General features: G+C 36.0%; 1 protein-coding gene across 6 annotated transcripts; it reads right to left on the bottom strand.

The window, feature by feature from the left end:
- Window positions 1-35,585: 35,585 nt before the first annotated feature.
- On the bottom strand, window positions 35,586-49,607 carry LOC113762769 (F-box protein At3g54460). 6 transcript variants are annotated; one of them, XM_027306355.1, is made up of 9 exons: window positions 49,071-49,607; window positions 43,464-46,085; window positions 43,167-43,380; window positions 42,791-43,048; window positions 42,648-42,707; window positions 42,423-42,553; window positions 41,995-42,109; window positions 38,309-38,457; window positions 35,586-35,899 (listed from the first exon to the last, which is right to left on the bottom strand). In XM_027306355.1, exons 1-8 carry the CDS (start codon window positions 49,565-49,567, stop codon window positions 38,311-38,313), a joined length of 4,044 nt encoding a protein of 1,347 aa, XP_027162156.1. In that variant the 5' UTR covers window positions 49,568-49,607; the 3' UTR covers window positions 35,586-35,899; window positions 38,309-38,310. The 6 variants fall into 6 exon arrangements, with proteins under 6 accessions (XP_027162156.1, XP_027162155.1, XP_027162158.1 ...); XM_027306354.1 differs by having other exon boundaries at window positions 35,586-35,860; XM_027306357.1 differs by having other exon boundaries at window positions 35,586-35,849.
- Window positions 49,608-72,089: the final 22,482 nt, after the last annotated feature.

Raw genomic sequence — 72,089 nt, 5'->3', positions numbered from 1 at the left:
CTAGCCTCTCCTTTGAACCAGAAGCGAATCCAGTCTTTCATCCATACCCCTTGGTCATTCGTCCAAAGGTGGTAGTAAGCAGAAAAGAGGTGCTTGCAACCCTCAGGGAGAAGTGGCTTCCCTTCTTTGTCACGAGTGAGAAGTTTCTGTGCTGAAGAAACAACTTCATCAAAGAACGAGCCATCGATCGAAAGGCCACCAAGTCGATAAAGGTCCCAAAGCGTGATGAATAACTCCCCAATAGGCGTGTGGAGTGTATTTGTCGAGGGGCACCAATATTTGAAGAAGGCTCGCAAGATATTTTCACAGCGGTCGTAGGAGTATCTCGACGTGTAAACGGCTTCAAATATGCCAGCATGTGTGAGCACTTCTTTATACCTTCCGAGAATGTCCTCGACCCATTCCCAATAATAAGAAGTGAAGCATGCCTCGCCAAAGAAGGACGAAGGGATCTTCCATGTAGTTTTGTCAATATTGAATCCCATGAATGGAAGCGTGAATTTGGCTATTTCTGGATCTCCGTTATGAAGTGACGAGTTTAACACAACCATTTCTTCTTCCCTCGACGTAGTGGAGAAAGTCGACGGTGCTACCACTTCTTTAGTCCACATGCTAGTCCAATCTTCAAGATGAAAGCATCCTTCAAGAGGTATAAAAGATTCAGCGAGCGCCCCAATTGCTGGTTTATGAACATGTAGTGATAAGCTCTTTGATTGAGGTCCACCCCTTTCATCCGTCAATGAGATATGGGGCAATGGCGTGGCGTAGTCCTTGATTTGCATGCTTGCTGAAATTGTGTAAAAGAAAATATTAGATGACGAAGGGAAATCCTTATAAATTTTTGGTAATTAAATTACCTAGATGGTTGCCTTTTCTCAAGTCCCCGGAATTGTTTCGGACCCCTCTTCAAGCACAGCTTTGATTATCTACGAAGAAGCAAGTTGACAAAGTTTAGATCGAAATCATATATGATAGAAATATTTGAGACGCAAAAAGCTAATACGAAAATTGAGATTAAATTTCCAGCCATAAGGAATAGCTCAAAAAAATAATATTTTGAGCCGATCTTCATTGTCGAATAATAGTTAAAGAGCATCTCAAATAATATTTTGAGCCAATCGTCATTCTGTTAATTTCAATCTTCCAGCTGAGACCCAAGCTTCATCCTCAAATAATATTTTGAGAATTTATTTGGTAAGGTCGTGAGGCTCTAAGTTTCTCAATTGACCGAAGCTTCTCATAACAATTAAATACTACGAGTAAAAAAAAAAAAAAAAAGGGCCTCAAGTACCTTGTAAGCGAAAATTATTGGAGTACAACTATTGGATGATGATTGATGCTTGCAGCACAGCAAAGGTGATAACCAGCTTCCAACTGTCTCTATTAATCAAAAGACCGCAAAGCGGACGAATGGCAAGCAATAAACGATGGTGGCAGCAACAAAATAATTGATGTGCGTAGCAAGTTGAAGATGGCACGATAGGAGTAGTTTGCAAAGAACAGGTAGCAGCAACTCGATGGTACCAGCGCGAAGGAAAAAAGAGAGAAAGTTGGCTCTTGTTTCGATTGTGAGTAAACTGATGCATCGGCCCTCAGTATTTATAATTGATGCGCGCCGCACGTTCAAGAAGAATCGAGATTGAAGAAGGTTCTAATTTGAATCCGAATGGGTCTCTGCTCCTACGGAAATTCAATAAACAAGCTCGGGATTGGTTCGCCCAGATGTAGTCCTCCTTTCAAAGTTGACCTCTTATCTATTGAGCCACCATCGAAATATTTCCCAAGTTCCCAGAGATCGAAGTTGGTGGAATTCACAAAGGGCAAGAATTCTTGTGCATATGGATATGGAAGACTAACAAGAGGAAAGCTACTTGGAATCCGACTTACGGGACTTGCAGGTCTTTCCTAATCATCTTGGAATTCATATGCTACTTGGAATCTAGCCTCGGGACTTACAGGACTTGCAGGACTTTCCTAATCATCTTGTAATTCATATGCTACTTGAAATCCGGCCTCGGGACTTACGGGACTTGTACAGGCATTTGATGATTGGGCGGTGGTGGGATTTCAATGTTTTGCATGGCTATATTACATGACTAAGTTAAAACCCGTGGTTATGAGTTCATGTAAAGCTTGAAGTTCAAGTCTTTTCATAAAACTTTAATTGGAAATTGACGCTTGAACCGCGGCCTTGTGGCATTCAAATCAAATTGAAAAAAAAAATGTCGAAACTTGCCCGTTCAAATCTTGCTACAATCTTCAGCACTCGCGAACAAGTTTCGAGGGGGCATTTGTAGACAATGGAATTTTAATTAATTCTTAAAATTATCATTGGTCTATAAATTATTTTTGTGGCTTATTTCTATCCAATCAGATATTGCCATATGTCATGTACGCTTGGAAAATTTGGTTATTAAATGGCCAATTATATTTCTCCACGTGTCAAGTTGAGGTGTTCCAAATCAATTCAAATTGCAGGGATATCTCCGCCAACCAAATCATATCATATTACATGTCTATTGAATAAATATCTAAATATTTATCTCTTATTAAGGAGATAATATTTAGAGTTATTTAGTCCATATATATTTCTTATATATTGTAATAGCTTGGCCAGTCAAACGGCGCTACGTCACGTGTCCCCACGAGTTTGGCCAATCGAGAAATTACTTATCTCTTTATTAATAAATATAAAATGAAGAAATAATATTTGACTGGCACAGTCCTAATATGACTGTACGTCTTGCAAGACAAGTAAAGTGGTACACAGGTCTTCAACCTCTACCTCTTGCTACAGCTATAAATAGGGGTCTCTCAACCAAATCAAGGATACACAGAGACACCAAGAGGTATCTCACACGCTCAAAGCATTGAAGCTCCAAGCTACAAAGGTCCGGATCTTCAAGCTCTCCAAGTTTCCCATATATCAAGACTTGAGTCTTCGAATATCTTCTAAAGTTCTTCAAATCTTCTATATCAAAATTTGAAGGAATCAGTGGTGGATCCAAGAACAAGCTGCGAAGTCCTTGAATTGGCGTTCGAGGAGGAGAATCGAGGGAAACTCTCTACGAGTTCGAGAAAACCCCAGAGATTGTACTCACATATTTTTCTTAAATTTATATATCACATATTTGTCGTGTATATTTCTTGTTTCTGCAGACTTGAAATTTAATCGCGTATTTTAGACTTTTTTTTTCAATATTTCATGTTGTAGACACCAAATTTTTAATTTATTTCATTTTTTATTTTATTGATAATTATCATCTATTTTTATTTTATTAATCTCATGATTTTATTTTAGCCTTTTTCAGCATTTTAGATATTAAATTTTTAATTTACCTTTATTTATTATTATTATTATTTTATTTTATTTACTATTATTATCCCTTTTTGCTCATTGGTTTCTTAATTTTAATTTTATTTTTAGACATTTTTTAGCATTAAAATTTTATTGGAAAAGAAATTGTTCACAAAAAAATATGCTTTACATTTTTTTAGATTAAATTTATGCAAGTTTGTTATTATTGTTAAAAAAAACAAGCAAGCAAGGTCACGCGTGTGGGAGCTACACACGATCCAAGCCCGTCCTCAGTTTCATATCAGAAACCAGATACGTGCAGTACAGAAAAATTGCAGCTGGCTTGTTCTTCCCATTTCATTCGTTCCTCCAAAGGATTCTCAGTACAAGTCCAACTCACTCCATTCATGAACGGGATCAAAGGGGTAAGAGCAGGCCATATAAACCCATTTTGGGGTTTGAGATCTCAGCCTTCCATCGTAGGTTTAGGTTTGGGGATCCTTTAAATGCTTGAAAACGCAGCTAGCAAAAGGGGATTGGGATGACAGCTAAAAGATAGAGAGTAATAGAGAGGGGTGACGGCAGAGAAAATCTAAGAAAAGAGAGCCAGGAGGAAGAAACCGAAGGGAAACAAAGAAAGGGGGAGAGGACGGCTGATGATAGCGGATAGGTTTGGCGGCGGGAGAGGAATCAGAGAGAGAGCTAGGCGGAAAAGCTGAGAAAAGGGGACGGCTAGACAAAAGGCAGGAGAGTAGAGTTGGCGGCTAGGGTATTAGGAAAGAAACCAAGCAAGAGAAAGAGTAGTTGACGGCGGGGCTCGATAAGAAAGAACAGAGGAAAAAGGAAAAAGGGGGAGAGGACGGCTGATGATAGCGGATAGGTTTGGCGGCTAGGAGAGAAACGGAGAGAGGAGGGAACGAAGAGGAGAGGTTTTATGAAGGCTGGAGTTTGAAGGGATAGTCTGGACAGCTTTGAGAAAAAGCCGAGAGGGGTAAGGATCTGGGGGCTGAGGAACACTGACGGCTGAGAGAAGAGGCTAGGCTTTAGAGAAAGAAGAGAACCACCAGTAGAGAGAGCTGGGACGGAACAAGCTGGGGATCTTTGACTGAGAAGAAAGAGAGGAGAACGGCGGATGAAAAGAATCTGGGGCGGCTGAGGTCGAGAACAACGGAAGAGAGTTTCTGAGCAAGGAGGAGAGGAGGCCTGGTGCTACTTTCCCGAGGAGGCCTGCGACTGTTGGAATCGTTAACCTTCACTACCGCCATCATTTCAGCCCTCCATTGCCATCAGCAGATCTTCACCAAGGTATTTCAGTCACGAACTCATGCCAAGTTTGGATTTTTCTGTTGATGAACGCATGGACAATAGTTTGGGGGTCCTCGGTGGTGGTTTTATGATGAATTTGAGATGCTTTTGTTTGGGATTTATGGCTGATGTTTGTGATAAGTAAGCCCAGCAAATTGTAGATTTTCTCTCTGTTATCAGATTTGCATGACCCTTTAATCTGTTTTGGTTTATCTTAAGATGTTTTTTTTTATTCTGCTTGGTTTCTGTAAGCAATAAAGGGTTAAGGAATATGTGGGTTTTTGGCTAAAAATGATGGTTTTGGTTCTGGTCATATGAACATAAATGCATGGGATAAGTTGTGAAGTTCGTAGCGGCACTTTGTTGCGGCAGTGGCAAATGATGCATTGTTAGTTACAAGAAATCTCCTGTTTGCTTGAACTCTCGGATGGATAGCCATTGGAATGTTTGATGACCCCATTGCTTGGGTTTAAATTTCCTTGGGCTGAGCATTGCGTATAGAGTCTGCTGCAATAAGCTTGAAAGCTGTCGACTCATTGCAGCAAGCTTTCTTTTTTGTTGCAGTAGTTTTCCTCGTAACATTTGCATGAAAAGTTTAGAAAAATGACTGTCTTCTGTGGCTTGGTTGGATGATTGAAGTCCTATGATTTTTTTTGTTTAGCTTAAGATTTCTGATGTTGTGTTAAGACTTCATACGAATGAAAGTTCGTATTTTGAGCCCAGAACTGGTAGAAATCTTCAACAAGAATTGGAGTCTTGCAAACTTTCATCATTCTGCATTCACTTTCCACTTGCATGCATTCGGATGATAAATCTATGTGAAGCTTGGGATTGTTCTGGTTTGAGATTGTTATTGGAAACTCGCCGCATGTCATTGCTGAATTCTCAAAGCATTAGAAGTTGTAGACATTTTGTTTTTTTTCAAAGTCGCAGCAGGTTTCATTTCCTTTTACCAGTTACAGAAGTGAAGCTTATGAAGTTTATTGTCTTCATAGGTTGCATGCTTTGCATGAATAACTTTCAATATTTATTTTTTTTAACCCTCTAAGTTTCCCTTTATCTTACAAAGGCCCAATTATATTTTGGTCTCTTGCAATGAGGTCCTAGAGTAGTTTCAATTTGAACCATTACTTGACCTTTTCATTATTTATGGGTCTTTGAAGTTTCCAAAGTGTTTTAATTGGACTTGAATAATTGGTTAATGCTTCCAATTGGGTCTTTATCTAGCGAACATGAACTGTTTTGTCGTTTCAATGGTTTTAATGGTTCAATTTCATAGCTATTTGTGGTGCCTTGACCTTTTCTTTTATTTTGGAGGGTAAATAAATAATTTCACTCCATTAGGGCTCCAACTCAAGGGAGGTACACCCTATTCCTTATTTCTCATTTCATTTGACCCTATGTGCCTTATGTGACTTTATGTGCTCAATTGCATGCCTTCATTTTATTTATTTATTTATTCGCTTTATTTGTTTTAATTCAGTATATTTATTTTATTTTAGTTCAATTTCGATCATTTAAGAGGCACTTGAATGCCGCAATTGTAATAGTTAGGCTGTTATATCATTTCATTTAATTCCTTCCCCCCTTTAGATTGTAGTAGGGCCCCTCCCCCTAATGTAATAGATAGGGTTTCCTTTACTTTATTTGCCTTGCGTGATTTGCATGTTTACTTGCTATGTGTTACCGCTTTCCTAGGATTTAGCATCTAGATATGCATGCTTATGTGTTATGCGAATTACGTGCTCACATGCCTACTTGCTTTAACTATGCCCATTTACTTGTGTATATATGGTGAATGCAAATGTATGATATAACCGTGGCTAGTCCAATGCTAGTCATTGTTACTTATTCCCGATCGCTCACAAGTCCAATGCTTGTGAGAGAGCATTAGTAAAAGGCTAGTCCAATGCTAGACCCAATAGGGCCATCCCTCGCTAGTACATACTCGCATGCCTTCACTACATTTTCATGCATTTGTTAGTATTTTTACATTTTTGCATGATCCTTTCCCCTTTTCCCACATTCTAAGTATGATCTTTAGGATATTTTTTGCATTTCATTCTAGTTATTAGGGTCATTTGCCTGATTAGGTTAGGGAGTTACTCTTTTGGTAAGGGGGATGGATGAGTTTGGCTACACATAGCCTTAGCACGCTCATTTTTTTTCTAACCAAAAGGAAAAGCAAAAGTCACGATTATGGTCTCCCCGTACCCGTCTTGCTTGCATTCCTCTAGGGTTCATGCATTTCATTTACTCACTATCACTTTGCACTCTCACTTCATATACTATTACTTATTCCACATGTTCACTTCACATGACTCTTATCTTACGCATTCTCACTCTACCACTAGCACTTTACATACTACCACTGAGCACACATGTGTGAGGCCCCAGTCCGATCGTAAGTCGATATTAGGGTTATTTGATATTTGGTTTGGAAAAAATAGGATTTTTTGGCTAGGAAGGAAACCCTAATTCGGTTAAGTTGGAAAATCCTAGTTTACGTATTATGATTATAAGGTTCAAGCTATAATTTATATTCGGTATTCTAGTGTGTTCCTTGACATAGGTTAGTAAGTTTGAATGATTGTGAGGCCCCAGTCCGATCGTAAGTCGATATTAGGGTTATTTGATATTTGGTTTGGAAAAAATAGGGTTTTTTGGCTAGGAAGGAAACCCTAATTCGGTTAAGTTGGAAAATCCTAGTTTACGTATTATGATTATAAGGTTCAAGCTATAATTTATATTCGGTATTCTAGTGTGTGCCTTGACATAGGTTAGTAAGTTTGAATGATTAGCAAACCTCTAGTGTTGCAATATTAGAAAGTTTCAGTGGAGATTATTTATCGCCGCTTTTCCACATTTTCTTATTAGAAAAGTTCCCCAGATAATTTTTATGAGTAAATATAGTTTTTAGATGATTTTTCTAGTATCGGTTAGATTTTGAGAAAATAAGAACGGATTTCGGACGTGGGACCCACTAGTGCGAAAATTTCGGAAAAATTCGGCCAATAAGATTAAATTTCGGATACTGTGAAAAATTTATCGGGTGTTAGGAGATAAGTAGAGGAGGTGATTTGATTGATGTGAGAGAGAAAAGAAAAGATAAGATTGCATTTAAGAGGTGACAAGTGTCACCTTCTTAGTGGTTCCAAGTTAAGATTTACTATTCACATTTTTGACTTTTGACCAAAATTAGTTAATATCTCCAAAAATTCACAAAATTCACCATTTTCTTACCTTGTGTTGGCCGGCCCTCTCTCTTGCAAGAAGGAAGGAAGTTCATCAAATTTCAAGCTTCCATCTCACTCAATCTTCCACAAACAAGAGCTTAGACTAGATTTCACTCCATAAAAACCTTTCTTCTAGTGCTAATAAGTGTATTAGTGAAGTTGATTTGAAGAGCTAAGGTGTCCACAATCCCTATCTCTCTTGATTTCTTGGTAAGTGATGCTTGAACACCCTACTACATCTAATGATGCTTATGTTTGGCTTAGAAGTGGCTAAAGTGATGGATTATATGATTTATTTCTTGGTTTGGCTTGATTTGGTGAAGTTTTTAATTTTATGATGAATTTTCTGGTTTAATATGAAGTGGATGTTGTAGCCATCTTTGATGATTGGCAATGGACTATAATAACTCTAGTAGGTGTGAATTGTGGATAAATGCAACCAATTTTGGATTTGAAGTGAATTGTGAAAAGTTAGGGTTCATAATCCCCTAATTCTGTCCGGTTTTAGATCATAGGGTTAGAGGCCGAATTGGACTTTTCTCAAAATATGAAAGTTGTAGGTATTGATGTGTTTGAGGTGCCTGCAAAATTTCAGGGAATTTGGAGTAGTATAGAGTGAGTTATGCCGTTTTTACTGTTGCTGTTTTTGGTGAACAGAATGTCCGAACTGCAATAGTAATTGTCTGTTTTCAATGGAATTGGTTTGGATTTTGTTGTTGGTGTCTTCTGATGAAATGTATCTTGATGTCTTAGCTTTCATATGCCTTTGGAATCAATGCTTTTGGACCTGTATAGACTGACTTGGACTGATTACAGTTTTGTGTGATTTGGGAACCTGCAATTACGGTTCTGGGTTGGTTTTCTGCATTTTTGACTTAGTTGTGCTAGGATTTGGATTGAGAGGCCTTCTACATTGTTGTAGCCCCTTAAGTCATGGATATCCCTGTAAATTTTCAGGGTTAACGGAGTGGTATAACCTGAGTTATAAACGAAATACTCAGACCTGTTTTGACCGTCAAATTCTGTTCTGTTCTTATATCCGGACAGTTTACGACTGGAACTTTGGTTTCACGTTTGACTAGGTTACAAGCTGTTTGGGCTTGAGACCAAAACACAAAACTTATAGCTCTATATCAGAGCTTTCTAATGCCCTTGGAATTTCATAAATCGGATTTATAGAACCTGAGATATAGCCGAGCAAATAAGGCCTGCCCGTGAAAATGCCCATTTTCTGGTCAGATCTGTTTTGGTCCTGATGACCAACTTCCGTTCCGAATTTGGATTTCCGACCTTCATGAAAGTTGTTCCATTTGGAATGAACTATCTAACTGCCAATTTTCACCTCTTTTGCCCATGTGTAGCATAGAAAACAGTTTACACTCAAAACTGACCATTTGTGCATTGGCCAGATTTCGTAAGTGATTGTGTTCGGTTCATTTGGGACTGAAGCCTCCAGTTTTAGTTCTGGATGTCTTCATAACAGTTGTTGTTCATCCTGTAAGCTTCGATATGGCATCTCATACGCCTTAATCCGATATTCGTAACTCAACTTATGATTAACATAGAAACGAGTGTCAAATCTGCCGTTTCCGCTAACGGCCGTTTCCGTTTCCGTCCGTCATATGTATGTGCGCGCGTGCCGTTTTTGCCGTTTTGTTTGTTTGAGGCACGATAGTAGCCGTTTACAATATGATGTGACACAATCTTCTATTTCAGACGGTGGTGAGCTGGGCGGAACTTGTGGGACCCACTACTAGCTGTTCATTTCGATCCGACTTCGTGTTTTTGCTATTTCAGATTCTGAGTAAGTATTCAGGCCAGTTTGGTGTGTTTTCTTTGCTATGTGTTTGAGATATGTGAAAAGGGTACTTAGGCGAGGGTGTACTTTATCGCACTCGACCTAAACCCTAATTTGAATGTGTAATTGTACTTGGCATGTGTATATGAACCTTTTGGAGCCAAAACCCTTGAGCTTGTGGCTCGGGGTGACTTTCGAGTAAAGGTTGTGAAGTTTGCAAAGTTTGTGAGTTCGTGGGCCCGATCTAGGACCTGTTTGGACTATTCGAGCCGGTTAGGGCTTGGTCGAAGTCAGTCCAACTTAGTCTGAGGTCACCAAGTTTGTAGGTTCATGTTATGAACCAATTTTGTGAATCCGGTTCACCGAGAAGGTGACCAAGTTTGTGACCCGAGCTTGTGACTCAAGCTCAAGTTTGTGATTTCGTTCGCCCGGGCAAGTTTGTGAGGTGACTGGCCAGTGAGGGTGATAAGGTGTCGGTGGGTGTATAAGTGAAGTTCTACGAACCATTGAGTGTGGTCGACGGAGTGTCGGCAGGAGCTCATACATGGCAAATGAATTGGCTTTGGAGCCACCCGTATCCTTATTATATGATGTTGTTCTTTTCTGCTTTTGCTTTACTCTTATTGTGTAATTGTTGCTACGTGAATTTATGCTTTCGCCCCTGTTTACTTACTAAGCATATAGCTTACCCCTTTCCTTTTGTTTTCCTTAGCAGGGGCCGACGCGGGGACTTTTGGCTCGTACACTAGTATAGTTAGATTGGCTTGTATTAGTTAGACAGTTAGGATGTTTGTTTTAGTTTTGGTGGTTTGTATAAGGACCCTTCTTAGGGTCTATCTTCTGCTGGTTGTGGTTATAGTGTATTAGAGTGGTTTGACTCGAGACTTTTGAGGATGTAAATGTAACTTTTGGGATTGTAGATATATTGTATATAGTGCTCTTTCGTTTTATCTAGTTTTATTGCTTTAAGTTTTGAGTCCTGGCGCGAGCTAGGCAGGCGGCCCGCCGATACCCTTGGGTTCGCCCTTGGGAGAAGTGGGGTCGTCACAACATGCACTTCACACTATCACTTTACATACCTCACCTTGCACCCCCATTTGTACGCTCCCACTTACACACTATTATTTTATTATTATTATCACTTTTTTTTTACTTCACACAAGTTCATGTTTTCACATTGCATACATTCATTCCATTCATTTTCTCGTCATTAGCATTATTCGTGACCTCTCCAAAGAATCCCTATTGGGCATCACAATTAATGTGATTGGCACCAATTAAGTTTTGAAGAGATATTTTGACCCTCCTTACACCCCTTTTGGTTTAAGTTTTGCATTCATATAGTACATTCAAATGTGATAAATCTTTAGGTTAAAATAAGAAAAATCTTTGACTAAATCGCGCAACTAGCTTTGGCTAGGTTGAGAGAGTGCCTTGGACTTCGTCCTTGCCTTCCCTCTCATCAAATGTGACTCCCGAACACTTTCTCTGATTTTCGTAGACTTAGGAGTCGTTTAAAAGGGTTTTCTATAATTTTATTTAAAAATTTTATTTTTAGGTGACTTGGTACACCTTAACTCAATACCAAGTGACGACTCCAATTTTTATTCAAAACCCTTTTAAACTATTATTTTGGGTCAAATCGTCGCATTTTCAAGTCTCATTTGGACCCATTTTCTTTATTTTTTAAAAAAATCAAAAACTCATTTTTCATTCAAAATAAACATTTTTTCTAAAACTAAATTTATCTTTCTTAAAAATGGGGTGCGACACATGTCTCTTCTAAAAAAATTTAGCATATTTGCTATTATTGAAAATTTTCAAATCTCCTTCCCCGATGTGGAGTGCGATAATAAGTGCTTTTGAAACGAACCATCAATTTAAACTCAAATGGGGATGTAAAGGATAAATAGTATTTGGATAGTAGAAAAGATGGCCAAAACATCATTCTTACTTCACATGACAACCAAAGTAAAGGATACCTCATTGGGAGAATTTATTCCCTTTTGACATGTGAAAATTTCATCGATGTAGGGTTGTGATCACCAAGGCTCTTATTTGAAACAAAATTGTACTTGCGATGGCTCAAAAAGAAGACCAAATGATAAAAACTGTATGAATAGAGAAACGAAAGCCTAAAACATCATCCCAAATTCTCAAAAAAAAATAAGAGTAAAGAACATTTTTGCTTTCAACTGGATGTGGGTTGAATTTGATTAGACACAATGAACATTTCCAAAGTAAAAATGCTCTCTCTGAAGTGTGTTAATCAGGGCCACTAATTTTTGAGACTTGATAGAGTCGGGCAATGTGAATGGCAAAAAAATGAAATAGAAAAGCCATCATACTTAATCTCTTGAGACAAACTAAAAAGTTCAAGTGATCCCTTTTGATTTCATTTCTAGGCACTCTTCTTGAATTGTCAAACTTAGTCTTATTTCTTGAGATCCACCAGGAAGTCTCCATATGAATTAAAAAAGAATCGAATACAAATAAATGTATACAAAATTGTAAATAAGAATAGTCTAAATGAAAGCTTTTATTATTACAAATGTTTAAAACAAATTTTTTTGCTCGACTATACAAATGAGAAAAGAAAAATTTTTAAGGAACTCCAGTTCACACATACACACTCTTTCTCTTTTTTTTTCTTTTAAGATAAAATGTGTCAGAAACCACAAACAAAGATTTTTTTTGTTTTTTTTTTTTTGTTTTTGTTTTTTGGCAACTTATTCACACAATCTCTTAGATGCTCTATAATGGCACTTCCAAATGGAAGCTCCTTATGTTTTTTGTATTGCAAAATGTCTGACGGCCAAGAATTCAAGTAATATCTTCTATTTCAAATTTATTAAACCAAAATTGTTGTTAGAATATACAAAAAATTTTTGCCTTTTGAAATATCATTTATGATGTCAGGGAAGGGGAATAAGAAAAGAAAAAGACCCAGCGTTAGCAAGCAAAACGTAAATCGGTATGCATGTCCTATGGGGAACCCTTTTATGCCAAGGTGTTTAGCCTAATAGGAAAAATGGCAATCCTAATGTGCAGGCCGTCCCATACAATACCTCTGATGGATCCGATCAATTTTACATAAAGCATTCAATCTGAAAGCAATTATAAAACTCTCGGCAATTGAAACGCAGGCAACATGTTTGAGCTAACAGAATGAGGACAAAGTCCGAATAGATTGATTGCTTTGATTGGCTCAAGAAGAGATGCCAAAAGTCAATTTATATAAAAGAATCTACTCTTAAAAAAAATTGCAATGCCTCGACTAGTTTCTTTAGTGAAGCATGGATCAAAACCCTAAAAAAAAATAAAATAGCCAAATAGATCTGATGGAATTGATGGTTTATAAAAAAAAAATTGACCGGATTAGTCTAAAAGTGAATAAATTGATCAAATAAATCGGATGGAATTGATGGTTTATTTAGAAATTGACTAGATTGATACCAATGGCATTAATTGCGAAGACCAAAATAATTCCTTGAAGGGCTCACGAGTATGCGAATGATGAAATTAAAAGAAAAGAAAATTAAATTAAATTTATATACATAGGTATAAGTGATCAAAGGAAAAGGAAATGTAGCATAATGGATATGGGAGGTAAAAACTCTTGACATTATTTTCTTGATGTATGGATTAATGGTATTTATGACTAAAAGTTGTAATTACCCATTTCCCATTTTCAAAGAATAATTTTTCTAAATCTAGACAAGCAATGAACTAACTTATTTTTGCAATTTCTTAATGAGATGCATTCTAATGATATGATTAACACATATAGAGGATAGGGGATAATATAATAGGCAATATCATGCAAGTGAGAAAGATCCTAAAAAAATAAAATATGCTGAAAATTAGATGAGATATCACCAAAATGAATCCTAGAACGCACGAACGTCTAAAGGGTCTATGCGTTGGACTAGCCCATTTCTAAAATCCTTACTAAGCGTTGACTGCAAGTAAGTGGAGGGAGAAGCCACAACTAGGTTGGACTAGTGGTGGTGAGTCATATCCTTAAATAATAGTAAGAAATAGTATATAATTAAACAAATAAGCACATAAGAGCACATGGCAGTAGCACGTAAAGCATAATATCTAGATGCAAAAATCCTAAGGAAAGCGGGTAAAGCATATAACACATAAGCCACATAAACACACCAAAACCTACCTATTACAACGGGGAATCTAACTACAATCTAAAATGAAAAATATAAAAAATAAAACCTATCTATTCTATCTATTACAATAGGGAACCTAATTACAATCTAAAATGGAACAATATAATAAAACAAATCTAGTTATCCTATCTATTACATTTTTGAGGTATTTAAACGCCTCTCAAATAATTATAAAAATTAACTAAACAAATATAAGAAAATTTGAATGAACATTTAGATCAAATAAATAAAGCATATAAAAATATATAAACACATAGAAACACGTAGGAGCACATAAGAGTACGTAATTGACATTGAAATGATAATAATAGGGGTACCTCCCTTTTGAAGTGGTGACTAAATGGAGTCAAATTGCCCTATTTATACTCAAAATTAACGAAAGAATCATGGCACCAATTTAATTGAAAAATAATAATAATGATAAAAATACTAAATTCATCTTAATATGTCAAACGTAAAGAAATTTAAGAACATCTAAAAATTACAAGTTAAATATATTCAAAAGTAACATAATTAGCTATTAAAGAAAAGAAACAATCATAATAAAAAAAAAGAGTCAAAATTCACTAGGGACTAAATTGCAAAAATTGAAAAACTTTTGAGGTTAAAAATATAATTTTTCTAAAGTTTAGGGGTCAAATTAAATAAAAGATAAAGTTCAGGGACCAAATGCAATTAATTTAAGGACCCAAGTGAAAGAAATTTAAAATGTTCTAGGCTGCAGTAAAATTACTCCAAAGATCAGGGACTTATTTGCAAAATCTGTTTCTGGTGTCTTAGGAAACAAGGGCACTGGGCCAAATTTTGTTTATTTTCTGTGCCAAAAATCCCTTCAGCCCAAACGAATACCCGAAAAGAGGAACTCTAGCCCACCAAAAAAAATAAAATTTAGCCCAAACACTTTTTCTTTTCTCTTCTTTTTCTTTTCTTTCTTCTTCCTCCCCTTCGGTTTCTTCTTCTTCTTGCCTAGCTAGCTGAAATGCCGGTCGCCGGCGACCTCTCCGGTCGTAGAAAATTACCAAAATACACTCTCTCACTCGATTTTTCGCGTAGATTCCATTTTTGAGCTTAGTTTTTACAAAAATGAACTGAAAATGACGAAAATGGCAAAAGACAGCCCAGTTTTTATTTTTTCAAAACACCATATCCTTCACCAGAAATCATAAAAATTATACTATAACACTTCTTACAACTTCTACAATACAACTATGATTTTAATTTGATAAGAAAACAACATAAAAGGGCTAAAATAAAGCAAAACAGCCCCTAAAATTCATTTTTTCCATTTTGGCATTTTTTCAAACAGTTAACATGCATATACAAAAGCCATTCTTCTTTTCCTAATTTTGTTCATGACCTATCCCAAAATTCAGCAACCCAACAACCAAGGAAACCAGCAAAAGCAAAAGGAAATTAAACAATGAAGCATGGATTTAATGTGCTAAACAAAACTAAAAATTACCTCAATGTAGTTGGCAATCCCTTAGTTGAAGTTTTTGATGCAAATTCCCAAGATCCAATTATCCAACCGATTGCTGCCTCCCTTTTTGTTGTGTACGAGTGTGTTGGGAAACTATTGGGAGAGAGGAGGGTCAAGGGTGAGAGTGAGGATGTATTGGTGTGTGTTTGTGTAGTGGAAGTGTGCTGGAAATTTTTTCTTTTCTTGAGGAGAGGAGGGCAGAGAGCTAGATGGAGATTGAGGGAGAAAAAATTGGAGTGTTGGTTTTGTTGAGAGCCAAAGAAAAGGCCGAGAGCTTAGTATATGGGAGCAAGAGTGGAGTCTTCGAGTCTTTCTTTTTTGTCTGGCTTTTTGTCCAGTTGAGAGACAAGAGAGAGCCGAGAGAGTACAAAAAATTTGGTGGAGTTTTTGGTTAATCAAAACGATGAGTTTTCCACCAAATGAAAAGAAAGATGCATGGAACATTGAGTGCAAAAAATGGATCAATAGTGTATTTGGTGAAAAGAGAAATAATTAGGGGAGGATTTTATCTTCTATTTTTCTTCTTTTTTTTGTTTTTGTTTTTGTTTTTGTTTTTGTTTTTGTTTTTGTTTTTTTTGTTTTTCTTTTCCTAAAACAAACCTGTAAAATGAGAAAAATACACATTAAAGTGCAAGAAAATAAATAACTCATTAAATAGAAAATTCCAAGAAAACATTAAAAATTGACAAAAATTTGGTGTCTACACTAACTAGAAAAAAGTTTTAAATCGTGATTACAAATCACTTTCCTCAAACCTTTATTCATCCACTATAATGTGCAAAAGACCAAGGATGAATATTCCCTAGAATAAGATGTGCAAAAATTCTGCACTAAGTTGTTACAACCCCAAAAGAACAAAGAAGAGAAGACCAGAAAATTTTTCTAGACTTTGTAGATCTTTTTGTCTGCAGCCAAAATACTACAAATTGATCCATATAAATAAGATTTCATGTCCTTAGATGGTTATTGAATGTTAGAAATTTGTCTAGAGATGCATCCCTTCAAATAGCGGTTGAATCATTTGAAACTCGAAAGGTTGTAAGCACAATTGCAGAAAGCTGCTAGGTGTGACCTTTGAAATTAATTGAAAATTTCTTCAACAATTTGTATCGGTTTGCTATTGATTTAAAGCTTACGAGATATGCTTGCTTTCTTTATGTGGATATTGATCCGTATTTCGAAAGATTCCTCTTCCTGCTCTTCCCTTTGTCTTCCTTCCTTTGATAATGTTTGTTAATGACTTTTTGCTTCTAGAAATCCATCAGTTGGGCATGTTTGGGCGTAGGTGTGGTTTCTCGTTCGAGTTTAGGTGAGCTCTCTGAGTTATTCATTTTTTATTGGTTTTCTAATTTTAAATATAGAAACTTTAGTTTACTACAAATTTTTGCTCATTTCTTGATAAAATTGGAGATGTTTCAAAAATATATTGTCTAAGTTTAATTCTGTGTTAAAACGTTATTAGTTTTGATATTTTTCTACTTGATTAATTTGTCAAATAAGTTGAAGTTAACTTCAAAACCATTTCCTCTGCTCCCAAAAAAAAAGAATCATTTGCTCCAGTTTTACTCATACTTAACCATTCATTTATCGTGGATCGTGCTTAATAAGGAATTGCACAATTTCTGTATTCGGATGTTCAAATCTAAAATGGTTTGAATAATGTAGATTTCTTTCTCAATTTCATCTTTAGCCTTGAGAATGTTCCCGAGGACTACTACTGAACAATGGTGGACACCAGGCTTAGAGAACAATGGTGAATTTGACAGCAATACCCAGAAGGCTAATGAGTTAACAAGACTTGAAAGGAATTGATGCAATGGTCCACGGATGGCAAACTTAGTGAAGACTCGAAAAGCTTAAAAGGGAATTGAGAACAATGGGAAGCAAGATAAGAACAATGATGTTCGGAGCGCTACAAACCTTAAGAAAATAACTGGTCCCATCTCTTTGAAGGTCGAATTTCGCAGTAAACAAACGGATTGAATGATGAATGTTAAGACTGCAATTGATTATATTTGTACGAATAATGTTGGAGAAAATTGTGTTCAAAACAATCAATGTCATCAACAACTCTTCTAAATACCCTCCTAAGTGATATCTAAGATTGAGTTCACAAAAGTTGCATATCAAATAATTACTTCATACTATAAACTTAAAATTTTTATTCTACAGTGCTTAATAAAATATATTTCTCTTCTGATAATCTATTTTCCAATTTAACTTGCTACATTTTTAGCAACATGTACTAAAGGCCATAGCTTGATGCAGGTTGCATCCATAGTATATTTTATGGATTAATCTTATATACACTGTCAGTGTATACACTATCACCATTAAATATATGACACATGTGCAAAATTTGAATTTAAAATTCAAAATTTGCTCATGTGTCATCCATTCAACCATGATAGTATATACACTGACAATATATATAAAATTTACTCTTTTCTTAATGCCTATAGTACAATAATGCCAACAAAGAACCCCACTCTATCTCCTCTTGTGAGAGCTTCTTTCTCTTCAATGAAGAGTACATCTTCTGGTTTTGGGAGGCCCCTCGCCAAAATGTTCAAAATTCAAAATTAAACTACTAGATCGATAGAACTTGCCAAGATCTGCTTTTATCATCGCTAAATTTCTTAATCCATTTCTGTTTTTGTATCGACAAATTAGGATAAAGTCTTGTGTTTTGTTCTGATCTGTGGACTATCCCTTCCTCTACAGAGAGAAGAAAAAGATCTTTTTAGGATTTGGTCTTATTTTGTTCTATTAATCGTGTTTCCTCAATCTTCCTAGGGCACTGATTGCACTGTTTCTTTATTCCTAAATCCTTAGGATTCATCAATCTTCCAATCATCACTGGAGATTAGCAAGGGATACTTACTCGCACAACCCTGACAGAAAGCTCTTGAAGCAGCATTCCAAAAATTTGATCTCTCACCCACTAAGAAGGTAGGAGTAGATTTAAGCGAGGCTGATATTGAAATAAGTGTGAAGGAATGTAGGCTGAGCTCGATAGGGAAACATGTAGGGGAAAAAATAGCAAACTATACAGGACTCAAAAACTTCACGAATCATGCTTGGGGTTACCCAGGAATTTACAAGTGACAGAGCTAAAGGCCAACATCTTCCAATTCATTTCGAATTTGATATCGATAGAGACAAAGTTCTTAATGGGGGCCCATAAGTCATGGATAACCAGCTTTTGGTGGTTAAACAATAGGACTAGGTGGTAACACCGCGCTATGCGCGGTGGTATACATGCCCAGTTAACGTTTAGCTAGAAACACAGGAGAGAATGAAAATTAGCAGCACAAAATGGAGCTATATTATATAGGAATATGAGCGAAAAATCAGTTGTACTGGAAATGTGTAGTTATATGGGCATTGTAAATATGTAAAGCAAACAAAATAATATATCACCGTATAATGCTGCCTTACATTTTTTATGTACACAAAAACCTGTGACTTTGTAGCTCAAAATGAAAAAAAAAAAAAAACAGCCCAATGTAGTATTGCATCAAGGCTTGGCCTTGTTATTAGAATCTGATACAACCAATCACCTGTTTTCGTAATTACATATCAACCTTAGTGAGATAAACTGCATTTGACCAAAAACAAAGGAGGATTACTAATGCAGGGTGTATCCTGTCAATACATCAATAGCATAGGGGATGGTCAACTACTTAACACACACAAAAAAAGGAAAAAGGAAGTTACACAAGCCTTGATGCAATTCTACCCTTGATCATTGGATGGACGTCAACAGCTAGAATCCCATAAAAGGAAAGATAAGTGCATGAGATAATGTACATTTATGAAACTTAAGACCAGTAGACCGCAGTTCAGAGGTTCTCATTACATATCAAACCTGTTCCGGAAGAAAAAAAAATGCAGAGTGTAGTGTTGCATCAAGGCTTTTCCTTGTTATTAGAATCTTACACTTCAAACTAACCCAAGGACCAAAAAACACATTACTGTGTAGTACAATAACCAAAAAGGTTTTCATTAGCCTGTAACTTCAAGAAATCCGATGAAAAGAAACTCTGCTTACATATCACCTTTAGTGGGATAAATTGCATTTGACCAAAAAAGGAGGAGGATTATTAATATAGGCCACAATTCTATCCTCTGAATACATCAGTAGCAAAAGGAATGGAAACTCTTAGTACAAAATAACTGACCAAGTTGTACAAGATTTCAATCCAAACAAAAATATCATGATAACACCATCCACGTGAGATATAAAGCATCAAGAGCTGATATACATTTATAGTAGGTAATACAGAGATCGCATAGCTACTGTTAGTGCAAAAATCTAGTATCCAGGGTCATACGCTTCCAGGCTTTGATCTCGATAATGCTTCAAGGATGGCCGATTCTGCTTCCTACATAACTAAACACGTAGTTTTGTTAATCATATGGCAGAAGCATTCTTGAGTGGTACTGCAAAAATCCACTTTATACGGTTAAATATTAGCAGCAATTACCATATTTTTCAAAAGTATATCATATTTTTTTTTCTTTTATCATTAGCCCTCCCATTTTAAGCTAACTTTTTTCACTTACAAGAACATCAACATCTGTGTCTATCTATGCACCTATATGCCAGACAAGCTTTTTCCATATAATTATCCCTGAAAGCAAAAGTATGGGGCAAAGGTTTTTGTACAATTCATAGGTTGGGGCATACTGCACCAGTGTAGCCAAATAATAAATGAACAATCTTCAATTACAATATAAAACATGCAATAACTACAAATACACAATTTTCCATTACATTATTATATACACAATACAGACACCGTTGTAAAAAAAATTTCCATTCATAGAGATAGTTATATTAAAACGAAAGGTGAAATAAAAAAGGTTACAATCAGCACTTTAAAAGTAGTAGAAGGCCATTATTTGCTTTATTATATGTCGATAAATTTAATACCTAATTCCATCATGAAGAGCCCGGTGTCCATCTAATTTAATGCTAAATAAGGACACAAAGAAACCATTTGCAAGTTAAATAGCAGAAAAGATAATCAACAGAAACTTAATCATTTTCTCTTAATCAATAGAGGTATCTACTAATTATTAATATACAAGCACATCCATTTGACTAAGATATTTTGCTAAATAAAGTGTAACAGCTTACCTGTCCAAAGCTGAACTATGCTAAAAGCCCAAAGCTTGGGCTTAGACTGACTGATACAAAACAAAGCATTACCCCTATAAAATTCAACCCAAAAAGTGAACAACAATAAATATGAGCAAAAATAAATTGTTCATATGCAAAATGGAAACAAATAGAAAAAAAGAAGGTTATAAAATGTTACACAGAAATAATTACCAAGTTTTTAGCCAAAGACATTGTGCTTTGAACAACCCATGAATCCAAAACAACCAAAAAATACACCAAGCAATTTTCCCATACATAATAGAAAATCACATAAGTTTGTACAGGTGCTATAGAAGGGCAGGGAAAAAAGGACAAATAAGTAACAGGAGAACTATTAAAAATGCGTGTAAAAAAATAGTGAAAAAACTGAGATCTAGAAGAATGAAACTGAAAGAAGCAAAATCACATACAATTTTTCTTGATAATGATCTTCTCTTGACAGCCTCGGTCTCCCAAGAAAGCATGGACAGAAAATCAGATTTCCTTGTTTTTGGATTTAATTCTTCCAACCATACTTCTTGTTTTGGAGAGCGAGAAGGGATCGGCGAGAGAAGAGACGGCAACCCTTTGGGATTTGAAGGAGATGATGTCGAGATAGGGTTTCTGGAACTACTACGTTGGTCCAAAAAACTTTATAAAATTTGTTAGTAAATCCTTTTTAATATTTTTTGGGCAAGAGCAAAATCAAGATACAATTTCTTATAAAGGCATTAGATCGGGAAAAGTTCCAAGAAACTTTCTCAAATTTATTAAATCCTTTTTAATGCTTTTTGGCCAACAGCAAAATCAAGATACAAATATGGCAAGAAAAGGAAGAATACAAGGCAAAAGAAAGGGGAAAAAAAGAGCAAAGCTAACCACGTGTTTTAGAACCCAATTAAAAAAAAGGGAAAAAATCTCAGTCTCACAAGAATGGTGGAAAAGATTCGAAAATTTTCACCTGCAATATAAAAAATATATACCAATTAGATTAGATTAGATTAGACAACTAAAGCTAAAAAGAAACACAAAAGGCTAGAGAAATTCAGGGAGGGAAAGGAAAAAAAATACCATCTGTTTTGGTCCTGATGTTGCCGGTTATGGAGAAGAAAAGAGATAGAAGGGCTTTGGGGGCATTTAGGAAAATGAAGAAGAAAACAGAGAGATGGGCTTAGAGAGAGAGGAGAATGGCGATGAACAAGGAAAAGAAATGGGAGAGCAAGTGACCTTCTTCAATCAATCACATCTGCGTTTAAAAAGAATGAAAAAGTAAATGAAATGGGAACCTAAGAAAGGCTTGGACGAACACTCTCCAACCAATCACATGTTGCGGCGTCAGCAACACAAGCACCCTCTTGAGGCATTGCATTCCCCCTTTTATATACATGTTGAAGAAAACAAGCTATGAACCAAAATTTGAATACATCAATACATTGAAACTGCATATAAGCAAGCTAACAAATGAATTTCAAATCAAATATTAAATAATGTGCAATAAATGAAAATTTTCATAAAAATTTAGAAACTACAAAATTACAAGGATCTCATGGTAAAAGAAACATAAAGTAAACAACAATACATCAAAAGACTAAACATACCTAATTAAGGAGAAAAAGGCTAAACATAACACAAACTTAAGTAGCATTAAAACTGGTGAGAATAATCCAAGCAGATTCCCTCCTGGTGAGACGTGTCTTTGGTCAATTTAGGATAAAAGTGAAAGGCAAGCCACCACTATCAACTGTCATCTCCAGTCATCCAGCTAAAGCAAATAAGAAAAGCATTATGGAAGCGCGTCTTAGGGAAGAGCTCGGCGAGACAGAGGCTTTGGACTAAACAAAGTAAAAAGAAGAAAACAATTGTACATGCCTTAGTAAAATGTAGCGTTTGAAGGACCTAAAACGCACAAACAAAACCACATAAAAGTTGTTGCATTCTGGAAATATAAGCTGGACAAATAGATATGAGACCCAAATTCATGCCTTAGTACAAGAAGTCACGAATGAAGTGGAAGGGAGGCATCCAACCTCTCAAGTGAATACAAAGATTTCTAGCCTCGAAGACTTAAAATCTTGGGGTTCTTGAGGCCTAAGTAAACACTTATAATCCAAAATAATACTGTCCGTCCCTTGGGTATGGCGAAACCTCCAAGATTTTAATCCACTTTTAATTTAAGCAAAAAAAGCCACTGAGATGTCAAAGTGAAACACAAGAAAAAGAACGATTGAATAACAAAGCATACCTGTTAACACCAGCTATCACTTCTTGAAGGAGTGCAGAAGAGAGGTTTACCAACCAAATGCAGTGTTTGAAGAAGCACCTAAATCCACAAACAAAAACACATAAAAGTTTTGCATTTTGGAAATATAAGCTAGTAACAGATGCAAGACTCAACAATTCAGAAATATCCTAAAAGTTGTGTACGAATCAGAATTGTTCACTTTAGTAAAGAAGCATTTTTCATGTGAGATTTTAAAGTAAATAAAACAGAATAACAAAACCACTAAACAAAAATAGGTTATGGCACATAAGTTGCCATCTTCACAGACAATTAAATACAAATTTATACACAATACACATCAAGTAGTCAGGACAACCCATCATTTACAACCAATAATAGGCCCCTAAAGAATTATAGAATGACAGGTTTGACAAACAAAGCAAGGAAAGGGGAAAATGTATAAACAACAAATTATCCCAAAACTATATGCAAGCAAAGGAAAAAGAAGAATTAAAAAAAAACCACAATATCACATAAAAATAAACGGCATTTGATTATGCAGGGAGCAAACAAAGAATGGAAGGTTGTTAGAAAACAAATTTAAGAAAATAAAATCAAGCTTCTAAATGCAGAAAGAATTCAGTTAAGATTTAAGAATATTATCGAATCAATTTGCCAAGCAGCCAAAAAGAAAGAGACAACACAAAATATTGCGTTAACAATGCAAGGAAAAATATGCATTTACATGTGAAAAAAAGAGCATAGATTTCAAGTAAAATGAGAAGGAAAAACATGGAACAAGAATAGTAAGTTGGTATTAGGAATAAACCAACAAATTAAAATGATACAAATAACTAATTCTGAAAAACAAAATTACAGAACACGGAGAGGCAAGCCAAACCGGGAGGTTCAGAAACCTTCAAGATTTCTCAAGCCTAGGGTCAGAGACCTTGTTTCAGGATTTCCTGACTCATTAGCAATTTTGATACCTCAGAAATCATATACCCACCTTCCCTATCATTTAAGAGTCCTCAACATTGTACACTTAAAAAAAATATGTTTGTAGTAAGAAACCATTGATAATAATCCCAGCAGGGCCTCGTATGGTTCTACTTTGACCATCAAGTAAGATCACTTACTTCAAAATTTTTCAATACAAAAAAATTATACTCCAAGCAATTTAAACTACCAGTAATTTAAAGCAAATTATACTAACATAAGGATATTTGCAGTAAAAAAAATTCATAGTTGAAACTTAATTACTCAAAAGTGGATTTAACAGATAAAAACGGACACTGACAGAGAGAGAGAGAGAGAACCCTTAGGTATGATATTCTGGGAAGCTTTCATTTTTCTCTATTGTATCCTTTCCCTCCAAACCTGCAAATTTACCGTCAAATTCGCCTATTAATTCTTCATTTATACCCTAACAATAACAAATAAACAAATGAAAACACAATAAATCAATTCATACAAATACATAAAACGACACTTCAAATTTTTCTGAAAGATCCTAGATCTCTTGGAGCATATTAGTTAACAAAAAAATACAAGAAAATAGAAAGTGACAATTTTTTCCCATCTCTTTCTCACAAAAAAAAAAAAAAAAAAAAACTAGAAGTAGTCCTTAGGCAAGAAAAGGGGAAAAGGGGTTTCCTTTCTAAAGAGAGAGAGAAAAGTAAAAAACTCTGACTTTTGCTTCTCCAAATAACCCATATAAAACATCAAGACACGAGATGGGGTTCCAAAATTCTAACCATAGGATTTATGCAAAATCTTGATAGTAAGGGCTTTTTTGGATCCCAAACTCTAACCTGAAAGCTCTTTAACATGTACATTCCAGAGGATTCCACTACCAGTTGCTAAAAAATCAGGCAATAACTTAGGAAGGAAATAGAAAAACAAACTCACTCTCATCGCGATGCTGGATGCTAAAAGACAGTTCCATTTTTTTTGCACCTGCAACATCAAAGATATATACAAATTAATATATAAAAATTTGACTGCTAAACCCCCACAAAAAAAGGATCCAAAAGGCTAGAGAGAGAAAGAAGAAGAGATTAGAAACCCAAAAAAATCCCAACCATCCTCGTTCTCGTTGTTGTTGTTGTTCTCAATCAAAATCGAAAAGAAAAAAAAATGACGAAGAAGATGAGAGAGATGAGCGGATAATTGAAGAGAAAGATAAGGAAAAGAGAGACAATGATGAAGGGGGGATGGGGGTTTGGAGCAAACAGAGAAGTAACCGATAATAATAACAAAAAGAATAAAAAAAACCACAACAGATTGATACGAAAGTAAGTAGAAAGGAAATTACCTGTAGCAATAGACAGGCGAAACCTGAAGAACAAGCTAGACGAATCAGCTAAAATGGGTCTGCATAAGCAAAAGGAGGAGAAAGGAAAAAAAATTATACGGGAAAGAAACCATACTAAAGCTGAGAAGCAGCAAGCAACAATAAGCAATTTACAGCAAAAGAAAGCAAAGAAATAGTGTAACTGCAGCATACAAAAGGCATATGGGGAAAATTAGAGAAAACAAAAGGGGAACACATACTGGTTCAGCAAAAAATGGGGGGGGCGAGTGCAGGGGAAAACTGGGGGGGATTAATGGACAACAATTGTGGGGCAAAGGAAAATGCAAAAGGGAAATCGGGGATCGGCGGGGGGGAAGAGCAGGAGAGGAACGGAAGCGGAAAAGGAGATAAAAGCAGATGAACAAAAGAGGAAGAGAGGTTACCTGGCGCAGCGAAAAGGGCAAGGAAGGGGAGAAGCAACAGCGGCAAAACAGGAACGAAAGAACAAATGGTTGATTGTGGGGAGAGGTAAGGAGAACCAACAAAATGGGGCATCATGGCGGTAACCTAATCTGTCAGCGGGCAAGAGGAGAGAGCAGGTGGAGAAGACGTGTAAGGAGGTCAAGGGGAACAGTAACTCGTGAGGGGAAGGAGCTGCAGGATGGGAGAGAAAGCGGGGGAAAGATGCGTGGGCAGAGCAATCTAGCAGAAAAAAGATAATTATCTGGAGAAAGGACGTGTGGAGAAGATAATTTTATGAGTGGAGAGAGAAGCAATTCGTGGCCGAGGAAGAAAGTAAGAAACGGGGAGAAGGACAGAAGCAGGATGGAGCCGGTACAGAGGAGCTGGACGAGCGAGCAGAGAGGGGCCCGATGGGCTCAAGCTTACGGATGCAGGAAAGAACAGCGCATGCAAACAGGACCAAAAGACACGGTAGCAGAGAGGAAGAAGAGTGGAGGAGGAGGAAAAACTTGGAGTGGGTGGAGCCGGTACAGAGGAGGCTGTCAACCAACCGCCTGCAGAGCAGCGGAAAACAGTGCCAGCGAAAGACAGAAGCACGACCACGCAGGAAGGAAGGATCGGGTGCAACGAGAACACTCGGCAACCAATGCATTCCGCCAACGTCACCATCAAACCAATCCCACGCCGCCACGCGGAGGACGACCACGCCGACGTGGACACCGGGCTTCCGCCCTTAGTCTATATGGTTAATGGTTAAACAATAGGATGAAAGTATGGAATACGACCCAACAGCTTTCATATCTATATATCTGTGGGTGCAAGTGTGCCCACCTCACCCTAGACCTCACCCTAGGGTGTATTCTAGGGTGTAGCGGACCACTTGCCTAACTCTTATCAGGACTCATTTTACTAACTTTAAAAAAAAAAAAAAACATATTAACTACTACAAAAAAGTCATATAAAAGGGTGGCAATGGGGCGAGGTTGGGGCACGGGAGCCCCGTTTCCCATGCGGTCCCCCGCAAGAAAAGAAATCAACCTACTATATTTAACAATTTGCTCATCTACGGAACAATTTTGTCACTCATTCTATCTCAAAATATTCAATAAAAACATGCTCAAATACTCAACCTTAGATCATTCAACGAGTTGCAAATACTAATAACTAAAGAAGATTAGCAACCTGTCAATACCATGAAAATGACATTAAAACATCCGACTAAGATGTAATAGGACCAAATCACAATTGTATGTTCATAATTATGTTATTAATTATATTATTAAATATAAAGAATTAGATTATAACTAAATTATTATATTGTGTATATATATGTATTATTTATACATCTATAGATTTGATATATATATAAATTTTTTTGTATGCAGGGGACGGGGCGGGTGTTTGTTATCCGTCCCCCGCATAGTAAGGTCTGAACTCATATCCCACACAATCTCGGATCTAGATGAAAGAATCAAGTTGGTAAGGATGCGAAATATCCTCGACTTTTCTAAACCCCGAGTATACGAACTGAGACAATTCTCAACCCACAAACTAACGATTTAGTGAACCAAAGTGTGTTAGATAGATGACACCACAACCAATCGTGGTTTATTGGTTGATAAGTCGACGAACGCTCAAGAAGAATTTCTCAAGTATTCAAATTGGATCTCTTGGACAAGAGAGTTGCTAATACACATGTGTTTGACGAAAATTTTCACTTTTATTAATCTATCAAAATAACGTGGACTAAGGCTGTATTTGTAGCCTTTACATGACTCAAGAAACCTACTCAATATTGAAAACAATTAACTTACTTTCCTAAAACGACATAAATTCCTAGACACTTAAAGTACTAATATTTTGCACTAAATATGCTATATATGCCTTAGTAGACTTACAGGACCCAAACAACACTAGAAAATAGAAAATAACTTAAAACGATTCTAAAACTGGAAAAATTGATCCGACACTTAACTGCAACCAGTTAGCTAGCGGATTCTCCCGTGGTAAAAACCCTCAGATGGTTTGTAGCGGTTTGTCCCCTGGTTTACACTTCTTCCACTTCACTTGCATTAATGACTTGGATAAGCATGTGAAGTGCTGTTTCATCATGCTCAAGATCTCTAATGCCTCTTGGATTACCTACCTCAGTTTGTACATCACAAACTAAGGCTTGGAATGACTCTCTAAACTTCTTAGCACGAGCTCTTATCATCGGGCCGCTTGGAACTAGTTGGGCATTACTTGAACTCGAGGCTTTTGACCCTTGAGGCATTTGAGTTTGTTCAGCCATGGATTCGTCATCAGAAATTTTCTCTCCCCCCACCCCTGCCCCTGCCTCGCCTTGCCCCATCCCCTACCCCATTTCTACCCCGCGGGCACTCACCCCCATTACTATCCTTAGTCATATAATCTTAGTTACAACTCAAAAGGATTTGAAGTACAAGTTATAAACATAGATCATAACTACAAATTTAGTCTATTACAGTTCAACTTCGAGGCTTAATCCACTATTCCTCACCTCCCTTACCCGCCGTTCCTGTAAGAAAAACAAACTATCGGATGAGTTTTCACCCAATGAGATTCCGATTAGGTAACCAATTATCAACTATCCAATTAGGCAACTATCGGATGACAAACAATTATTTGTCAACCGCAATATCAGCCTATAATAGCATAACAGAATCCACAAGTTTTATAAGCAACTTGAAATAAAATAGTACATTCATTAAAAAGATACAGGCTCACTTTGGAACCAATTTACTATCACCATACCATCCACCGTCAATCGTCCAACGATCCATTTCATTCAATAACATTGGTTACAAGGTAATATTCGAGTATACCACAATTTCACACACCTGGAAGTCCATAAATCTCCCATAGAACATCCAGGTTGCGGCACCCAAAACTGCCAACCTACTCGACCAAGCCCGTTGCTAGCTCGAATAGGTCGTCTGGCGATGGGTTTCAAGGTCTAGTTCGGCCGATGAGATAAAGTACGCAATCAGCCTACAAAACTTGCGCAAATAATATGACTACTCGATTTCACTTGGAGTAAGAGCGATGAAGTACACCCCTTCTATCAGTAGTACCTTTATGCATTCAATAGATTCAATATAAGATATCCAAACCAAACAATCATAAACAATTAAGCATACCCCCAAGTATCAACTAAAAAAATAAAAACAAATCATTCAATCACAGATAATAATAGCAACACTCACCAATCAAGGTGTAGTTCACGCATTGTCCTCGAGATGGGGTTCTTGATTAATCTCAACTCCTGAAACCCATCATAAGTATTAAACTATCTCAAATTTTATTTTAATATGTTAAGTGGTGTATTTTCTATACCACCCGACGCCTTAGGTTTAGGTGGAGTCATCATAGCAAGTGTGGAATCTGCCGGTTTCTGGTTAAGTAGATTAGTAGTTAAAGATAGGAGAACTGTTTAACTCAATTAAAGAGGTGATTATTCATCCTATTGTGGGGTGGTTGGGGGCTTTTTTTTTGGGGAGGGAGGGGGGGAGAGAGACAATTGAAGCTTTTAGCAGACATCAACTTAGCCAAGCCTCTAGCGAGAGGAACTATTGTCAAGATTTGGCAGAAATTATACCGGGCAGAATTCCATTAAGAAAAATGCCAACTTCTGTTACAAGTGCAAGGTTATAGGCATGGGGATAAGAATTGTCTAGTGAACAACCCCAACGATATCAACCAACAAGAAGAGTAGTTCGGAGCATGGATGAGAACAAGATTATATTTGTATGAAAAATGTTAGAGAAAACTGTGTTCAAATCAATTAGTGTCATCAACAACTTTTCTAAATACCCTCCTAAGTAATATCTAAGATTGAGTTTCAATCAGTGTCATCAACAACTCTTCTAAATACCCTCCTAAGTGATATCTAAAATTGAGTTTACAAAAGTTACAGATCAAATAATTACTTCATATTGTAAACTTAAAATTCTAGTGTGCTTAATAAAATATATTTCCATTCTCATAATCTATTTTAAAATTTGAACTTACCGCACTTTTAGCAACATGTGCCCGCACTTGATGATAGGATCGGTGAAAATTTTTGGTAGTATCCCTGCTGGCCGAACATGTTTAGTTACCTTTAGCCCTGTTTTCTTACAAATCATTGGCAAAATTTTGCTTGATATTTCAAACGTTGATTCTTGAAAATGAAATTTGAAGTTGAAAGGAAATAATTTTTAAACCTGGTTTTGCTAAAAAAATTTTCCAAAAAAAAGGAACACCGTACAGTTTTAAAATTTGTGATGCATTGGTGTGATATATATATATACTCATATATACATATACAGATATCATAAAAGAAAAAAAATCCAAAATTTAGTTTCGTTTATTAGACTTAAAAGTTGACAATGGCTCTTTTCACCGTGTAAAATTTCCAAATTTTCTTGAATTCCATAAGCATCGGAAAATTTTCCTAAGATAAATGAAATGTCAAATCCATTCTTGCTTTTCCCATTTGTTAAAGCTGTAATTTAAGGTCAAGATCCATTTATTTACAAATTTAATCTTGAAAGGATGCCTTTTGGGACAAATGTAGAACTTTTGAATGGTATAGGGCTGGTGATTTTTAGATTTATGGAACTTAAAAATACAGACAATTTTGGTTTGAAAAAAAAATGTCCTTTTGAACCTTACGGCCTTAAATTTGAAGATAATGATCTGATTTGAACTTGAAAAGAGACACGAGAAAAAGTTAACATTAACTCGTCAAAGGATATTAATGGTTCGAAACCGATAGAAGAGTTATACAGATAATAGAAGGAAAGATTGATAGATAGTCTTGTATAATCCAATGGGATCCTAATACTTGATCTAAGTCGAAAACTGAACGAAGAAATGAGATCTACGGGTATTATGATGGATTGACCTAGTTGAGTAACTAGTAAGGTTCTCCCTGGTGAACCTAATGATTACTTTACATATATCTTGTGACTAGCCCTATAGGCATATTTTAAACTTTTACGAATATTTGAACTCGCAAGTTTTGTATTCATTATTTGTGGTGTGACCTGGATGGAATGAAAGTCCTTTCCATTTTTGCTTAACCATTATTGTGTATATATCCAATTACTCGTTGTTCCTTTTTACAAAAAAAAAAGAGTTAATATTTATATATATGTATACACCTTGAACTCGCATAAAAATTGAAAATCAGGCAGAGTTTGGGTTTGGACCTTTTCTTAGAAATAAGAATGAATATTGGTCGTGAATTGGAGAGTAAATAGTTAAGTTTTATGTGGCATAAAAGCTAATTCTCAGATTAGGTGTGAAGAGCAGAGGCGTTGGACCGAAGTTTAAATAAATACGAACCTGCATGTCTGCTTATTTTCTTAAAAGCATTTTATTCTCAAAAAAAAAAAAAAGATTTGCGGGGTTAAATGATTTTTCTTGATCAAACGTCCAAATAACAAATGTTAAACTTCTTACCAAAAGTAGAATGCATTTAGAAATTTTGACTATCAAGATCAGAACCAACTTCTTCTCCTCTTGTCTTCCATTCGAATAGCCATTTTATATATATATATATATATAAACCACAATTTTTCCAAATGTGTATTTGATATCCTGTTATTAGTTTGGTTACGAAAGGTACGTGAAAAAGCTTTCCCCGAACGAATAAGATTTTCGGTTGGCCGTTTTGGGACAAAAGAAGCTGGATCATTTCTAAAATTGTTAATTTTGAAAATCGAATTCTAGTAAATCATTTTGGACAATTTGAGTACAACAATTTGGTGAGTGAAATCTTTTATAGAAAATATATCTTCGTACTCGAGTTTCGAACTACATGATTGAGTCATTTGATTTAGTCAAAAAAAAAAAAGTAAATTTCGAGGACGAAATTTATTCTAAGGAGGGGAGGATGTGAGAACCCCGAAAATATATATATATATATATATATTCATGCATATTTCACTTGCATTTTGATTCTTTAATAAATTCTAGCATTATTTCTACTTGTCTTTAAATAAGTGCGTAAAAACAATTTTTATGTGATAAATAATATAATTGTGCCAAAATATTAAAGTACTTGGTTTTGTCAAGATAAATTAATATTTCTTGATGTAGATTATTTATTGCCTTAATATTAATTCCTTGAATGTCGATAGCTAACTTTAAGTGTTAATAATGTTAAGTGCCATCAGAAACCTTAGAATTAAGATGGAATCGATTCTAGGTCAAAACCCTTTATAATTACACTTAGGACGTTAAAATCTCGATAATTGAATTTTTGCGAGAATAGTATACTAGTAAGTAGTCAAATTTCATTTGGGGTAAATTTTCGGAATTAGATTACGAATGAGGACTTAAGTGAAAATTCGGACAAGATGTGAAAAGATTTAATTAGCCTTCTTCCATCTCGAATTAACCAGGCATGTATTATTTCCATTTTCACCGTTAGAATTATTAAATACTAATTCATAGATTAATTAAACGTTTAAATTTAAAACGTATAAAACAAACTGTACGAACCAAATAAAAACATGGGGTATACCGTAACTGGTATGAATTAAATATATTTTAGTCCTAAGCTACTTGTTTAATTGATTTCCTAAAAATTAAATGTGTGAGAATTTATGAGATTAAGGAGATAGAAATAAGATTAGGAGTTAACAAGTGAGTTAAGGAAAAATTTCAGTTTGGTAAAATAAATGATATAATGTTAAAGGACTAAACTAACCCTTCACTCTAGCAAATTCACCATGCGACTAGTGGACTATGGATTGAGTGGAAAGCTTAGGAATCATCAAACCACTAACTGAAGAAGCCTTGTGTTCCTACCTTGATATTAACGGCTGAGGGGAAATAAAAGAAAGAAAACGGAGAGCAAAGCTTTCACTCCATCTTCATACCCAAAGCCGTGAGAAAGAGTGAGAGAGAGAACTCTGTATTTTTTTCTTAGGCAGCAACAACCGAGAGAGAAAACAGAGCATCCGAATAGCTTTTCCACTTCTGCATTTTCTTAACCTCAACCAGCTGCTGATCGTCACCATCTTCATCAGTTCCAACCGCAACTCCACAACTGCAACCATCGAGGGCGTAAGCTGTCCGAGAGAGGAGGAAACTTGACAGCTTTTGTGCCACGCGTATAAGCTTCAGTTCGAGGTAAATCTTGGACTTAGACTGACTAACTACAAGTAGGTGAAGATGTTAAGGAGCTTGCATGTAATGTTTAAGCGTTCGGATGAGTAATTGAGGAAAGGAAAATTCTGATGTGCGCAGAAAGTGGGTTTGCCGAGACTTTAAGGGGATAATGCTGAGATTAATTCGTTTATCTCTTGACAATCTGAGCATGCAATTGTAATTAACTAAGTAAAAAATAATAATAATAAAATAATAAGATGAATAAGACATGCATGTATTGTTTGTGCGTTCGGATGATGAGATTGATAGCTTAAGAAATCTGATTCGGAAGGAAATAGAAATTGCCGAGAGTTGATTAGGAAATGCAGACTTAATCTTGCTTAATTAAAGTAATCTGAGCTTGTAATTTCGATTAACCAACTAAACACTAGGTGATTAAGTCTTGCATGAGGATAGTTAGCTAGGTTAGGCAAGAAAAATAAATATAAAATGAAACCAGCTTACATGCATGTTCATCCGAGGCTAGCTGGACAAATTTCTGGATTTTTGGGATGTTTGTAGTTGTTATTCGAATCTGATTTTGAACTAGAAATGTTAATTAGCTAGCTAAGTGTTTGCATGTCGAACTTGAGTACTTAAAACACTGATTTAGCCAAGGAAAAGTTGGATTGATGATCAATTAAGCTGCTGGAAAATTTGCTAGTAACCGAGAGACTTGAGTTGGAAATTTTAACTTGTTTCTGGAATTTTTCATTGGAAGAAAATGGTTTAGAAATGCATGAAAAATGTGTATTTAAGCCGTGTAAGTGGTTTAGCTTTGAAACATTTGATATGTTGGAAGATTGGACCAAAAATGTTGAAGTATAGATGCCGGAAAATTTCCAGTTTGGTTATTTGAGTAATTTTTACAAACATTAAAGTTTTGATGAAATTAACTGCTGGAATTACTTGTTATTATTTATACTTGGTTGACAAAACCCTTGCGGTTTAGTCGATGGAACTGCTTGGAAGCCTTGCATTTATTTTTTTCAATTGTGATCTGATATGAGCCTGTTGGATACCAAGAGCTAATGATTGACGAAGCCTTGGTCATTTGTTTAAATTTTGATCAGAAATGAATCTGTTGAAACCTAGGGCTAATGATTGACGAAGCCCTAGTGAGATTTCTATTTGAAATGTGAGTTTGCTATATTGACAAATCTGAAATATTATGTGCTTGTGAATCGGAATCGTAAGAAATCCGTGTTGGTCCTGTGAACTTGAGAAAGTTTTAAGCAAGCTATTTAAATATATCTTCGCCCTAGTATCGAACGATAAAACTTGGTATTGTACGTTAACGTTAGAAAGTCTTGTGTAGAAATTTTCTAAACTTTGCCGACTCGATATTTCTTCCTTTAGCTTAAACTAACCTTATTACTTCTAGAAAACGACTTCACTAGTTTCTAAAACCCTAAGTCTTGTTTTACCTCCTTTTCTTTCCTTAAAATTTGTCCCTGGCTAGATGTCTAGAGGAAAATTGACAAAATACGAGATTTTAATAATTTTAACTAAAAAGCGTAGAAAACCTGTTCGGCAAGAAAACTTACTTTAAATAAAAAAAAAAGTACTAGTGGCACTTTGAGAAAGAAAAGTATTATAAAGAAAGCCATATGAAACAATTTACTACTTTTACTAAGTTTAATCCTAAGTGGATTGTCGAATTATTTCGAGGAAATAAACTAGTAATATACCAGATAACCTTTTATATTTATATACCTAGAATTTGAATAGAAAACTTATAGTTCTTAAAACTTGGTTTTCTAGGATTTAGCGAGGACGCGGATTTCGATTCCCAACTTGACATCTGAGCTTCACTCTTGGTGAGTGTCCCTGCTTGTTTTATGACTATTTGGTTACAGTGCTTTCTTGACTCGATATATGATAATTGCAAAGTGGTTTTTGATCCATCGAAGTGAGCAGTGTGTACTTTATCACACTAGCCGTTCGAGTGGTGACTTGTGTGAAATGTTTTCGTGAATATCTCAAGTGTTGTGACGTCGTTGGGTAAATCCCTCGACTAGTTTGTGACGTCGTTGGGTGAATCCCTCGACTAGTTTATAAAAGGGCGTACTCGAGTATTACCACTATCATTTTTGGTGTGCGGGCCCGGGACAGGGGTATGAATGGAAGTAGGAACTGGTGTGAAGTGGCGTTCTACATGGACCGTAGGTAGTGAAAGTTGACGGAGGGTCAACTACGAAAAATTTTGATCAAGTTCGTAGAGAATGGCTCCTGAGAACCCCTGTATCCTACCTTGTGCTGTTATACGCTTTCCTAATCGTTTACTTTAGTTGAAGTCAATATTTGCTACTTGCCTTATGTAATTGCATGTTTTAGGACACTATTGAGTTTTAACTCACTCCACGTTATTTTGTTTTCCTCGACAGGTTCTGGCATATGAGAAAGGCCTGAAATCTACTTTACTTGTTATTAATGTATTTCGGATTAAACAATGTAGTTTTGTTTCGGGTTGCCACTTGAAGCTGGAAAAGTGTAAACCCTAGATTGGTTATGTGGCTTGTGTAAATTTGTTACTTAGCTTGTAAGAATGTATTTATCTTGTATGAATTTGTTAAATGGGATTGTTTGACTTTATTCCGTGGTTTGTAATGCGTAAGATATTTAAGAATCGATGAGTCGCTATCTTAAAGTGTTGTTATCTCTGAAGTTAATGTGATCTTAGTTATTGGTCTATTTTGAAGGATCAATACTGTAATAATTTAGGCTATACTTCGGAAGGATTTGGACTAGATCTCTTGCGTGAGTTCTGGCGAGAGTTAGACAGACAGCCCGCCAACCCTCTGGTTCGCCTTAGGGGGAAGTGAGGTCGCCACAATTTTCACGTGGCTAATAATGAAAGCCCATGCTGATTCCATGCCAGTTAACTGAGTTCCAATCTGGTTATTTTTTACTTAATAAACCTGCCAAGGGTTTGCGTGAATTTTAGACAATTGATAGCAACGTAAAGAGCCACATCTATGCAGAGTCATATGGTTAAAGACTATCTATAAGATGATGAAATTTACAAAACTATTGGTCGCAAAAGCAGGAAAAAGAAAATGATAATTACAGGAATAATGGTGACCAACATGGTATCCGACCAACCTAAGTTAAGATGAATAAAAAAAATTGGGTTTCAATGAATCGCCAGCTCTTTTGTCTATTTCTTGCGTTACTCTGCCAAGAAATTAGGGAGAACATCACAAAAATCTTCCATTCTTGTGATCCTTTGCCAATAAATCTTCAAGGCCAGCTGATCAGGACCTTCCACCATACATTCAGAAATCAATTACTATACAAGACCTAAATGCAATGAGAGTAATAAAGTTCCTAGGTCAAATGCATCTGGCAGATCTATAGCAGCTCTATACAGGGTATAGCAAATATTTCCACAAGTATCCTAAATTAAACTCCAGTCAATGAACAAAAGAACGCAAGACGAGTTCCCAAGTAATGAATCATCAGCAGACCATGGGTGAGAAGTTCAATTCAGCATAAATTAGTTGCAAACAAAATGTACAAGAAGCTCAATGAAGGTGCAGCCAGAAGCAGCTTACAGAGAGACAAGGTTGTGACGTTGGAGAGAGAGAGAGAGAGAGAGAGAGAGAGAGAGAGATTCTTCACAAGAGAAATAACTATCAAACAAAACTCAACCCTCTTATGAAAATTGTCTGAGCTGCTTTTAGCCCCAAGATGCAGAAAACTGAATAAGTTCGAAGAGCAACAAAGATAAGAGAACGCAAGATAGGGCAATAGATTCTAAGACAATATCCTTATTAGACATAAACATAGCAAAACTCAACTCTCTCATGTAAATTGTCTGAGCTGCTTAATGACCGAGCTGCTTTTCTCCCAGGATGCAGAAAACTAACTAACTTCCAAGAGTGACAAAGAAAGGGGAACCCAAGAACAGGCATTGAAAGCTAAGACAACCACCTTATTAGACAAAACGTCTAGCCTTATAAGTGAAGTTGATTTTAACTGAGAAACGCTTATTGTACCAAATTAGATGTATTGTTACATCTTTTGGTGTTGCTTTTGTACCCTAATTGGAATACTTTTCTGTTACCATGGGGCAAAATCTGGTCCATCCCATTGTACAAAAATACAGCAAGGATCCAAGCACTGGATTTTCGCCATCATCTTAGACATCACAACTTGCAACCTTGTATGCAAGAAAATGTGCGAACCAGGCGTAAGCACTTTAGTTATTGAGTTGTCATGGTTCAGTAATTAGTTTTGTTGTTGCCCACTGGACCTAAGAATCTAAGAAAGACCGAGTGCCATACTATGAACAAGCCACCTCAGCAACCCATACAGGCACATCTACAATTCCAAGGCAGAGCAGCCCTTAAATACACAATTCCAAATTCTTTAATTGACTGCTATTATTGTTCAACTATTGTACAAAACTGATATTACCTTTGAATCTTCCTAAATATTTTCAAGCAATAGATCTAAATGTATTTGATTTCAGTGTTCACATTCCTCAATACCAAATGAAAATTGTTTCACTGATTATGCACAAGAGAATACTGTTTCTGCCCCCAAGGACAATTGTTGTAAGTTGAATGTCACGAGGTTGTACTGAAAAAACACCTCTTTAGTTGAGACACTTAGACAAACACTACAAGTTTGCCATGGGTTTTGCATCAAATTGATTTTCCAGAAAGGGATAATGTTTGCGCACTTAACTAAATAGCATGTTCATCAGCATCATCAAAGAAGCAATTGTGGACACATTACAATACAGAATTTTTACATTTAGAAAGCACAGGCTTCAAAAAAAAAATTGATGGTTGAGCACAGCCATAAGAATTCTAAAGGATGAAAGTAAGAAAATAAGAGAGGAATGATTAAATTCTCTCCAACTCAACAGGAAAACAAGCATTTAATCTTCTTGTCCTTCAAACTATTGATACTACGAGGCAACAAGGAATATTTAGAGGCTAAGAGTTCCTTGACTTTAGCAAACTTAACAGTCAATAAATTTATACAACTATTTAAGCCAAAAGGCTAAGGAAACAATGATTCCAACTTTGACAGGAACCAAAAATATAAATAAACTAATTTCAAATTCTTATTGCCCTAAGCTGTAATGCGACACAAGGACTTTGGCATTAGTTTGAGTTACACAAATACCTTTAGACACCACAAACCAGACAAAACATAATAGTTATCCTATTTATGGGCAAATTCACCTGAATACATTCCAACTAGTAACTGAAACAGACAGAAAAATCCATCTATCCACCATTATCTGTAATACTCGGAGTGCCCTTAATTCTAGTAAGTGAATGCCTCAACACAGCAACTGTCCATTGCTCGACCAAGAAGATACAATCAGGACGTTCAAATGTATGAGAAAAAATCCCTTGCTGCACCAACTTTTTCTTGGTCAGCATAGGCTTAGCACTCGTATACCAGAATAACTCCGTTTCTCACCCCGTAAGTATTCTGGGACCAGTGAGGGTACTGTTTCCTTCAGTTTTCTTTAGCAAGAAGAGAATATTAACAGTATATGCAAACTAGATAAGCATGTGCAAATGTATTAGGTTCCTTTTGTTTTCTTAAGCAAGAAAAGAGAAGCCAATAAGACATGCAAAGAACATATAAACTTTATGTATAGTAGCCATATAAACAAACTGATTCTGTTTAGTTACATAAAATACACATGTTATGATAGGAATCATATAAAAAGTTTACACAAACCTTTACGTCCTTGAATTCCTGCGAACAAAGTTAAGTTGAGCTAAATAATTGTTTTCAGCAAAATCATGTAATGTGCGATAAACTCGTGCCCCTCCACCATCATGTTTGCCAAACTCTTCTTTCAACAATCTTTTGCATTCATCAGCATCCTGCAATAAAATCAAAAACTCAACATTGAAGATAATACATAGAATTTCAATGACCCAAAAACTTGTCATAAGACAAGTAATATTGGAAGACACAATCACCACCAGGATGTCCTCGGAGCAGAAATATATGTTGGTAGATATTTGGCAAATACTCCATACAAGTAATCATCTTTGACACTTTTGGAGTCCTTGCTTTCTATAAAAAGTGTAAAGTGCTTGGATTCCATTTTTGTCCTCCTTGACAGTTTTGTATGCATTTGTTTTGATAAACGAGAAAGGGGTCTTTCATAGTCAGAGCTAGGACCTAAAAGTAGGTAATTTTAGCTAACAAACGTAATCACTTGTTCACATGCCTCACAATTACTTATATGCAATTCATGCAATAAAGATATGTACTGTGTATAGGTCCACAAAATTCAGTCTGGCTATTGAGATCAAGAATAAAAGTAAGAATTGGACATCTCTTTGCTATCTGTGGTAAGGTAAGTTTAATTTTGGGTCAGAACAAAGGAACTACAGCCTTATTAATGGCCACAGGGGTGGAACGCCTCTCTACAGATTTGTCTATTCATGTCCAAACAAAATTTCAAGGAGCATCCAGGACACAAACAAATCAATTATGGAGTTGCATTTATTAAAAGAAGACAGGTCGCTACTCTATCCATGACAAATCAGGGGTACAAACTGTAGAGTATGCATTGATCTAAAACATATATTGCCACAGGCACAAAAATAAAGTTTTGAACCCCAAAACATGCTCTTATCCAAAAGCTGCAAGGTTGTCGGTTCAAAGACTTGAGGGAAGTCAAGAAAGTCTCCAAGCTCTGTAAAGTTTTGTCTGTAGATGAAACTCTATTAAGCAGAAAAACACACACTATTACATGGCAGAAAATCAGATTAAGCATCCTAAAATATTGCTTAGATGTTCTTGAATTCATAATTACATACGATACATGGTGCTTTAGCTTCTCAACATTTTCTTAACACCCAGATAAAAGAATAATTCAACTCAAACATCTCAAGTATTTTCTATACAAATGCCCTTTGGCAGGACAAATAAGTCACCTCACAAGGATTACAACCAAACAACATCTATGTGAAAAATTTTGTACTCCTTAGACTGCTAAGAGGTCACTGACTGCCAAAAATATCCATAAACTAAGCAAACAAAGTGGGCCGACTGCTTAGTCGTCTGGATATGACTGGCACTCGTATATCAGAAACAATGTGTGTTGTGTGTGTTTGTGCTTGAGTTCAGTTTTTTAATAATTTTTTCTGCAAAAATCTCTTGGCAGGGCATGCAAATTCCCACAATTCTTAAAATTTTAATATTCTTTTATACCAAAATCCTAGGATTTCGAAATTCCCAAAATTTGAAAATCCCTCTGAATCATGTTATTGTATAATCCACCAAAAAGTGGTATCCCTTCAAAATCCTGTTATTAGCTCCCTTAGAGCATTTCTTTCAAAATTCAAATACATACTATTATTTGACGAAAATAATGAAATTTAAAATCCAAAAGTTCATTTTCCTCAATTTAGAGAACCATCAATAACTGTGAACTAAAAACAAATAAAAGAGCAAACCCTACGAAGTAAAAGCTCTTTTTTCTTGATGTTCTTTCCTAACATATCACAACAATAAAATGCAACACTTCCGCTCTGATTGAGAAACCTTTTAAAGCCTAATAATTCCATTCGAGTAAACAATACTTTAATTTCTCGAAGCAGTTCTTCAAGCTCCTAAAATACCAAAGAAATTCTCAACAACTTTAAGTGCTTTAACAGTCTCTATAAACTTCTTCAAATAACAGCATAATTTTGACAAGTTAGCAATGCTAGTAAGTCAATGATTGCAGCAAGAAGCCCCAGAAAACTTAACCAACTTCCAATTATCAAATTCAAAGTGGATTCCCTCCAAATTTTTCTTGAGCATAAAATGGGCTATAATGGTTTTCTCTCACACTTCGAGCAGAGTTCCTAAAATTGGTTTTATGTAGAATATGAATAACAAAAAATATTAAAAAATCAACAAAATGTAGCCTGTTTTTCCTTTGAGATTTTCATTTGTACAGGCGTTGCAAAATTAACCCCTAAGTTTTCTGGAGCCTGTAATGGAACTTAATAATTTTCTACTGCTGCCAAAGAACATGTCCATTACAGTCCTTATTTTAAACAAAGTTTCTTAGATTTCTTTTACCTATCATGCAAATAACAAGAGAAAATGGGTATGCAAAGAAACACCTTTTCCGTAGTTAATTTAGTTTGTGAGGAAATTGCAAATTAACCATGGTAACCATGTATTGAAAGGACTTGCAAAGACAACAAAAATACAGGAAAATTATATAACAGAAGGGAAGTCTCAACACAGGAACCAAAATACAGGGAAAAATATTTAAAAAATAAACTAAAATATGAAAGAAATAAACACACACAAAAAAAAAAAAAAAAAAATTTAAAAAGTAGTCCTTTCTCCCAATTCCATTCCCTAATCCATTCGCATTCCATGAAAACAGCTGCAGCCCCAAACACCCACCACCAAACCCAGAAATCTCTTCCACAACCTCAACTTCCACCAGCTGCAGCAAATCACACATCTCAGTCTAGACATACCACTTTCAATCCAGCTCGGTTTATCCATTCTCTTAAATTTTAACCTCAGTTTTTCTGATGCTCAACTATCATTGGTCCCCAATTTCTTTCCATCAACTAATCTTTGTGAAGGTTTAGCATACGTAACATACTTGAATCACACTACTTGTTTTTCTTTTACCAGAAAATTAAAGATAATTTAGAATTTGTGAATTTAGAGAATGTTATCCTAAAATTAGGTAGCCTTTCTCATACTAAAAGCTATCCACCATCACATAAGATTTTCTTATCTCTTTATGCAAGATACTTGAAAAACTTACTTTTATTTAAAGGATAAAGACAACTATACCAACACTATTGACTAACCAGACGATCTGTTCAACAGGAAAGACGAATACAGGGACATAATAAAAAGGGGAGAGGAATATGCCAAATAGACCAATACAATTGCATACATCAAGGTAAATCAAAATTAGAGGTACAAACAACTATCCATAACCAAAGAACATTTTAGTTTCATGAATATTATACTTTTATCTCAAATTTAACACAAGATACCCTAGATGTAAACTATATTTACAAATCCCTCAAGGTCAACACATTTTAACAACATAATACAGTAAGCTATGCCAATTCAAATATGACTGGTCCAATCTAGATGCCATATCATTTTGGTCTCAGAAGACAAGGTATAAAATACAGTCACGCATGCAAAAAAATCCCAGTTGTGATAGCAACTTGACAAAAGAGAAACCCACTTAATCATATTAGTAGATCCAAGTACAGAATAGAAGACCTGGTTGAATATACACATAGCTGAACTAACCTGATAAGGATCAAGGAATAACAATACCCATGCCAACCACTTCCAGACTAAATTAGTTAAAAACGAGAACAAAGGACAAAAAAAGAAACAAATGTTACATGAGATGAAAAATTCAATACCTGTAAGAAGTTCAACATCTGCTCTTCAATTGTACCATTCATAGCTAAAGTTTCGACATATATAGGACGCGTTGCACCCATCCGGTGAGCACGACTGATAACCTGTTCCTCCACACTGATTAATTTTCCAAAATAGAACAAATGAGTGAGTTAGTAAATGCTTGTCAAGCTTTCTTGCCACTCAAATACAAATAAGAACAACAATATAACTATAATAATGCTAATAACTAAAAGAATAATAACAATCATTTATGTATAGATAAAAAAACTCTCAAAAGAGAGCAACAATTGGAGAAATCTTAGTCCCAAGCTAGAGTACTCCAGATAAGTTGCACCAATTGTATGCCGAACCACAAAGTTGGTTAACCATAAGGGTATCATTAGGAAAGAACTACCCAGACACCCAAAAACTTCTGAGCTGCTCTTACCTTTTGTCCCAAATCGGTTCCATCAGATAGACATGTGTTACAAAACTCAAATCAAGACCTAATGCTGCACTTCCATCCATCAGAAGAGCCACACAATTTGCATCATTCTGGAAGGTTGCCAGAGATTTCATCTAAATTAAGGAAGAAATACTCAATATCAAAACACTATATAACAAGGGAGAAAATAACCAAAGGAGAAAAGGAAACAAATATCAATAGTCAGACCTTGCTAGCAGAAGGCATCGGATTATACATTCCAGCAAATTGAATACCTGCAATTGTTAACTGGCAAAAGAGAATATTTAAATTTTATTAGTTGAGGAAGATTATAGCAGCAAAAGCCAATTCTGCAGTGGATTAAGGACTACCTGCTGTTCTATGACATGTATATGCTCAAGAAACTGAGAAAATACAATAACTTTCTCTGGGATTGTCCTGGTTAATTGGCCCTTAAGTTCCAAGACATCCTGCTGACTACACCTCCGAGGGGAGAAATGTAAATGCACTCCTTTCTCATCATTGGAATTATCAATTGCTTGATTAGCTTGGAGCAACATTTTTAACCTACTCACAAGATAAGAAACTTTGCTGCTAGATGTTAACTGCCAATCAGGATGCCAGTCATCCTACAATTAAAAAATAATAATAACAAGAAGAAAGAAATGAGGATAACAGCCATAGTATAAGAAAAAGACAACTTAAACAAAAAAGGGCCAGTAGAGGCTTTTCAGAAAACAAGCATGCCTGTTTGTATGATGGCTGCAACTCTATGAGATCTTTTGGAACTGGCCACATTGGATTAGGATTTTCAGGACGAGCCAGTGTTTCAGGGCTCTGCATCTCATATAAGTTGCCACAGCCAGACAATGTACACCTTTCACTGTCCAAAGCAACACAATCAAGGCATAAAAGATGCCTACAAGGTGTAATGACTGGCAACCGACACCATTCCTTGCACCTAGAAAACAATTATAACATCAATCAGACATTATATGTTCACATCATGCGAAAACCATAAGTAATTTCAGAAACCAATCATACCTCATGCAATTACCACCATGAAGAAGGTTAGATTTTAGTAAATCAAATTCCTCTGAAACAGGATCTAGACCATTCTCTTTTAAAACATCCATGGTTTCCTGGATGTCTTGGCCAGCATCGGTCACTCTGATGTGTCCAGCCACACAGCATGATAACCTCAAATTCCTGATAGTAACACTTCGGAATTTCCATTGCTTTGGATTCAGTAGACTCTCCACATGAGAAGGATCATTCCAGTCTGCCAATAATATATTTCGCCTTACTGTTTCAACTAATTCATTGTAACTTCTTGCATGTTCATCATTGAAATCTAAAAATGTTACTTTCTTGATGCAAGGAGGAATGGTCTTCAAGTCAATTTTTCTTGCACTAATCATGCACCTATGAAGTAGCTGTAGTAATCGCATCCTACCATCTTCCATCTCAGCCTCGAATGGCCTGAGAATACCATCTTCCCAAGACTTTTGATTTAGGCCATAAGCTTCTTCATGGAGAAACTTAAGCATTGGTTTAAGATGAGAAAGCTGACTATTAGGAGTGTTGGGAGTTGGCGTTCCTGTTAACAACCAGCGGCTTGAAGCTCTCAGGAAAACAGCCATTTGCAATTTGTTTGTCAAACTGAGACTGGAGCCAAGAGTGTGCCCTTCATCCAATATCACCCGTAGCCAATGGACTTGCATCAAAGCACTTCTTTTTCTCCGGCTCCACTCAGTGCTTAGACGACTGAAAGTCGTTATGACAACATCAAAATCCCAAGCAAGATAATGCGGTGAGGGCTTTTTGTGATCAGTCCAAGCATATACCCTCAACTGACCTGGTCTAACATGCTCTTCAATCTGAGTTTTCCAATGATCAACCAGATTAGAAGGGACAACAATTAATGTTGCCCGCGACACATAAATCCTCAATGAACCTAATGGCTCACAAAGAGCAACTCGAAGGGCATCCAAATCAAAAACAAGATTCGCAAGATTTCTTGGGTAATACCACCTTGTTACATGTTTTTCTATGCTCTTAACGAGCCCGAATGCTTGAAAAATATGGTGATACTCTTGGTAGTTACCATCATCAGTTATACAAAGTTCTGCAACTGGATGTGCCAACCCACCAGTTTCCATTTCTGAGAGCTTCTCCGGTGGAAGTTTAGCCAACCAAGTTAAGACCTTCTTTGTTCTATAGTTTAGTAGCTCATGGTGTTCCCTCAGTACACTAGTAAAAAATGATACATTTTCTTTCAGACCCCCAGGAGTTCCTTTGGTACAAAATCCAGGTAAATAAGTGATGGACTCGTAGTTCCAGGTTTCTTCAGGAACACCACAATTTTGGTATAAAGGATCGCTGTTCATACTACAAAACCAAGCTCTGGATGTATCTGCTGCACTTGCATCCAAAAGCTTCCGCCACTTTCCACAACCATCACACTGGACCCATGTTTCATTAAACTGAAAGTGATCTGCATACATCATTTTAGGTCTCTTTCCCTTACATGATGATAGATCTGAGAAAGCACTGTGCTCCAGAGAACTTTTCCTAGGATCATCTGGAGCCTGCTTTCTTTTGGTTGCAGAGTTCCTAGTCACTGTTTCAGTAGGAAAGACAGAAGCTTCTTCATACTCATTAAGAAGATTTCTCCTGGTCTTACCACAGCTCCTGGCAGCATGAACGGAACATGTTCTTGTTCTTAGGGAACCAGATGTTACTTTTTGTGATACAATTCCTTTCTCAGGACATGAACCCTTAAGATCCACTTGTTGATCTGAAAGCACAACAATGCCATCTTTTAGAGGGCACATTTTTGAGTTCTTTGTTGGAGTAAGGTCATCTTGGCAAAACTGTCCCCTTCTAGGATTATGACCAGTAACTCTATTATTCAATGACACTGTATTACTGCCAGTACTTTGATCCTTAATCTCATAGTAACCACGTTTCTGATCAGAATTGTCATCACACCAGATTACTTGTACACCATCTGGTGGATCTGCAATACTTCCCTGTGTTTTCAGAATGAGAGACAGAGCAGTAATAGTCTTACCCAAGCCAGGTTCATCACAAAACATACCCCCACGGAAATCCTTAATGGCAGGAACCATACCAGTCACTATTTTCCCAGAAACAGTATTAACATAAAAGGGAAACCCATCTTGCGTTGTAAAGTTCAAGTACAGAGGATGTTGCAAGACTTCAGAATGCCGCTCCCTCTGTAGCATCCACTCAACAGCTGCCTGCTGATGAGGAAAAAGTTTCAGTTTCATACATGGCATGATTGGTGCTGCCAAAGACCTTAAATGAAGACATGTTGCAGCTACCCTCACAAGGTCAATAGGCCGAAGTGCAGTTAGAATTTTGATCAAAATATCATCTGGTACCAGCCAAATACCAGTTTCAGAAGCAGTGTTAGCTGGATTTACTTTTGAAAAGTTTGGGTTTCCCCCCTTCATAACACTTGGCAAGCTCCTAAATATTTCATGAAGTTCAAACAACTTCCTCTTAGAAGCTTCTGCAACACTACACTGCTGTTTGCATTCAAGAACATGACAATCAGGAAGGTTCCAAGTTCCACAATCATCTGCCAAATCATGCCTGGAACTTGCAAGCATCAAAAGTCTAGTTTTCCAGTCACAACTGCAAAAGATTTAAAAAAAAATACAAAATCAAACAATTTCATTAGCAAAATAGGAAATAAGTGGTAGAATATTTTCACTTTTCCATCAAAGGCAGCAAAATTGCTTCAAAAGAAGGGTTACATATAAAACCAATTGAGCAGGTTTAGTTTGCATAAAACCAACCTGGTACAGTCAATACTTTTTTCCCAGAGAATTTGCTTTTATCATCAAAGTTGAATTTTCTCATACCGAAAGAAAGTAAGACTTATATTTGCAATACATTTTATAACAAATATTCTAAATGCTGAGCAAATAAATATCTAAGAAACAGTTTCAGGTTGCACAACATGTCCATCCGTTCAGGTTGCACAACTTTTCCAGAACTGTCAGCTTCTAAGCCTCTCTCCAGCACAACTCTGATGCAATCCATAAGACATCCAAAACAAAATAAACAACAGTTAGCATCATTTTGGCACTTTAAAATATTTGTTTTTATATTAGTTATGTTTTTTCTTTTTTAATTGTCGCATCAGGAATGTTGGTTTATTCTTCTTTGGTCTAAATTCTTTCAAAATACATCCAGACACCTTAATTCGCAATTATGGAGGCACAAATTTGACTAGGAATCGCCTCCAAATGATCAACCACACCATGCGGATAAAACTAAAAGTTCACTTGCTTCCACCAGATTACAAATAATCTTATAGAAGAAGCATGCACTCTGCTATTTGAGCTTCCAATCCAACAGTGCACAGAAAGGGCTGCACAGCATGTTACACGTTCCAAGGAGACATCACAAGGAACTCAATTGAAGATGATAACCTCTCACGCTGTTATCATCGATGATCTGTATCGAATTATACTCGACAGTATGAAGCAGAACAAAAGTTTCAGACTAAAATATGTCTGGTCTCTCAATGTCATGGATCTCAATCCACTCAAAAAATATTAGCATAATAGCTATAGTGAGAATACCTAAATCACCTCAAGTCAAGGACAGCAATCAACTACTTTAAAACAGATCAACTAAGATGTGATAAATAATACATGACAGTACCTTACAACTTTGTTTTGACAACTGTTTCCTCAACAAAAGTTCACACTTTTGCACACAAAAACCAACTTGGAAAGAAGATAAGCCCAATAGAAGCGACAGTTCAGCTAAGGGTATTTGCTCCAAACAAGCAAATTTTCAGGACATTAATCAACTCTACAGCCATCATCCAATCACTAAAGACTACAATAGTTGGTCATTTTTTATTTTTTTTATTTTTTTTTTGGGGTCTGGAAGATGGAATGACAAAGATATAGAGGCAGAGAACTAAAGCTATGCAAAAAATATGCTTAAGAAGTTTCTAGCATCCTGTTTTCACAGTTTATGAAAGAAATGGATGGTTTTAGACCATTCTGAAAATGTTTTCGAGACAAAATGAGCTTATAAGATAATCACATAGGCCTTAATTTATACCAAATTAAAATTTGATGAATTAGAAACCAAAAAAAAAAAGTAAAAAGAAGACGCTTGCATATCTCGTCAATTCTTTTTTTTTTTTTGTCTTTGCAAATCTCCCCACACAAAACATCCTCCAATGAGCAATTCACTGGGGAAAAGGAAAATGAAAACTGGCACATGACCAATTTGACCACACTGAAGTTTCTTATCGAATGTGATTGTGCACAATACAAACTTCATGAAAATCATACTGAACGTGGCTTGATTAAGGCTTTTTAACAAGCTAAGAATAAAATGCTTGTCCTTGTCTTAAATTTGTGAAATGCCACTTAAAATTCTCATCAATTTTCATGGGTGACTGACATTGTGAAGCAGTAAAGCTTGCCAGAAATCTATAAGTTCAATGTTATACCCGTCAAAGTTGGTGCAATACAGTTTGGACATAATCTGCTTGACCGGCTGAAAAACTAGGAGAATAGGCCAAAACTTGGGTAGACCCGGTCTTTGAAGACCTGGCCTACCCAAGTGTGAGCCATGAGAATATACCTACACTCTTGTGCAACAAAGAGAAAGCTACTTGTACAAAATAAGCAATTTAACCATCAGCAACCTTGTAGTGAAAGCACAAGAGACTGAGGAGATGGATATTAGAAAGAGTTTTTCTGGAAGCTCTTAAGAAATACTTTGCCCCTTTTAAAAAAAAAATTTGCCCCTTATTAACTTATGCAAGTTTTAAATAAAATACTTGACTCCACTGCCATCTTCTTTTCTGGTATAAGGAAAAAAACAAATTGAACTTAGAAATCAAACAATGCAACACTTTTGACCCAAAAAAAAAAAAACCAATCCATCTGTTAACTCAGAAAGTACAACGGCTCAAAAAGTCTCTTCAGTCTTCGTAAAACTGACTCTTCATCTTTTCTGCATAACAAATTCAGATATAATTTAAAAGACAAAGTAACAACTTAGCATTGATTGACTACTCAAGATATTGATCTTATTCTTTCCTATCCCAAGACATTCCTTCCTGTCCAATTTGTTCCTCAGGCATTTGCCCAAAGTTCAGAGAAACACTCCATGCAAGTATATAGTTCTCATGACCCTCTATTGCTGTAGGGATTCAATCCTATCAGAACTAGTTATTCATTGCTATTCAAAAATTTCAAATGAGAGTTCACAACTTCCATTGTCAATAAAGAAGAAATGTTCCGTTCTATGATGCAAAAGTCCTTTCACTTCAGATTACTAAGTTGGAATTAACTCTTTGATAGTTCATCTAAAAATGTACTGTTTAATATATACAAAGAAAAAGAAAAAAGGAAAACAAAACACGTGCATTAAATCTAGAAATCAGCATAAACGCCTTAACAATAAATTATTCCAAACTAGGCCTTTTTTTTTTGGGTAGAACCAAACTAGGTCTTTTAAGAGAATAATGCAGCAACGATCAAACACAAATAACCACAGCTTCTGCTCCAATACAAAAAACCAGGAAATAGGGAGAGAATATTCAGCCAAAAAAAAAGAACGATTCTGGTCAAGCTTACAAACCTCAGGTGCTTAAAAAGCGCAGCCGCGGTGGTGGCGGACCTAGGGAACTGCCAACCAGACCATAATGCAATGGGCAAATAGACATCCACCAGAAGCACAACCCTCACTTCATCCCCACGCATCGAAACCCCAATTACACGCGCAGCAATGGTCAAACACTTCTTCATTACCAGCGCATGTAGCTGATGCACCACGCTTAGGCTCCCACGAACCATCCCAATTCTCCTGCTCCATTTTTTCTTCGAACCAGCGGGCGTCCTACCGTTCGAGGTTTCGCCGTTTTCCGCCAATGCGAGTGAACTGCTGACCGGAGACAAGACGACGCCGTTGTTGGATACAAAGTGGACGCCGTCGGGACCGTCAACGGAAATGTGACATCGGGCGTTGAGAGGAGGTAGGGTTTGGGAATTCTGAGGAGGAGGAATTGTGACAACTGTCCGGAGGTAACCGCAGAGCTTATGGTCCGGGATTGGATCGTCTTCGCTGGGGTTCTCCATTGTCGAATTATTCGACCGCAGAGGATCTCAGCCCAAAAGGGTGGAATTTAATAAGTACAGAGGAATTTAACTGAAGTGATGGAAATTAGGAAAATCGTTTAAATCACCGGCCTGATTTTGAGCTGAATAGTCAAATTTTATTCAAATTCCAAATTTACTCGGCAAATATTAAAAAAAAAAAATGCCCAATTATTCTCTAAATTCGATTCTTTTTATAAAAATTTCCATTCAAAAAATATACATAGATATATTTTAATTTATTATTAATATTAACAGACTTGAACTACAACTTAATCGAGCACCTTGACTTGTACTCACAAGTAGCTCGGTCAACAGCTCGACTAAAATTCGATCAAAGTTGTATTCGAGTCGAACTCAAGTTACTCGATTGAGTCTACGAGTCAAGATCGAGTAGGGATATTACATACTCGAGAGCGTCGAACTCTATCGAGTATTCGTTATAATATTTAATTAATATTTTAAAAATAACTAAATTATTCTTTCAGCTAAAAATTCTTTGATGAGCTCAAGTACTCGATCTCCAACGAGTTGAGCTCGAGCCTAAAATATGTCAGGGCCTCTGGCTGAAATTCAATAGAGAAAGAATTAGGAGGAAGAGAAAATAAGAATCGGATGAGAAAGCAGAAAAAAGAAGAAGAAGAAAGAGTAAGATAACAGAGAAGAGAGAGAAAATTGTGGTAGTTTATTCTCATGTCCCAATTCTGTTACAATTGGCCTATTTGTATACGTAGGCATAACAGAATGAAAATAGCTAACTAACTGTTAGAATTACTCTAACGACACCGTTTAAGCTTTTATCCTCTTATTTGCAGACAGCACTTCAAAACGCATCACCTAATGCATAAAATGAGCATCACCTAATGCATAAAACGACATTCTTATACTCCAAAACTTGACAAAATACATTGTTTCGAGTCGAGCTCAAGCGCAGTATGACTAACTCGCTCGAGCTCGAGTATGTGGATATTTGAACTCAACTCGGTTCGATATCACCTCTACGTAATACACAACTTTTTATTGAATCAATAAAAAAAAATTATGGATAAATCCATTAATAAAGCAAATCAAGAAAGAATTAATAAAAAAATCAAAATGCAATTTACTTTATTTCGACTACAAAAAAAAAATCAATGATACTATTAACGATTGGACAAATTCACGTGGGTTTGTATATCCGAAACATCTCTTTTATTGTTATGTCTACTTTCACCACAAATTGCACAATAAATGGAACTATAGAGGTAACTATTAATGTAATTATCACCCCCACTTATAATGGAAGTCTCAATCCAGATTTTGAGACTGAAAATAATTGTCAATGCAACTATTAATATGATTATTCCAACTATACTGAATATCATGCATGTAATGATTATAGTAGGTATCTTCACTCGTAGATCCATTATACAAATAACTAGAATTCCAAAAAGTATTTTTTAGTTCACTCCGAAACTAATGATTGTTGTCAATCTCAAAAATTTGATTTTCAATATCAAAATATATGGAAAATTGTCTCCATTACTATCATTAGCTAAAAAAGTGTCATCCGAAATGAAATTCTGAATGTCTTTAATGACAAATAAATGATTAGCCTTACTGTAACTAGAATCATCATAACCCCCAACTCTGAATAATTTTAGTCATATCATTTATATCCGACTCATCACCTTCACTGGCATTTCCAATGGAACCAAGTCTTTTCGTTGATTTATTTAGCCCACACCGGCATCCGAACTCCTTATTAAACAACATCAAATTAAACCACCATCTTCCCATAGACATTTCTTGCCTCCTATTGGCATAAAAAGACAATAGATGAATAGTCATTCGATTCAAAATTTATTTATTTGAATTTGAATATTTTATTTCCTATTAAAATAAACATAGAAATAAAATCACTAGAAATTTTTTAGTGACTAATAAAATAGACCTTAAACTTTCTTCTTACATGCGTGCCCCGGGTAGGAGAAATAGAGGTTTGCGCTCTAGAAGGGTTTGGTGTTGCTCGTATTTTACAAGAAATGCTTACTTATAATTCTAATCATATTAGAGCTCATCAGGAAGCACTTGGTAATACAATTATTGGAGGAACAATATCGAATCCTGAGGATGCTCCAAAACCTTTTCGATTACTCGTTCGATAACTATAATCCTTAGCTCTAGAACTAAAAAATTTCCTTATATCTGAGAAAAACTTCCAGATTCATAGGAAGGAAGCTTAATCAAAATGAATCATAATTTTCAGAATGAATCATAATTTCATTTCTATGATCAATAGCAATAAACATTAGCAACTCAAAATTAGATTAGTTTCTCCTTAACAAATAAGTACTTGGGCTACTAAAATCCTGCGTAATGGAGAGATAGTTGGAAAGGTGACAAAACCCTATATTTTTCATTACAAAACCAATAAATCGGAAAAGGATGGATTATTTTGTGAAAGAATTTTTGGACCTATTAAAAGTGGAATTTGTGCTTGTGGAAATTATAGAGTAATCGGAGATGAAAAAAAAGAACTGAAATTTTGTGAAGTCAGAAGGAAGAGATTTTACTTGTTAGGATCAGGAAAGGGTATGGCTAAATAATGGGCAATTTGCTTTTTTAATAAAAAATGTAAAATTGCTTTGGTAGAAAAAAAATATCTTAAAAGCGTTTTAAAACTAGGGACTAGACCATATTGAATTGATAGAATTGTCCCTCAAATTGGAGTTAATTACACAATTCGCCAAACAAGCGCATATCATTACTAGTTGGAAGCCAAATCATATGCAAATTAATTAAAAGGGTTAAAATAGTTACTTCCCTTAAAGTTTAGTCAAATTACCAATCAACCCCTAAGGTTTCATCAAATAACTTTTTCACCCTTTAAATCAACAAACATTTATCAAAATTACCCCTAATGCCTTGAGCTACTAGTATGCCACTAGTTGATATGTGCCTGACACTTGCGTATCAGGGGACCTTGATTTGAGTTAATTTGGTATCAATAAAGTTGAGTAATTGGTTGAATGTAGTACGGACCATAGCAGAAGTTGGAAACTTCCAAGAGAAACTAAAGAGAATATTAACAATAACAGAATTTCTACAATTCTTCATTTGTGGGAAAATCAAAATAATTCGGAGTGTGGGTTCCGGTGGACAATTGAAAAAACAAGAGGGGAGAAAAGTAAAAGCAAAAAAGGATTAGAAGGGATTTTACCCCTCACACTATTGATAGACAAGAACTTCACTTTCTTATAGAGAAGTACGCAGCTCCAAACACTGATAATACGTCTTCCAATCCTTGGAAGACCCTTCACTAGGGCAACAATTCTGCCACCTGCTATAATGGCATTCAAGAAAAATCTCATCAATTAAGCAAATAGCTCCAGTCTCAAACAATCTTAATTCTTATAATCAAATTCAATTAAGTGCTTATTACATCCATCTCCATGACCACATAATCTCCATATGTCACAATATTTTTCAATCATACAACAAAATCAAATCCCTAAATCTCATCCATGCTAGTATCAGGAGCAGTACTCAACAAGTGAATAGGTTGAAATCATCCCATCCCTTTCTCTTTGACCGCATCTTTATCAATCGGGTCTCAATTAATCCCGAAAAACAAAGTCTTACTCTTTACCCAAGCAACATACGGCAAAATTTGTTATCATATTCTTGAAATATTTTCTCCAAAGTAATTAAACAATTTAATTAATCACTGTATATAGGAAGTTACTCAAGATAGTAATAAACTAGAATCCACCAAAATAATTATGACCTCAACTTCACATTCTATCACTGATTTAGCTTAATATACAACTCATATTTGCGTATTAATGACAAAACATCATGTGTGCCCTAAATCTCACCACCTTACGGCCAGTCACAAAACCATATTTAACTTAAATCAAAATACATAACCAATTCAAAATTCGAAAAAACTGTATAAAATACACAAATAGAAAAGTAAGCACAATAAGCAAATATTAGGAGTTAGTAGTGATATGGCACACAAAAGAACCATAAACCTTAGGCATTAAGATGATAACTACTTTATAGCACAACAGCATATCTGAAACCAAAACTTTCCTAGTTACTAGGGGTGGATATAGATCGGGTACTTGCCCCAAAAGGACCTATGCCCACCCCAAAATGGATTTGGCTGACCCAATCCTAATTTGTCGGATCAGCAATTTTGAAATCCTAGGTACCCGAGGAGTGGGTACCCGATAAAATAGGAATGGGTTATAAGCTACCCCCTTGCCAAAATTGTAAGAAGAACTCAAAAATCTAACATCTCCACTTTTGAGGATTCAACAAAAAATATATGACTTTACAACAATAAAACTCCTGCCAGGATTGCAAGGGATGCACACCATCTAAGTGCAAAAATAGGAAAAATGAAGTGAAATTGATACATCCTCCAAAGAAACAAAGTCTCCAGTAGATTTTATATATATATACACACACACACACACATACACACATAACCTTGAAAACTATATTGAGTAAAACTAAAGATGCGGACTTCATCATTAAGCAAAGAACGTGACCAAAAAACAGAAACTTTAACATATTCTTGCAAGAAAACTATGCACACAAGCATCTGTAGCATATCTTTAGCTAAGAAAAGCTACTGGTTGCTATTTGAATTGTGTTGCGCCCCATTTTTTTAATGAAAAATAAAGTGTTTGTAGAAAATGGATTTTTGATTTATTTTGAATGAAAATTGGTTTTTGATTTTTAGGAAATAAATAAAGAAAATGGGCCTAAATGGGACTTTTAAAAATACGACGATTTTGATCCAAAAATAATAGTTTAAAAAGGATTTTTAATGAAAAATAGGAGTCGCCACTTGGTATTGAGTTAAGGTGTACCAAGTCACCTAAAATGAAGTTTTTAAAGAAAAAGTAGAAAAAATCCTTTTTAAACGACTCTAAATCTTTGAAAATTAGAGAAAATGAGTCAAGAGTCACATTTGAAGAAAGGGAAGGCAAGGATAATAATCCAATGCACCATTTCAATTTAATCAAGGATAGTTGCGTGATTTAGTCAAAAAATTTCTTATTTTAACCTAAGAATTTATCACATTTTGATGTCACTATATGGATGCAAACCTAGATCTAGTGGTTATCGGAAGGGTCAATATGTTTATTCAAAACTCGATTGACGCTAATCGCATTAATTGCGATGTCCAAAAGTGACTCTTTGAAGAGGTTACGAAATTTGCAAAAGATGAGACTCGAAGAAAAGAAAGAAAAGAAAATAATAATATACAAATAACCTAAGAGAATGCATTATAATGGGTGCGAGAAACTCATATTCGTGACTTTAATTTTCCTTTTAATAGAGAGAATACGAGCGTGCTAAGGTTAGAAAGTCACACTCGTCCATATCCTATATTCGAGGGGTATTTTCTATCTAGTCAAGCAAATGATCTAATTTAGTTCTAATTTTCTTAAATGAAATGCAAGTCTAATGTCATGTCTCACGCATAGGGATAAGGAATATACATATTGTAAATCTGAGTCCCTAACTTTTGATATTTACAAAACAAATGAATGTTACTAATTTTCTCCTCAAAGATCTTTTCAACAATTGAGCAAATCAGGTTCAAAGATTAACCACAATTAGAAAAGACAAAGATTGCTGAAGTTGTTGAACGCTCGTAAAGACTGGATCGGACGTCCGACAATTATTGAGCAACTTCGGACGCATGAAGAACTCCATCACCGGACGTTCGAAGGAATTAAAACATTTTCTCTAAGTTCACTGACCTCGATCGGACGCAAAATATTAGAGCACTGGACGTCCGATAAACTGCGCAACACTTCGGACACAGAGCACTGGAGGTACTGGACGTCCGAAAGAATTGAAAAAGATTTCTCAAACTTTACCATCTACTTTCGCACACAAGCTTTGAAGGTACCGGACGTCCGAAAGAATTAAAGAAAATCTCTTTTGCTCACTGCTTGCTGTCAGACGTAAGAAACAAGACTACCGGACGTTCGACACTACCAACGGCTAGTTGACTCTTCAGCTGCCTTCTATCCGTTGGAATTATTAATGGAGGAGCTTGTTGGTCTCATATAAATAGAGCAAAGTCAACCACTTCAAAATACTTTTGCACATTGAGACTACAAAAGATTTACAGCAATTTTAGTGAAAAAATTCTCTTTAAAGAAGATTTGTACTCTTAGTTATGTAGATTTCGTATAAGCTTTTCTTGTGTGAAAAAATTACTTCAATAGTGTAGCTTTGTGAGGGTTATCTGAGTAATAGTAAAATTTCTTAACTTGACCAAGTGTGGCTTGGGACAAGGAGGAAGTGATCCTTCTTTTGTACATAAAGATTGGTTGTAATTGATCAACTTGAAAAAGTTTGCTCTATGAAGTGATATTCAAACTCAAGAGAAGTTTGGAATTTGGTTTGCTATTCTATCTCTTTCATTTACGATCTTGCAATATAAATTGTTCATCTCTTCTACTCACGAACACTTGTGCTTTCTCATTATTTGCTTCATTGTGTAGTCATCTAAAAAAGAGGGTAAATTTCACATTTAGCCAAAAAAGTATCTCGTAACTTGGTTTGTTTTTAATTAACCTAATTCACCCCCCTTTTTAGGTTATTTTTTATCCTTACAATTGGTATTAGAGCTTGGTCTCCTAGAGATCAAACTCAATCGATTTTAGAGTAAAAAAACAGCCAACAATGCCATATTTTTGAAAGACAATCTGTCACTAGACCCCCAATGTTTAATAGATCCAATTATGTGAGTTGAAAAGAAAGAATGATTATTTTCTTGCAATCTATTGATATTGAACTGTGGTTTATTGTTAATGAAGATCCATTTGATACCTCTATAATTGATGAAGTCACTCATAGATCAAAACTAAAAATCAGAAATGAGTTGACTGTTGAGGATAGAACTCACCTCACTTTGAATGCCAAGGCTATGAATGTGTTGTATAGTGTTTTAGATTCAAATGAGTCTATTAGAGTCAAGGGTTGTAGATCTGCAAAAGAGATTTGGGATAAATTAAGAGAGATCCATGAATGGAGTGAGAATGTAAGAGAACAAAAGAAATCAATCCTAATTACTAAGTATGAATCATTTAATATGGAACCTCATGAAAACATTGATAAGATGTATTGTAGATTCAATGATCTCATTAATGACTTAGAGGTGCTGGAAAAGGAATACACCCTAAGTGAGAAAAATAGAAAAATTTTGAACGCCTTGACCAAAGATTGGAAGAGTAAGATGACTGCCATTGAAGAGGCTAAAGATCTAAATTCTATACCTATTGAATCTCTCATTAATTCTCTAACTTCTTATGAGGTGAAACTTAAGTCTAAGGTGCAAGAGGAAAAATATGCAAAAGTGAGAAGGAGCATTGCTCTAAAAGCTTCTCAAGATGAAGATGATTCGGCTTCCTTGGATGGAGAAGATGTGGAAATTGATGACAATGATCTTGCTCTCATCACAAGAAGTTTCAAAAGAATTCTCAACAAAAGGAGATTCAGAAGAGGAGGACCTAGCAATACATTTCCAAATCAGTTCAACAATGCAAGAAATAAAGGAAAACAAGAGGTCAATAAAAAGCAAGCGGACAAATGCTTTGAATGCGACCAACTTGGACACTACATGAGTGAGTGTCCAATGAAAAAGAAGAAAGAAGGAAAAGTTGAACGAAAACCAAAGTTCAATAACTTCAAATCACATGGAATGATTGCAACTCGGATGATGATATTGAAGAGAAAGAGAAATCTGTTCAAATGGCTTTCATGGCCATTGATGATGATGAGGTAACTACTTGCAACTCTCAACCTGTTAGTAATGATGAATCTGATGATGATGTTGAGTCTTTCATTGAGAGATTGCATAATAGCTTGAAAGAATCTTATGCTAGAAACAAAGAACTAAAACAGAAAATTAGTTATTTGCTTCAAGACAATGCAAATCTTTTTCGACAAAACAAAATGCTGAAAGCTGGAAATGACTACTTAAAAAAGGATGAGAATGTTCTACTTTTTGAGCTTGATAGAAAAATAAAACTGTGTGAGTTGTTCAAAAAGGAACAAGGTGACTTGAAAAGAAGAATGGATGGTCTAAATGACTTACTTAAACACAAGAAATAAGACTGTTTCAAAAGAATGAATCAAAACTTCACTTTGACATTCATAAGAAAAGGTTGAATTCTAATGCAAACGAATTTAACATCTATAAAAGAAGGCAAGTCAGATTTGTTAAATCTGTCTTTGTAAGCAATTCGCTGACTATGTGTAGCTTTTGTTGCCAAATTGGTCATATGAAAAATAATTGCTATGTAAGAAAGAATATGAGAAATGGCATGAAATGTATATGGATAGTTAGACATAATACTAACTCTCAAGAATCCAAAAAATAAATGGGTACTAAATATCATCTTGTGAACTCTTGTGTAGGTGAACTTGGTAAATATCATTAAGAAATCAAAATGGTTCATAGATAGTAGATGCTCAAGGTATATGACCGGTGATCCATCACAATTCATCAAATTCAAATCAAAATCAAGTGAAAAAGTAACATTTGGAGATGATAACAAAGCCAAAACAGTTGGAGTTGGAGATGTTGGTAAGAATGGTCAAACTTTTGTTCACAATGTTCTTCTAGTTGATAAATTGAATTATAATTTGTTGAGTGTTAGTCAATTGTGTGAGAAAAATCTGTTTGTGCTATTCAAAAAGTATGAATGTCTTGTTCTTGACTCAAAGTTCAACATTATCTTTAAGGAAAAAAGAGTGAATGACATTTATGTAGTTATTCTTAAAAATGTTGATTCTTCTAATCTTAAATGTCTTAAAGTTGCAAATGAAGACCCTTGGTTGTGGCATAGAAGACTTTGTCATTTCAATATGAATTTGTTAAAAAAAAATTTCAAAAAGGAACTTGGTAGAGATTTACCAAAAATTAATTTTGAAAAGGACAAAATTTGTGAAATTTGTGAAAAGGAACTTGGGTGATATTTCTTGCTCACAAGGATGATGTTTTCAAAAATTTTGTTTCATTAATTGTAAAAGTTCAAAATCTGATTGGATTGAAAATTATCAAAATTAGAAGTGACAACGGCTCGGAATTTAAATTTTGTGATTTTTCGAAATTCTGTGATAACAATGGAATCACTCATGAATTCTCAATTGTTAGAACTCCTCAACAAAATGGTATTGTTGAAAGAAATAATAGAACTCTTCAAGAAGCCGCACGAACCATGTTGAGTGAATGTAACTTGCCAAAATATTTTTAGGTCGAAGCCGTTAATACCGTTTGCTATGTTATGAATAGAGTTCTTTTGAAACCTATTTTGAACAAAACCTCTTATGAGTTAATGTTTGATAAAAAATTAATTGTTGGTTATTTCAAAATCTTTGGTTGCAAATGCTTTATTTTAAATATCGAGGAACATCTTGAAAATTTTGACAAGAAATCTGATGAAGGCATTTTCTTGGGATATTGTGAGAATAAAAGAGGTTTTAGAGTCTATAATAGAAGGACTCTTGTTATTGAAGAAGGCATACATGTCATTTTTTATGAATCTAATGATGATATTTTCAAGAGTAGTTGTGAGGATGATGATGCAGATATTCAAGAAGGATTTAAGAAGCTCACAATTCATGATCAAAACAATACTCCACAAGAAGAGAGATCAAAGGAAGATAATCCCCAAAACAGTCAAGCATTGGAAAAAAATGACAATCATGATGATGCACCTAGGAATCTTCCAAAAGTTTTGAAATTTGTTCAAAATCATCCTAAGGAACTCATTATTGGTGACCCATCCGAAAAGGTAAGAACTCGCACCTCTTCAAAATAATTGATAGACAATTTTGCTTTGGTCTCACATTTTGAACCAAAAAATATTATTGATGCATTAAAAGATGAAAACTGGATTTTAGCTATGGAAGAGGAACTAAACCAATGTGAAAGAAACAAGGTGTGGACATTAGTTGAAAGACCTCAAAATTATCCTATTATTGGCACAAAATGGGTGTTTAGAAATAAAATGAATGACAAAGGTGAAGTGGCGAGAAACAAGACTAGATTAGTAGCTAAGGAGTATGCTCAAGAAGAAGGAATAGACTTTGATGAAACATTTGATCCCATAGCTAGACTAGAATCAATTAGAATGTTTTTGGCATTTGCATGTTTCAAGGATTTTAAATTATTTCAAATGGATGTTAAAAGTGCTTTTTTAAATGGTTTTATTGATCAAGAGGTATATGTTGACCAACCTCCCGATTTTGAGAATGAAATGTTTCCAAATCATGTGTTTAAACTCTCAAAAGCTTTGATGGTTTAAACCAAGCTCCAAGAGCATGGTATGAACGCTTAAGTGGTTTCTTGATTGAAAATGATTTTAAAAGGGGCATTGTAGACACCACTTTTTTCACCAAATAATGTTCCAATGATCTACTAATTGTACAAATATATGTTGATGATATTATCTTTGGTGTTACTAACGAGTGTTTGTGCAAGGATTTTTTCACTATTATGCAAAAAGAGTTTGAAATGAGCATGATAGGAGAATTAAATTTCTTCCTTGAACTTCAAGTAGAACAAACTCGAGAAGGAACATTCATTAATCAAGCTAAATACACTAAGGAGCTGCTCAAAAGATTCGGTATGGAGGAATCAAAACAAGTTGGAATACCAATGTGCACATCTACCAAATTTGACAAGGATGAAGGAGGTATAAATATTGATGAAAAGAAGTATAGAAATATGATTGGCAGCTTACTTTATTTAACTGCAAGTAGACCTGATATCATGTTTGTTGTTTGCTTGTGTGCTCGTTTCTAATCCTTTCCAAAAGAATCTCACTTGAGTGCTGTGAAAAGAATTTTTAGATACTTGAAAGGAACACTGAAATATGGTCTTTGGTATCTTAGATGTCATGGATTTTCTTTATGTGGTTTCTCGGATACTGACTTTGGTGGATGTAGAATAGATAGAAAGAGTACAAGTGGTACATGCCACTTTTTTGATAATTGCTTAGTGTCTTGGTTAAATAAGAAACAAAATGCTATTTCCTTGTCTACGGCCGAAGCGAAATATGTTGCCGCCGATGCATGTTGTGCTCAATTAATATGGATGAAAAGTACCTTGAATGATTTTGAATTAGTATATGATTGTGTGCTTATGTATTGTGATAATACAAGTGCCATAAATTTGACAAAAAATCTCATTCAACATTTTAGGACAAAGCATATAGACATAAAGCATTATTTCATTAGAGAACTCGTCCAAAAAGATGAAATTTATGTATAATATGTTTGCTCAAAAGATCAAAGTGCTAACATTCTCACAAAAGCCCTTCCACTGGATTAGTTTGTATTTTTGAGGACAAAATTGGGCGTTGTTGAAAAGTCTTTCTGAAAAATTATCTGGTCATACTTTATCGGACGTCCAATACTTGATGAAAGGACGTTCGACAGTGTTCTAAACCTTTTTTTCAGAAAATTTTGTTTCGGACGGTAGTGTCGGACGCTTTATTTCGTTCGGCCGTCCGACACTCAAAAATGCTTGTTATAAGTCAGTTTTCTCCTTCATTCAGTTCATTTTTCTAACCGCTATATCGGACGCAACCCTTCATCTTCTCCCACTTTCAAATTTCAAAATTTATCTCTCATCTGAACAAGTTTCAAGAAATTGGTCTGTCCAACATCATCACACCCTCTTTGCGCGTTCATTAATCCTCATAAACACCTCTAACCACCAACCACCACACAAATCCTAATTTTCAGTAGAAACCCTAGTCACTCAAAATTCACTATCTTTGGACGATTCAAGCACACATTACAGTCAATACCGCACTCTAAGTCCATCTCATACACATTTGCATCATTTTCTCAGTTCATCATACCCTGCATATCATCATGGTTAGAATCAGAGGTGGATCTGCTAGTGCCGAACGCACTATCCGGCTTATAGATGAAGATGTTGAAGTGGTCGAACCTTCCACCACGAAATTATCCAAAAAGGGAACTGCAACTCGTGGTGGAAAAAAGAAATAGCCGGCCAGAGACAAACAGATTGCTCAAACTAAGGCACGGAAAACTACTGAGCCGTCTGTTGAGCAAATTGAGGAACATCAAACTGATGAACAAAATGCTAAGGAACAGCAAACTGCTGAATCTTCTACCAGGAAGTCACCAAGAACAAGGTCCGATGTCCAGACTGCTGTGCCAACTGCTCGACGCAGTGGAAAGAAGAAGCATTCTGCCAGAACACAATCTGAGGCTCAACCTAAAAAAAAATCCACTCCATTACCCAAATTTATTGATGATGATGCCAAGGAGAGACTCGAATGGATTTCTCAAAAGGGCTTCATCACTCAGAGAACCATTGTCCCTTCTGAATTTCGTAAGCTTGACCTTGAGCCTGCTCTTGAACTTTTTGCTTTCAAAAAATGGACTCATATTCTGACTATTCCCAATACCTATTACCCTGACATGCTTAATCAACTCTTTGCTAATCTTAGAAAGGGTAGCTCACACACTGATCTTGTTTCTCGAGTCAATTCAGTCGATATTGCTCTCAATCTTGACATTGTCAATGCTATTTTGAAAACCAAAATTGAAGATGATTTCAAAGAAAAAATTGTAAACTTTTTCTCATATGAAGAGTTTCCTTCTGACTATCATTATTTTCATGTTGTAAAGCTGATGACTTATTTTCAAACACACTTTAACACTCCTGCTGAGGTTAGATTGGAGGATTTCAGTTCCCAAAATCTGATCATATTTTCAATAATTTCAAATTTATTGGTTCATACTGATGGTCATAAGACGGATGCCAACAAAATGGAGCTTTATTTGTTTTACTGCTTTGTTGAAAAAGTCCGCATTGATTTTGATTTTGTAATGTACAAATTCCTACTCAAAATCAACACTGATAGCCGTAGGAAACTTTCCTATGAAAAATTTTTAACACCAATCTTTGCTCACTTTAAGATTCCTTTCACTGGGGTATCACCAAAAGAAGGTGCGTCTACTGTTTTTTCAAAAGTTTACTTTGAAAGAAAAAGTTTGAGATTTTTTGATGGTAAATGGTGCTACAAGAAAACTGTTTTGGAGTTTAGGACAAAGAGTCGTCATGAAATTCCTATCACTCCTAGAACTCCTCGAAACCAGTCTCAGTTTGTTTTACCTTTTACCATTTATCCCAGAAAATCATCCACTCAGTCTTCCTCATCCACTCATGAGGTCATTTCCTTGTTTGAGGATCTCAAACAACACATCATACTTCTTAAAGATGGTCTGATGATGACCATGTCACCTGAACAACAAGCCACTTTCGTTGACAAAAAAACTTGCTTGTGCCTCCTATCCCTCAAGACGATGAGAATGTACATCAAAAGAAGCCTAGGACTGAGTCAATTGAGCAAACTCCACACACTGAATCCACTCCAGAGGCTCGTGCTTCCAGTTCTCAGCCACAAGACAAGGGAAAGACTCCAGCAAATGAAGACAGTGATGATGATAAGGAAACTGAAGAGGAAGAAGTGGATCCTGCTCAGTTTCGTCTAACAAGGAGGAGGTTTAGATCGTCCAAGATCACAATTTAGGCACTTCTAGGCACTTGCACTTGATGTTTAGGATGGCATCTCATAATAGACATTTGCATTTTCTGCATTTTAACATTTCAAGTACTCTGTATTCAGGATTCTGGTTATTTGGTTAACTCTGTTGGCTTGTAAACTTTAGTTAACTTTAATATTTTGAATGGTTTCTGGTTACTTTTGTTTGGTTAACTCTGTTTATGAATGCTAAACGATTGGTATTCCTATGACTGCTGATTTCTGATAATTGATTGCTGATATTGATGATTACCGATATTGTTTGGTATTCTTGGTTAATGATGTTGCTGATGACATTGATGTTGTATTTCTGGATGTTGGATACTAGATTTGAATCATCTAATGATGACAAAAAGAGGGAGAAATGAATGATAAGAAAATGGAATGCCAGAAAGTTTTAGAGTCTTCTGGTATATGTCTGAGGAGGAGTGACACTTAGAGTCTTCTGGTATATGTCTGAAGGGGAGTGGCACTTACAATTTTTTTTGATACATTATGCATTAAGTAAAGGGGAGTTTTGACTTAATGATTTTTTTCTCTCCATCCATTGTTTTGTCATCATCAAAAAGGGGAAGATTGTAAATCTGAGTCCGTAACTTTTGATGTTTATAAAACAAATGGATGTTACTAATTTTCTCTTCAAAGATCTTTTCAGCAATTGAGCAAATTTGGTTCAAAGATTAAGCACAATTAGAAAAGATAATGATTGCTGAAGCGGTTGGACGCTCGTAAAGACTAGATCAGACGTCCGACAATCATTAAGCAACTTCGGACGCATGAAGAACTCCATCACCGGGCGTCCGAAGGAATTAAAACATTTCATCTAAATTCACTGACCTCAATCGGACGCAAAACATTAGAGCACCGAACGTCCGATAAACTGTGCAACACTTCGGACACAGAGCACTGAAGGTACCGGACGTCCGAAAGAATTGAAGAAGATTTCTCAAACTTTCCCATTTGCTTTCGGACGCAAGCTTTGAAGGTACCGGATGTCCGAAAGAATTAAAGAAAATCTCTTTTGCTCACTGCCTGCTGTTGGACGCAAGAAACAAGACTACCAGACGTCCGACACTACCAACGGCTAGTTGACTCTTCAGCTGCGTTCTATCCATTGAAAGCATTAATAGAGGAACTTTTTGATCTCATATAAATAGAGCAAAGTCAACCACTTCAAAATACTTTTACACATTGAGACTACAAAAGATCTAGAGCAATTTTAGTGGTAAAATTCTCTTCAAAGATTTGTACTCGTAGTTATGTAGATTTCGTATAAGCTTTTCTTGTGTGAGAAAATTACTTCAATAGTGTAACTTTGTGAGGGTTATCTGTGTGATAGTAAAATTTCCTAACTTGACCAAGTGTTGCTTGAGATAATGAGAAAGTGATCCTTCATTTGTACACAAAGATTGGTTGTAATTAATCAACTTGAAGAAACTTACTCTAAAAAGTGATATTCAAACTCAAGAGCAGTTTGAAATTTGGTTTGCTATTCTATTTCTTTCATTTACTATCTTGCAATATAAATTATTCATCTCTTCTACTCACGAGCACTTGTGCTTTCTCATTATTGTTCCATTGTGTGACCATATAGAAAAGAGGGTAAATTTCACATTTAGCCAAAAAAATGTCTCATAACTTGATTAGTTTTTAATTAACCTAATTCACCCCCTTTTAGGTTGTTTTCGATCCTTACACATATAAGAAAAATATGGGATAAGAGATATACATATAAGGAAATATGGGATAAGGGATATACATACAAGGAAAATGTCATGCAAAATGATAAAAATCCTAAAAAGTGAAAAATATGCATGAAAATGTAGTGATTGTCACACAAATATGATCTAACGCAAGGACGGTCTCTAAGGATCTAGCGTTGGACTAACCCATATTTATAAGTTCTCACTAGCATTGGACTAACGAGAAATTGGAACAAAAGACCACAACTAGCGTTGGACTAGTGTGGAATCGAAAAAACGGTGCCACAACTAACGTTGGACTAGTGTGGTGACGTCATGCATTTATTACAGTCAAATAAATCATATAAAACATAATAAAGCGAATAAATACATAAATCACATAAAATACATAGCACATAAGTATGGTATATTGATGCAAGACCCTAAGAAAGCGAGTAATATGTAACACACAAGCATGCAAAACACATAAAACAAATAAAATCCTAACTATTACATTTGAGGTCCTAACTACAATCTAAAGGGGGGAAGGAATAAAATAAAATAATAACCTAACTATTACAATTTTGGCATTTAATTGCCTTCCAAATAATTACAAATTAAATTAAAAAAAATATACAAAATCGAAACAATTAAAGTGATTAAATAAATAAATGAAATAAAACATTCAAAAAGGCATACAATTACACACATAAAAGTCACATAGGGCACACAGGATCAAATAAAATCAAAATAAAGGAGTAGAGTGTACCTCCATTGAATTGGTTGTCTAATAAAATGCAATTTTCTTATTTACCCTCCAAAACAATAAAATAGTCAAGGCATCACTTTAATTAACAGACAATCATAAAAGATGAAAATAAATGTGAAATTAAATCAATTAAATCATGTAAACAACCTATATTTAAGAAATTAAAACAAGTAAGGACTTAATTGCAAAAATTAATAAAGTTTTGGAGGTCAAATTATAATTATTACATAGATTCCGGGGTCACAATTGAAGAAAAATAAAGTTTAGGGACCTAATTGAAAGAAGTTAAAAGTTTTTAGGGCTATAGTGAAAATACCCAAAAGTACAGGGACCCATTCGTAATATTCATTTTCTGATTTCTTAAGAACATCAGGTCCTTGGGCCATTTTTATTTGTTTGGGCCGAAAACTTACTAAGCCCGCCGCAAAGCCCAGAGGCTACAGGTGGGCCGGCCTTCATTTCTCAACAAAGCAAACCCAACCAAAAGGGTGGGCTTTTACTTCCTAAGCCCAAGCCAGAAACTCAAATAAATAAGCTAAACCCATTCCCTTAAACTCAAGCAAAAATAACCTCTTAACCCAAATCACCTATTTCATTAAAACCCAACATGATAAAATCAACTAAAATTATTAAGCCACAATTATGACCTAAAATCAAGAATTAATCTACCTAAAAGACTACTTATGCATATTAAAAGATGATTAAAATCTAAAAGGGAGAAATAAGTTCAATTTTTTCAATTTTTGGGCCATATCAGAATAAGGGGAAACTCGAGGGGTTCAAATACAACAAAAATAGGGACCCAATTGAATGCATTATGAAGGTTTTTGGGGTCGAATTATGATGTTCAAAAAACTTTGGGGTTAAATCACAAAGAAAAGGGAAAATTGCGGGACTGAAACTACAAAATCAGACAAATAATCATCTTCTCCAAACGATCTAAATGTCAGCTACCATTTCAGCTTTCTTCACGGACAAGAAAAATTCAACTCTGACCATTCCCAAAAGAAAAATACAACTCGCACAAGCTCTCTCTCTCACACCAATTCCAGATGGAACTCGAATTCATACAAGGGAAAGGATAGAAAAACAGAAAAGGCGCAATGCAAGCATATCGAAATTTCTCAAAATTCTCCTTTCTGCCCTGACAAGCATACAAAATTTTCCAGATTGTTTTCTTTAGCTCAAGCTTTCGCAGAGGCCTTTTATCAAACAGGTCAGGTGCATTAATCAAAATTGAATTGATTCATCAATTTGCGCAATAGCAAAAACCAAAATTCACAGCAACCCAATCAACTTTCTTATAGACAAGACCAGAAGCATCAGAAAGAGGTGAGAGAATTTTACTAAAGGAAAAGGAGAGAAAAAACAGGTGATCAAAACAGGATTTTTGTACAAAGTGCCGTTGCCATATCATGAAACAGGGAAGAACCAGAACAAAACCATATAAACATCATCCTCGTTCTACGGCAAAAAGGAAATAGAAGAAAAACATAATCGGTCTCTCTCAAATTTCTGGGTACACTCACGGGTTTCAACTAAGCTTTGGGCTGATGGGAACTCTCCTCCCATGCATACGGAACCTTATCAGATTTACTCCTTTGGTTCAAGATTTTCGGTTGGGTATTTTATCAAACAATCAATGGGCATGAAGAATTTCAACGATTCTTTGTTCAATTGATGCTATAACTAGCCCCAAAATTTGTCAGAAACCCAAAGAAATTCAGTCCAATCAACATATAAAACATGCATATTTCACAATCGTGTATAATCAGCAAACATTGCAATGAACAAATTCAGAAAAAACATGCTTTTGAGAGCTTCCACCGTTTGTGTTTGAAAAGAAGCTGAAATTTGAAAGCAAAGGACAACTTACAATACTCTCTCTCCGTGAAGTTCCGGAGCCGACAGCAAACTGCAATTCCTGCTCCCAGCTTTTCTTCTTTTTCCTTTCCTTCTTGCCCAAAATTCCTCCTTTCCTCTGTTTTCCTTTTTCCTTCTGTAGACAATGAAATTTTAATTAAATTCTAAAAAATTACCATTGGTCTATTAAATATTTTTGTCCAATCAGATATTGCCATATGGCATGTACACTTGAAAAAATTGGTTATTAAATGGCCAATTATATTTTGCCACATGTCAAGTCGAGGTATTCCAAATTGCAGGGATATCTCCTCCAACCAAATCATATCATATCACATGTTTATTGGATAAATATCTAAATATTTATTTCTTATTAAAGGGATAATATTTAGGGTTGTTTAATCCAAGTATATTTCTTATATACTGCAATAGCCTGGCCAGTCAAACGGCGCCACGTCGCGTGTCCCCACGAGTTTGGCCAATCGAGGAATTACTTATCTCTTTATTAATAAATATAAAATGAAGAGATAATATTTGGCTAGCACAGTCCTAATATGACTGCACGTCTTGCAAGACAAATAAGTGGTACACAGGTCTTCAACCTCTATCCCTTGCCACAGCTATAAATAGAGGTCTTTCAACCAAATCAAACACACACAGAGATATACAGGGACACACAGAGACACCTAGAGGCATCACATACACTCAAAGCATTGGAGCTCCAAGCTACAAAGGCCCGGATCTTCAAACTCTCCAAGTCCCCCGTATATCAAGGGTTGAGCCTCCAAATATTTTCAAGTTCTTCAAATCTTCCATATCAAGATTTGAAGGAATCGGTGGTGGATCCAAGAACAAGCTGCGAAGCCCTTGGATTAGCATTTCGAGGAGGAGAATCGAGGGAAACTCTCTACAAGTTCGAGAAAACCCCAGAGATTGTACTCACATATTTTCTTAAATTTATATTACACATTTGTCGTGTATATTTCTTGTTTTTGTTTGCAGACTTGAAATTTTATCGCGTACAAATTTTTGGCACGCCCGGTGGGACCATCTCTGCCTTCCATCTCTTCTCCTCGAATATTCAACTACGTATATCACCAATGGCACCAAAGAGCAACAAAATCGTGATTGCACGTTCCAAGGCTACTGATGCTAAGCCTGTTCAGGAAGCTGCACATGTTGCCACCAATACCCGCGCTATTGGTCCCGTGACAAGGAGTATGACGAGAGCCTCCACCCAAAGTAGCATGGAAGCGGCGCCAACTCCCGTCTTCGGTTCAACATCACAAATGAGCTATTCTTCCACGATGGGGATCCAAGACGTTCCTACCTCGATTGAGAAGGCTCTTGCCATGCTCGAATTTGGATCCGAATCCAAATTTTCTAAGCATGACGATGATTCATCAAGCACTGGATCAGCCTCTTCACATGAAACTCTTCATTCAAGATTTTCTATTGAAGATTCTGCTGCTTCTTCTGCTGCAATGCCTGCCATGATGACAAATACTTTAAGTCTCGAAGAGCAAGTTTCGAACATGTCCAAGATGATGGAAACCATGATGAAACACATCAAGGACCAAGATGCTCTCATTGCTCAACTGCTCACCCAGAAAGATCGCGCTCCTGAAGGAAGCCATGCGAACCAAGAGCGTGAAATTCCCTCGTCTAAAGGCAAAGACAAGGTGAAGGAAGTATATGTGACCGCCGATGGAACTATCCCCGTGGAACAACTGAAGGAACTTGTTGAAGGCGTGATCAAAGATAAAAAGGAGGGTGGTTCAAAGTCAAGCTTTACCTACTGCAAGCCTTACACTGCTAGAATCGACAATCTCGCAATGCCTGCTGGATATCAACCGCCTAAATTTCAACAGTTCGATGGGAAGGGTTGTCCAAAACAACATGTGGCCCATTTTGTCGAAACCTGCAATAACGCTGGAACCTATGGCGACCTGCTAGTCAAACAGTTCGTCCGATCCTTGAAGGGCAACGCGTTTGATTGGTACACTAATCTCACTCCGGGGTCCATCGACAGTTGGGAACAGTTGGAACAAGAGTTCTTGAATCGCTTCTACAGCACTAGAAGAACCGTCAGTATGCTGGAGTTGACTAACACTCGTCAATGGAAGGATGAACCTGTGGTCAACTACATTGATAGATGGAGAAGTCTGAGCCTCAACTGCAAGGACAGACTGTCTGAACCCTCTGCCATAGAAATGTGCATTCGAGGAATGCATTGGAGCCTAAGCTACATTCTACAGGGTATACGCCCAAACACATTTGAAGAATTAGCTACTCGTGCTCATGACATGGAGTTAAGCATCACGGCCAATGCAACTGATGGGCTTCCTATTCAAATTCCGCGAGTGCAGCCGCTTCGTCAAAGCAATGAAAGGCAAGAAAATAAAAAAGGGGGCAAGCCTCCTTCAAGACTCAGTAATAAGGAGTCCATGGCAATAAATATAGCCCCCATGAAAATTGCTACCAAAGTGAGCCGAAAGGTCACTGAGAAGTTGGATCCATCTCAAAATAGGTCAATAAGAAGACCCACGTTAAAAGAGATGCAAGAAAAAGAATACCCATTTCTTGAATCTGATTTACAAGGGATGTTTGATGACCTTTTCAAGGAGAAACTCCTTGAACTTCCCGAAATGAAGCGCCCAGAGGAAGCCGGTCAAGTCAATGATCCAAACTATTGCTGTTATCATCGCCTGATTGGCCACCCTCTCACTAAATGCTTTGTCTTTAAAGACAAAATTATGGAATTGGCCCGTCAAGGAAAGATCCTTCTCGAGGAAGATAAAGCATCGGCAAACCAAACAACAATAATGTTTGGATCTGTGTGTTGCCCGATAGAAGTTCTACCCACATCAAGCAGTGCTCTGTCTGTACAAACGGAGTTTGAAAAATCGTCAATTGAAAATGTTATTGAAGATGACAACGAAGGATGGACTTTAGTCACTCGAAAGAGGACTTGCAAGCCAAAAATAAAGAAGTACATCTTTTCGAAAAGCATTCATTCGACAAAGCCGAAAGTGACGATGAAACGACGAAATGCGACAAAGAAACAAAAGGGAGTCGCCACAACACCAATTTCGTCAGATTTTCAGCTTCTTCAAGAGGTTCGACAGCCCGTGACATTGAGAGAATTTATACCCAAGGGGTATTTAAGTGACGATACTGATAATTCCACTTCTTGTAATGTCGTCAAAGCTGAAAATCCTCAAGTCACACAAATTGGCACTGAATTTGAGAAAAAACTCAAAGTCGATGATAAACCACCGGTGGATTGTGCAACGACCATCATTTTTTATGATGACGATTTAACTGTTGAGTTCAAGACCCACAATCGACCTTTGTTTGTTAGCGCATATGTTCGAGAACAAAAGATGAATCGGATACTCATTGATGGGGGATCTGCTGTCAATATCATGTCCGTACGTGCTATGAAAGAGTTAGGAATCTCAAGTGATGAACTCTCCCAGAGCCGCCTCATGATCCAAGGATTTAACCAAGGGGGGCAAAGAGCAATTGGCCTCATAAGGCTTGAATTGCTCATTGGTGAGCTGTCTTCAAGTGCGTTATTTCATATCATTGAAGCCAAAACCTCTTATAACATGCTCTTGGGAAGGCCCTGGATTCACGAGAATGAAATTATACCATCTACTCTGCATCAATGTTTCAAATATTGTCGAGACGGTATTGTTAAGAAAGTTACTGCCGATGACAAACCTTTCACGGAAGCCGAAACTCACTTTGCCGACGCCAAATTTTATCTTCACAAAGAAGCAAAAAGAAAGGAATCGGTAAGGGAAGAAAGTCAAGATTCCAAAGTACCCATTTTGCGGTATACTCCAAGATCAAAGAGAGAAGAAGGTCAGTCTTCTTTTATCAGAAATGACACATTAAATGTTCCGCTCACCAAGATAGAGCCTGTTAAAATTGAGAAGGTGAGCTTGCAAGGGTTTGTCCGTCCCAAAGAAGAACCGGCAGTGGAACATTACTCGCTACCAACTAATCGGACTCAAGAAGGTTTTGATCCAAACGCCTATAGACTTCTTGCTAAGGCGGGTTATAACCCAAATGAGAAGAATACATTGGGCAAACTCCCTCCTGAAGTGACTGGCGAGAAGACTCACGGATTGACACCTACGCAGAAAATGTTGAAAGAAAGGGGTTATAATGTTGAAAGTTCATCGATGGGTCTTGGTTATCAACCGCCCTCTCCTGTTCGTATAATGATCAAAAGAGCGAGTTGTAACTATGTGAACGAAGAAATGGAGGTCACAAGCCGAAAGAGATCTGTGTTCGACCGATTGGGAAATAAGTCAAAACGTACTTCTGTGTTCGACAGACTTGGTCCGCAGCCGAAAAATTTGAAGTCGCCTGTCTATGAGAGATTAGGCAGTAAAAAACAAGAGTACCAAGTTGCCAGGGAAGAAAGTCTTACTCCAATAAAGAAGAACGGACCAAGAAAGCGAGTCTCCAATTTCTTCATGCACTATGGAGACTTATTCAATGTAAGAATTGAAACCATTTTTGAAGAACAGGGTCAAGAAAGTATGGCTTCCTGTCACCATATT

This window comes from Coffea eugenioides, chromosome 2 (assembly GCF_003713205.1).
Source record: "Coffea eugenioides isolate CCC68of chromosome 2, Ceug_1.0, whole genome shotgun sequence".
In the NCBI taxonomy this organism is placed as follows: domain Eukaryota; kingdom Viridiplantae; phylum Streptophyta; class Magnoliopsida; order Gentianales; family Rubiaceae; genus Coffea; species Coffea eugenioides.
Note: the sequence above shows the minus strand (reverse complement) of the source record. Positions and strands in the feature narration are given on the sequence as shown.

Coding starts and splice junctions, on each gene's coding strand:
- LOC113762769 (XM_027306355.1), bottom strand. CDS start 49,567: ATGGAGAACCCCAGCGAAGACGATCCAATCCCGGACCATAAGCTCTGC. Junction 42,554..42,647: donor CGATGCCTTCTGCTAGCAAG/GTCTGACTATTG, acceptor TCCTTAATTTAG/ATGAAATCTCTGGCAACCTT. Junction 42,110..42,422: donor GAACCGATTTGGGACAAAAG/GTAAGAGCAGCT, acceptor AAAATTAATCAG/TGTGGAGGAACAGGTTATCA.